Source organism: Rhineura floridana, chromosome 8 (genome assembly GCF_030035675.1).
Source record: "Rhineura floridana isolate rRhiFlo1 chromosome 8, rRhiFlo1.hap2, whole genome shotgun sequence".
NCBI lineage: Eukaryota > Metazoa > Chordata > Lepidosauria > Squamata > Rhineuridae > Rhineura > Rhineura floridana.
Genome location: NC_084487.1, coordinates 79481113 through 79553201, shown reverse-complemented (window position 1 = coordinate 79553201; position 72089 = coordinate 79481113). Strand labels below are relative to the sequence as shown.

The 72089-nt window shown below is 39.8% G+C and overlaps 2 protein-coding genes across 6 annotated transcripts; one reads left to right on the top strand and one right to left on the bottom strand.

Moving 5' to 3' along the window:
- Positions 1-26938: 26938 nt before the first annotated feature.
- Positions 26939-57723, bottom strand: RPAP3 (RNA polymerase II associated protein 3). 5 transcript variants are annotated; one of them, XM_061639873.1, is made up of 17 exons: positions 57261-57723; positions 55294-55498; positions 54663-54803; positions 52816-52938; positions 50621-50748; positions 47951-48072; positions 46547-46617; positions 46326-46451; positions 45400-45527; positions 44344-44465; positions 43485-43555; positions 43261-43377; positions 37825-38054; positions 35398-35593; positions 34888-34985; positions 28787-28887; positions 26939-27538 (listed from the first exon to the last, which is right to left on the bottom strand). In XM_061639873.1, exons 2-17 carry the CDS (start codon positions 55444-55446, stop codon positions 27453-27455), a joined length of 2013 nt encoding a protein of 670 aa, XP_061495857.1. In that variant the 5' UTR covers positions 55447-55498; positions 57261-57723; the 3' UTR covers positions 26939-27452. The 5 variants fall into 5 exon arrangements, with proteins under 5 accessions (XP_061495857.1, XP_061495862.1, XP_061495858.1 ...); XM_061639878.1 differs by having other exon boundaries at positions 55294-55478; XM_061639874.1 differs by having other exon boundaries at positions 55294-55462.
- ATP23 (ATP23 metallopeptidase and ATP synthase assembly factor homolog) lies at positions 57316-68010 on the top strand. The gene is made up of 6 exons (XM_061639879.1): positions 57316-58001; positions 58661-58706; positions 58811-58892; positions 60711-60848; positions 65528-65611; positions 67564-68010. The coding sequence occupies exons 1-6, from the start codon at positions 57815-57817 to the stop codon at positions 67765-67767; spliced, it is 741 nt and encodes a 246-aa protein (XP_061495863.1). The 5' UTR covers positions 57316-57814; the 3' UTR covers positions 67768-68010.
- The last annotated feature ends 4079 nt before the right edge of the window (positions 68011-72089 follow it).

The window sequence follows — 72089 nt, the reverse complement described above, 5'->3', positions numbered from 1 at the left end:
CTGGGTTGTGGGGTACAGTGGTTTGATGCTCAATCCCATTTTCAAGCAGAAACTGCTGCATGGCATGTGACATGTACTCTCCCCCATTATCAGAATGTAGAATTTGTGGTTTTCTCTGAAATTTAGTGGTCACCATTACCACATATTCTTTGAGTTTCTGAAGCATTTGCCCCTTCTCCTTCAACATATATATCACAGTGAATCTTGAATAATCATCAATAAAATTCAAAATATATTTGTTTCCACCAGTTGAAGTGACTGGCATTTCACAAATGCCGCTGTGAATCAACTCTAGGGGGCGCTTAGTCTTCCTTTCACTCTGCTCAGGAAATCTCGGTCTCGTCCCTTTAGCTTTAACACAGCAAGTACATCTCCCCTTTTCTTGGCAGGGTTCAATTTTCATGCCTCTTACTAAATTATTTTTTTGAAGGGTATTTATCTTTGCAATGTCTCTATGCCCTAATCTCCGATGCCATAAATGTAAACAAGACTTGCTACAGCATTCTTTCACAACATGAGCTTGTGGACTTTCCTGATCCACTTCATACATGCCATTTCTTTTGGTAGCTGTGCATAAAATTTCATCATCTCTAGAAATTATGCAAGAATCTTGTTCAAATAACACTTTACATCCATTGTTTGTAGCTTCACTAACTGATATCAAGTTGTTTGAGATTCCTGGGGTCCAGAGCACATTCCTGAGATAAATTTCCTCAGTGCCACTTGGAGTCTGGCAAAACAGCTTAGCATCTCCCCGCGCCTTTATGGGCAGGACTCTCGAGTCAGCCAATCTAACTGTGCCTTGATATGGGGTTAAATCTTCAAACAAAATTTTCTCTTTTATTAAATGAGTGCTTGCTCCACTGTCAACATAGAACTTTGCATCATCATAACACTTTTCAACATGAGTTACTTGAAAGCCTTTTGCATTTTTCTTGTCTGTCCCTTTAAATCCTCTATCTTGTTTTTCAGACTTTCCTTTAGGCTTCCCCTTCTTATCACACTGGTTCCTAAGGTGTTTTTCTGAGTTGCATAGAAAACATCTGCTTGGCTTTCACACCTTGGGATTCCCTTTGTTCCCGAAATCTGCATTTGACTGCCTGTCCGTCAGCAGCCCTTTCTTTACTTAGGAAAGAGGAGAAACTGTCCTTTTCCCTAGCTGCTTTCTGAGAGAACTGCTCTCTCACTTCAGAAATAATCTTGTTTAAAGTCTTTTTCTGTTGTTGCATTATAAGTACAAAAGTCTCCATATATTTTGGAAGAGAATCCAGGAATAAAGCAATCTGTACATTTTGGTCCAGCTGCATTCCCTTCTCTTCTATCCCTTGAATTAACACCATAAATCTAGTCACATGTTCCTCAAAATAATCATCCCTCATTTGCAAATTAATAAGGCTTCTTAACATTGCAATTAAATGTCCCTGGCTTTTGGGATTATGAGGGATTCCAGAGTTTTCCACATTTCTCTGGCATTTTTAGAGTTCATAATCACAGGAATCTGATTATTACTCACAGATTTAGTGATGAGATCTTGTACCATTTCATCCTTCTCAGTCCAAATTCTTTGTTCCTCCCGAGAAGCAACTTCTCCTGGTTCCAATCCTGTAATAACTTCCAACAGCTTCTGCATGCCATCAACCAAGATGGCGGCAAAGGCTTCAGTCCCTTACGGAAACCTCGGCCGCCATCTTTATTGATGGCAACCCGCGCAAACAGCAGGGAAAGGTAGGTGAAGCGCTGGGGATGGCGGGCGGTTCGGAAGCTCGTCTTGCGATCCGTGGGATCGCAGAAGGGAAGCAGAGGGGCCCGGGACAGGCTAATGCCCAAGGGCCCCTGCATTCCTGGAGCCGGCCCTGGTGGCGAATACACTCTGCAAAAACAAAGAAAAAACATCACTGATTTTGTAAAACAAGCATATCTTGCTTATTTTGGAGTGAAGCTTGGAGATCAAGATAAGTCTTGGGCTCCCCATAAGGTTTGCAAAACCTGTGTAGAGTGCCTACGACATTGGAAAAATGGAGAAAGGAAACATTTAAACTTTGGTGTGCCTATGGTGTGGAGAGAGCCGCAAAACCATCACGATGATTGTTATTTTTGTGTTGTGAATGTGAAAGGCTTCAATCGCTACAAGAAACATAAGTGGGAGTATCCTGATTTGGACTCAGCAAGGCGACCTGTGCCACACAGCGAAGACGTTCCCATACCAGTGTTTACCTCACTGCCTGACCTTCCATTGTCAGATGTTGAAGAAATGCTGGACGTGGAGTGTAGCACAGGTGGTAGCCCTGGAAGTGGATATGAAGAAAGCTTTTCAACACCTGAGCAGTTCTCCCAAAAAGAACTCAATGATCTGATACGAGACCTCAGTCTGTCAAAGCAAGCATCTGAACTTTTAGCATCCAGGCTAATGGAAAAGAACTGTCTACAGCCGGAAGCTAACATAACAGCTTATCGGACAAGAGAGGAGAGACTTCGTCCATACTTCAGCCAAGATGAAGAACTTGTATACTCCAATAACATTCCTGGACTTCTTCTCCAAATGGGACTACCGGAATATCGACCAGAAGATTGGTGGCTTTTTATAGACAGCTCCACCAGAAGCTTGAAATGTGTTTTATTGCACAATGGTAACAGCTATGCATCTCTTCCAATTGCTCACTCAACAAAACTTAAAGAAGAATATGAAAATATCAAAATGGTCTTGCAGAAGCTCTGCTATCATGAGCACCAGTGGTCTATTTGTGTTGATCTAAAGATGGTGAACTTCTTGCTTGGGCAGCAAAGTGGGTACACAAAGTACCCTTGTTTCATCTGCTTGTGGGATAGTAGGGCAAAGCGAGATCATTGGAAAAAAGTGACATGGCCTTCAAGGGAACACATGACTCTAGGTGCAGCGACATCATATAAACTGGATATAAACTATATCGGAAGGACAGGGAAGGACGTATTGGTGGCGGAGTCGCTCTATACGCGAAAGAAGGCATTGAATCCAGCAAGCTCGAAACCCCAAAAGAGGCAGACTCCTCCACAGAATCGTTGTGGGTGGTGATACCGTGCCCCAGGAGGGACTTAATACTGGGAACGCTCTATCGTCCCCCTGATCAAAATGCTCAGGGAGACCTGGAGATGAGATATGAAATTGAGGAAGCATCCAAACTAGGAAATGTGGTAGTAATGGGTGATTTCAACTACCCGGACATAGACTGGCTGCATATGTGTTCCAGTCATGACAAAGAAGCAAAGTTTCTAGATATTCTAAATGACTATTCCCTAGACCAGTTGGTCATGGAACCGACCAGAGGGACGGCAACCCTGGACTTAATCCTCAGTGGGGACCGGGACCTGGTGTGAGATGTAAGTGTTGTTGAACCGATTGGGAGCAGTGACCACAGTGCTATTAAATTAAACATACATGTAACTGGCCAATTGCCAAGAAAATCCAACACGGTCACATTTGACTTCAAAAGAGGAAACTTCACAAAAATGAGGGGATTGGTAAAAAGAAAGCTGAAAAACAAAGTCCAGAGGGTCACATCACTCGAAAATGCTTGGAAGTTGTTGAAAAACACTATATTAGAAGCTCAACTGGAGTGCATACCGCAGATCAGAAAAGGTACCGCCAGGGCCAAGAAGATACCAGCATGGTTAACGAGCAAAGTCAAGGAAGCTCTTAGAGGCAAAAAGTCTTCCTTCAGAAAATGGAAGTCTTGTCCAAATGAAGAAAATAAAAAAGAACACAAACTCTGGCAAAAGAAATGCAAGAAGACAATAAGGGATGCTAAAAAAGAATTTGAGGAGCACATTGCTAAGAACATAAAAACCAACAACAAAAAATTCTATAAATACATTCAAAGCAGGAGACCATCTAGGGAGACAATTGGACCCTTGGATGATAAGAGAGTCAAAGGTGTACTAAAGAACGATAAGGCGATTGCAGAGAAGCTAAATGAATTCTTTGCATCTGTCTTCACAGTGGAAGATATAGGGCAGATCCCTGAACCTGAACTAACATTTGCAGGAAGGGATTCTGAGGAACTAAGACAAATAGTGGTAACGAGAGAGGAAGTTCTAAGCTTAATGGACAATATAAAAACTGACAAATCACCGGGCCCGGATGGCATCCACCTGAGAGTTCTCAAAGAACTCAAAGGTGAAATTGCTGATCTGCTAACTAAACTATGTAACTTGTCCCTCAGGTCCTCCTCCGTGCCTGAGGACTGGAAAGTGGCAAATGTAACGCCAATCTTCAAAAAGGGATCCAGAGGGGATCCCGGAAATTACAGGCCAGTTAGCTTAACTTCTGTCCCTGGAAAACTGGTAGAAAGTATGATTAAAGCTAGATTAACTAAGCACATAGAAGAACAAGCCTTGCTGAAGCAGAGCCAGCATGGCTTCTGCAAGGGAAAGTCCTGTCTCAGTAACCTATTAGAATTCTTTAAGTGTCAACAAGCATATAGATAGAGGTGATCCAGTGGACATAGTGTACTTAGACTTTCAAAAAGCGTTTGACAAGGTACCTCACCAAAGGCTTCTGAGGAAGCTTAGCAGTCATGGAATAAGAGGAGAGGTCCTCTTGTGGATAAGGAATTGGTTAAGAAGCAGAGAGTAGGAATCAACGGACAGTTCTCCCAATGGAGGGCTGTAGAAAGTGGAGTCCCTCAAGGATCGGTATTGGGACCTGTACTTTTCAACTTGTTCATTAATGACCTAGAATTAGGAGTGAGCAGTGAAGTGGCCAAGTTTGCTGACGACACTAAATTGTTCAGGGTTGTTAAAACAAAAAGGGATTGCAAAGAGCTCCAAAAAGACCTCTCCAAACTGAGTGAATGGGCGGAAAAATGGCAAATGCAATTCAATATAAACAAGTGTAAAATTATGCATATTGGAGCAAAAAATCTTAATTTCACATATACGCTCATGGGGTCTGAACTGGTGGTGACCGACCAGGAGAGAGACCTCGGGGTTGTAGTGGACAGCACGATGAAAATGTCGACCCAGTGTGCGGCAGCTGTGAAAAAGGCAAATTCCATGCTAGCAATAATTAGGAAAGGTATTGAAAATAAAACAGCCGATATCATAATGCCATTGTATAAATCTATGGTGCGACCGCATTTGGAATACTGTGTACAGTTCTGGTCGCCTCATCTCAGAAAGGATATTATAGAGTTGGAAGAGGTTCAGAAGAGGGCAACCAGAATGATCAAGGGGATGGAGCGACTCCCTTACGAGGAAAGGTTGCCGCATTTGGGGCTTTTTAGTTTAGAGAAAAGGTGGGTCAGAGGAGACATGATAGAAGTGTATAAAATTATGCATGGCATTGAGAAAGTGGATAGAGAAAAGTTCTTCTCCCTCTCTCATAATACTACAACTCGTGGACATTCAAAGAAGCTGAATGTTGGAAGATTCAGGACAGACAAAAGGAAGTACTTCTTTACTCAGCGCATAGTTAAACTATGGAATTTGCTGCCACAAGATGCAGTAATGGCCACCAGCTTGGATGGCTTTAAAAGAAGATTAGACAAATTCATGGAGGACAGGGCTATCAATGGCTACTAGCCATGATGGCTGTGCTCTGCCACCCTAGTCAGAGGCAGCATGCTTCTGAAAACCAGTTGCCGGAAGCCTCAGGAGGGGAAAGTGTTCTTGCACTTGGGTCCTGCTTGCGGGCTTCCCCCAGGCACCTGGTTGGCCACTGTGAGAACAGGATGCTGGACTAGATGGGCCACTGGCCTGATCCAGCAGGCTCTTCTTATCATTAACAAGCCATTGCTTGACAGAGAAAAAATCATTCTCCCACCACTCCATATCAAGCTTGGACTGATGAAGCAATTTGTTAAGGCCTTGGACAAAGATGGTGATTGCTTCAAATACATTTGTAGATCGTTCCTTGGACTGACTATGGAAAAACTAAAAGCAGGAATAGAGAGCTATTGCTAGTCGGGCGGTATATAAATTTAATAAATAAATAAAATAAATAAATAAATCTTTGATGGTCCTAAAATTCATAAACTCATCAATGATTTGAATTTCACTAAATTTATGAATGTTGAAGCTTCTGCCTGGTGCAGTTATGTTTCAGTTGTCAAGAACTTCTTGGGTAACCACAAAGTAGACAATTATGAAGAATTGGTGCAAAACATGCTCGCTAACTTTAAACATTTGGGTACTAACATGAGCATAAGGATACACTATCTCCATAGCCACTTCGACAGATTTCCGGATAATCTTGGTGATTTTAGTGAGGAACAAGGGCAGAGGTTCCATCATGATATAAAGGTGATGGAGGAAAGGTATCAAGGCAGATGGGACAGACACATGATGGCAGACTACTGCTGGAGCCTCCAACGTGATTGTCCTGATGCCCCACATAAAAGAAAATCGTACACACAGCGTTTTTCTATGCATTACTTGTGATTATCTGAATCAGCTTACTTTGTTTTAATGTTATTGTACTGAATACGATGCCATTAGGTATTTCATGTGTTTACTTTTGTATGATTTGAGACAGTTTCCATGTCATTTGTGAGTAGGCTATGCCTGACCATTAAATTTTTTGAATTTGTTATGTTTTTCAATGGGGGCATCCATTATCTCAAAAATTAGAGCCAATCTAGCAAAACCGATGCCATATTTGGAATCAGCAACACAAAGTTACCCTAAAATCAATCAAACATCATTGGCAATAAAATTAGTGTTGACCAGTGTAATTATTACAGAGGATTATCTGTATTCAGAGCCACTTGCTCCTTCTTAGACGATAACCAGTCCAAAAAGGGGAGAGTTCATAAGGCATCCCTTTACTGCAGCACAGAGTAGCCCTTCAGTTCACCTGGTTACTGCAGAAATTAATTTACTAGCACCTAATAATAAACCCAGATCCCCTAAGAAGAAACAAACCCATTATATAATTACTGGAACCTGCGTTGCTTTGTGGTCCAATCATTGGCTGAACATGAGATAGATGAAGAGGAACTTGGATCTGGGGAGAGGACAACTGCTCCTGCAAACGTTACAATAAACTCTCCAAGACCAGTATCTTCAAATGTCAGCAGATTAAGCCCCACAATGGAAGCAATCGTAAGTCTAGAGAAAGACCCACTAGACCCAAAGAAGGCTACACGGAGAGGTCATGAGCTTATACGTCACATTGATACTATGTCAGCCAACCAAGATAATCGGAGCCTACCACACAAGGATCACCCAAACGCAGCCCTTTCACTGGCTTGTGAGAAGGAATTGATCAGCCCTGAAATCGCTGTCACAGGAGGGGCTCCTACCAACTTAAGTTGACAAAAAAACATTCGACCAAGCAGACAACTAACACTTCTATCCTGGAATATAGCAGGTTGGTCCAATAAAACCCTTCATCATCATTTTGGGGATTTTATTAGCAAATTCGACATCATTATGGTACAAGAGACATGGGCCAGAGAGGCTTTGGTTTTGAATAACTTCCTTGCATACTCCCTAGATGCAGTTCTAGGCTCTAAGGGAGGCCGTCCTAAAGGAGGTTTGAGTATATTGATTTCTACCAGCATTCATGCCACTGTGTTGAGACTAGAACCCTTACTCCAGATTGCCTCCTCATTGGTCATTAAGTTTAAAACAATCTATATGTTGATAATTAACATTTATTTGCCTCTGCAGCGACAAAAACAACAGATTAAAGAAACCTGGGCTAAATTAGAAAAATATTTAAATAATGTGATGGAGCTGTACCCAAGTGCACATGTGATCATAGGAGATTTCAATGGTAGGACAGAATGATGCTGCCTTATACTCACATTTCCACAGATGCATGCCTGAATTGGAGGTAGCCCAGTTATTACCAGCCAGACAATCTAAAGACAAAGGCTATAATTTTGCAGGCCTCTGTCTATCTCAAATGACACGCAGACTAGGCTTAGCCATCCTGAATGGAAGTACTCAAGGTGACATGGACGGTGAATTCACATATGTATCTGCTTTGGGGGCCTCTACAATAGACTATGGTGTGGTCTCATACAGTCTGTTACATCTGGTGACTAGATATACGGTGGGCAAACGTAATGAGAGTGACCATCTTCCACTAGCGCTCTCTTTAAATCTTAGTAATCAGATTAATTATGCAGAGTATGCACCAATGTTAAATACAGAGTGTGAAACTAGAACATCATGTGTGAGGTGGTCACTTAAGTTGGTGGAAACTCTCAACGAACTACTAAACTCAGAAGGGTGTCTTAGTTATCGCAATGCTATCTTATCAGCGGCCTCCCCAGATTCAGTCTTAGATAAGTACCAGGAATTGTCTTATTTCATACAAAATTTTCTGAAAAATAAAATTGCCACCAGGCACCCCCCTTCTTGGTCCAAATATTGATACGATCATGAGTGTGTCACTATGAAAAATTATCTAATAGCGAAATATGGATCATACAGGGAACTGAATTTGCCAATGCTCCCTACAGAATGGTTTGCTCTAAAGAGGAGTTACAAAGGCCTAATAAAAGAGAAGAAGAAGCAGGCTCAGAGAGAGTTATGGCAAAGCCTAATCAAGGCTTCAAGGGCAAATGATTCTGTAGCTTTCTGGAGATTGGTCACCAGGGGCTGGCCAAATTCAATTGTTAATATAGATTACCACATATCTGCATCTACCTAGGAATTACATTTTAGTAAGATATATGCATCGTCACAGCCCAGCCAACAATTAACAAGGGATTATATAAAAAAAATCCCAGAGTGGCCTCCCGTCTCTATCTCTGAAATTACCAATCATATTGCCAAACTTAAATCAGGTAAAGCCCCTGGGGCTGACAACATCTCTGCTGAGATGCTGAAGACAAATGTTGATTGGTGGGCCCCAGTGTTAGTGACGTTATTTACTTGTATTGACCACTCAACATGTATCCCCGAAGATTGGGGGCTGGCTATAATTATCCCAATATATAAAAAAGGAAATAGATCAAACCCGGATAACTATAGACCAATTAGTCTATTGAGTATTGTAAGTAAGCTCTATGCCAGACACCTACAGGAGAGGCTTTTAGACTGGATCCAACAGGAAAACATACTGGGAGGCGAACAGGCTGGGTTCAGGGCAGAGCACTCTACAATTGATCAGGCTCTCATACTCCAACACCTGGCTGAAAGATATATATTGTCACCAGGAGGTACCCTATATGCAGCTTTTATAGATTTTAAGTTGGCTTTTGACCTGATCCCACGGGATAGACTTTGGGAAAAATTTGAGGCCTCTACAATCGACAGGCGTTTACTAATACTTATCCGCAGACCCTATGAAAACGCTTGCAGGTAAAATGTGACCAACTGGGGCATATGTTTGGTCCTGTATCTACTTTTAATGGAGTTAAACAGGGCTGTATTTTGGCCCCAACCCTGTTTAACGTCTACATCAATTCCCTGGCTGAAAGTCTAATAGGCACTAATTTCCACCCTCCCAAGTTGGCCTTTAGGCCAGTGTCAATTCTGCTTTATGCAGATGACTCTGTTCTTTTATCTCTAACGTCAATAGGTTTGAGGCACCTCTTAAGGGCTTTGGATTCACACTGTAAAAGGGAACTGTTGCATATCAGTTACACTAAGACCAAGATACTGATCATCACTAAGAAAAAAATAAGGCATAAATGACAGATCAATGATCATATAATTGAACAGGTTACAACATATAGATATCTTGGAGTAACATTTCAATCTTCAGGTTTCTGGAATGCCCAAATTAACAACGCAATTACGAACGCCCGGAGGAATACAAAGGCACTCCTTTCTTTCTTTTTTACCAGAGGGGGCCAACACGTACCATCAGCTATTCAGGTATTTGTAGTCAAGATCATAGCAGAAATGTTATATGGCTCTCAGTTATGCGTTTATAGCAATTTTGCACCATTCGAAAAGATCCAAACCAAATTTCTGAGAGCTATGCTGGGAGTGCCGAGTTGTACACCTAACGTAATTCTTCGTTTAGAGACAGATCAAACTTCCATAGAAGCTGCCTAAGTTAAATTATTGGCTGAAGCTGCTATTTTTCCCAGTGGGATTGGCCCCTTTGACTCTTACAGATGCCTTCCAGTCCAAGTGGAAAAAAAGGTTAATAGCAAAATTACAGAGGCTGGGCTTTGCCCCTGATGCATTATTTGCCCTAGGATACCCTAAGGCCACAGCAGCTATTAAGCAACGTATCTGGGACATTGAACTTCAAGAACATGTAGGCTTGGCCACAGCTTATCCAGATTTCAGGGACAAGTTGGTGACATTTGCACCAGCAAATTATTTAATTATTTTATCAGTCCCAAAATATAGGAAGGCCTTTACGTTAGCCAAGCTTAATGTCCTACCTTCTGCCCTCCTTGAAGGCAGATTTAAGAGCGTGCCCTTCCAGGAGTGTCTGTGCCCTTGTGGGTCGGGGGAGGTGGAAACAATTCATCACGTGTTGTTTTATTGTTCTTTTTACCGTGATTTTAGAGTTATTTTTATTACTCCAGTTTTAATAAAAATCCCAGGTAGATCTGATTTATTTTATTTGGATATTTGTTATCTGACCGGAACCCCCAGGTCACAATAAAAGTAGCCAGCTTTCTTGCAGCAGCTATTGACTGTCCAAAAGTAATGAGTAAACAATGCTCTTTTTAATTTTAATATTTTAATTTTACTGTTTTAATATGCAGTAAGAGTGATTATGTTTAATGCTTCTTTTAAATACTGTTGTGCATTTGTGTATTTGTATATGTTCAGTTTGGTCTATGACCATAAATAAAAAATAAAATAAAATGAAATCATATCAATGAGATTTAATGGGAAACCAATTAACATAACCATCATCCAAGCCTATGCTCCAATGGCAAACACAGAAGAAGAGGAATTGGAGAGATTTAATGCAGAAGTACAGGAAGAAATTGATCACACACCAAAACAAAATGTTCATGGGGAACTGGAATGCAAAAGTAGGGAACAGAGAAGAACTCAGGAACTGTTGGAAAATGGGGCTTAGGAGATAGAAATGAAGCAGGAGAGAGACTTATTGAATTCTGTGAAGCCAATAATTTGTTTCTTGCAAACACATTTTTTGAACAACCGAAAAGACGACTGTACACGTGGACATCACCAAATGGTCAATATAGGAATGAAATTGATTATATAATTGGTAGCAGAAGATGGAGAAGTTCCATACTTTCTTCAAAAACAAGATCAGGAGCAGACTGAGGTACACATCATGAACTTGTAATATCGAAAATCAGAGTAAAGCTAAAGAAGAAGAACAAAGCAATCATAATGCCAAAATACAGTTTAAATAACATTCCAGAAGAATATAAAGATCAAATAAGGAACAGATTTGAGGTTTTAAACTTAGTTGATAGAGAACCAGAAGAACTATGAAGTCAGAGACATTATCAGGGAAGAATGCAAAAAGACAATATTTAAAAATTAAAAAGCGAGAAAGCCCTCAATGGATGACTGACAAAACTCTTAAAATGGTTAAAGAGTGAAGGAAAGCAAAAGGAGATAGAAACACGGTAAGAACCCTAAATGAAATAATACAGCGACTGGTATGTAAGGATAAAGAGAACTATTACAATAGTTATTGTATAGAAATAGAAGAGGATAATAAAAAAGATAAAACAAGAGCCCTATTCCAAAAGATTAGAGAAATGAAAGGGAAATTTACACCAAGAGTAGGGATGTTGAATAATCAACAGGGGAATACACTGACTGACTGAGATGAAATTAAAGGAGGATGGAAGCAATACACTTAAGAACTCTATAAAAGAGATGCCAGGATGACAGATTCATTCACAGAGGAACCGTATGATGAACTGGAATCTGTCAAACTTTTGAAAAAAATTTGTCAACCAATATGGAAAACTAAACAATGGCCCACAGACTATAAGTGTTCAATATACATCCCAATTCCAAAGAAGGGGGATCCCAGGGATTGCAGATCCCAGGTAAAGTAATGCTCAAGATTCTACAACAAAGGCTCTTACCATATATGGAGCAAGAAATGCCAGATGTCCAAGCTGGATTTAGAAAGGGAAAAGGCACCAGAGATCATATTGCAAACATACGTTGAATAATGGAACGGACCAAGGAATTTCAGAAAAAAATCACCCTGTGTTTCATCGATTACAGCAAAGCCTTTGATTGTGCAGATCATGAAAAACTATGGAATGCTTTAAAAGAAATGGGGGTGCCACAGCATCTCATTGTTCTGATGCGCAATCTATACTCTGGACAAGAGGCTACTGTAAGAACAGAATATGGAGAAACCGATTGGTTCCCTATCAGAAAGGGTGTGAGACGGGTGTATTTTATCACCCTATTTGTTTAATCTATACGCAGAGCATATCATACAGAAAGTGGGACTGGACCAAGATGAAGGAGGTGTGAAAATTGGAGGGAGAAATATAAATAATTTAAGATATGCAGATGATACCATACTACTAGCAGAAACCAGTAATGATTTGAAACAAATGCTGATGAAAGTTAAAGAGGAAAGCACAAAAGCAGGACTACAGCTGAACGTCAAGAAGACTAATGACAACAGAAGATTTATGTAACTTTAAAGTCGACAACAAGGACATGGAACTTGTCAAGGATTATCAATACCTTGGCACAGTCCTTGACCAAAATGGAGACAATAGTCAAGAAATCAGAAGAAGGCTAGGACTGGGGAGGGTAGCTATGAGAGAAAAGGTCCTCAAATGTCAAGATACGTCACTGAACACCAAAGTCAGGATCATTCAGATCATGGTATTTCTGATTTCTATATATGGATGTGAAAGTTGGACAGTGAAAAACTTATTTGAAATGTGGTGTTGGAGGAGAGCTTTGTAGATACTATGGACTGCAAAAAAGACAAATAATTGGGTGTTAGAACAAATCAAACCAGAACTATCACTAAAAACTAAAATGATGAAACTGAGGTTATCCTACTTTGGACACATAATGAGAAGACATGATTCATTAGAAAAGACAATAATGCTAGGAAAAACAGAAGGGAGTAGAAAAAGAGGAAGACCAAGCAAGAGATGGATTGATTCCATAAAGGAAGCCACAAACCTGGACTTACAAGATCTGAACAGGGTGGTGTACAACAGATGCTAATGGAGGCCACTGATTCATAGGGTCGCTATAAATCATAATTGACTTGAAGGCACATAACACACATACACATGAGAGTGAGAAAGACAAATTAAACATTATGGGTTTTAAGTAAAGAGATTTAAAATAAGGCAGCAGATATATTTCAATAATCTGTGATGCAGCTACATTTTTTACGTATGATGAATAGATCTTGATACCACATCTCACAAAGCATACTGTAGAAATATGTGGGTAGAAAGAAGTTCATAAAAATTTTAATTATGTGAATTTGAGTTCTCTTTCACACATATCACCAACGTGAAGATCACAACTATGCTCAGCCTTTTTTGGTGGAAAGGCAGGGTACACAGGAACAAATAAATTGGGCAGGGGGGGAAGAGTGCCAGTGGTGCAGTTAGGTTAATTTAGAGCTGGAGTTTGGACCCTTACTGAAGCCCCCACCCCCCACCCTTTACATTATTCTGCTTGTTCTGCTGAGTGGGACCTTGGATTTCCCTCTAAAAACCTTCCTAATGTCTCCACAGGCAATTGCATAGGTCTTTCCTGCCTGATTGACCCCAGCCATGTAGTTTGCCTTCTTTGAACATGTACCTCAGCCATATGGATGTTGCTCATATCACATGGACTTAGGAACATGAAGTGAGCCTGAGTCATCCAGTAAAATTGTTGGCAGTAGGTACTATAGAAAAGTATGCCACATTAACAAGACATCTGATAAAGTTATAGAACAGAGTTTAAGGGAAATGATTAGAACAGCTGTAGTCATAAATTACAGCCTCGCAGGGGCAGTCTGATTAACAGATGCATGGGACAAACATCAGGGGATTGTTATTTCTGTCATACCTTGCTGGTGAGCTTCCCATGATAACTGGCTGGCCATTTTGAAGAAAATGAGAGTTGGACTAGAGATGAACCTTTGGTCTTATCAAGGACAAATTTTTTTTATATATATATTTGCCTGAGATAAATTCAATGATAGGATGAGGATTACTAGAAAGTTTAAGGCCCCTCCAGATGTCCTTTTTATTGTTCATTCATGATGGTATCCAGGTGGTGATACACAATCCTGCTTTCAATCCTCTTTGTGCCTACAGAAGTTTTTGAGCATCACATTGCTTCATTTCCAGTGTACTTCCTGAATGAGTGCATATCCTGAAGCTTGATGCTGAAATCCTGTAACTTTTCCAAACACAAATGTTTTGGGTCTGTTTGTTTGTTGTTTTGTCCCACTTTTGTTGCGCTAGAGTGCAAGAGTGCCCCAGATGACAATAAGGTGGTAACGTTACTTAAAAGATTTTTGAAATATTAGGTGGATTTTAAAATGCATTTAAATAAAATGAAAATAAAACATTGGTGAAGTATTGCAGAATGACAAAGTGGAATGATGTGTGGACAATCCAGTATAAATTCACCACTCATGCATTATTAATTGTGACAAAAAGTTATTATCGAATATATCTGTAAAAATACCAGTCTGAAGGAGTCCTTAGACATAATAATGTAATAATACATTATAATAATAATGACATAAGAAGAATCCTGCTGGATCAGACCAAATGTCAATCTAGCCCAGCACTCTGTTTCTCACAGTGGCCAACCAGATGTCTCTGGCAAGTCTATAAGCAGGACATAATAGGATAAGAAGAAAGAAGCAGTGGGAATACTGAATAATTACCAAATGTGAAGCAATAACAAGTGGAAATATATAATTTGAATTCAAGCCCTGTGTTTACAGATCTCCGTAGCTTCACCAGCATAATGGCAGTCATGGGAACTACTGGCTTTGTATTACTAGTTTAGGCACTTAGCCTGTCTTCCAATGAGGCAATTTGCATGTGAAAAATAATGTGCATTGTCATAAACCACGTTTCAGATTTTAAATAACTAAATTCTTACATGCTCTAAACTAAGGCTCAGTGAAAGGTTGTCAGCCGAGCTAGAATGGAGATCTGCTTGGGTTCAACCACTACTTGTACATAGGTTTATAATTAATGGCCAACACTCCAGCAGACAGCAAACATTCACTAGCTGTCAGGCCCATGGATCTATGCTAGCGAAATGTAATTTTAATTTATTGCTACTGGTTTATATTGTCAGTAGTTACCAAACAGCTACGTAGCGTTCTACACAGAGGTGGTGCATATTATTCAGTAAGAAGACTGACTAATTCAAAGTCTAATTCGTATATCCTGGAGTGCAGGAACTAGAAAAAAAAAGGCTTCCCCACACGGTCCTCAAGATCCCACAAGTTCCCCAAGGCAATGGTAATATAAGCAAAAATTGATAAGGAGGTCTCCCTAGGCATGGGTTTCTTTCCATGCTGGGACCCTCTATAATGTCATCCCTATCCACACTGGAAAGCAGGAAAAACCTTTTAGTGATACCCATCCTGCAGGAGGTAATTCAAGCCTATTTTTTCTTTAAAAACATTTGGGTAAATTCTTGAAGACTATAACAGTGTATCAGAGCAACTGCGATTAACAACACACACTCTTTGCTGATTTTAATGGACCTGGATTAGTCCCAATGTTTGGAAGAGAGTCGAACCAAATATTTACTCATGCTTGTTTGTCAGGAAAGACAAAAATATGTGGAATCTGGGCCTCTCATAGACCAGTTCAAATAGAGCTTTGAAACTAGTGTCTACATGAGATAAAGGATGAGCAATGTACTCTTATTTGCACCAGGCATAGTTTAAGCATTTACTGACTTATAGAGTTGGTATTTTCAAATATATATTCATATTTACAGCTTGCCAACATTTTTAAATGAAATGAACAGCTGTGATTTTAAATGTCAAGACTGAAGAGATATAGTTTTATTGAAAAATTCTCAATTAATTTGGTCTTAAGAGCTCTTTTTTCTGCAGTATTGTAACTGATGCTCATTTTAGCATTTAATGTCAACCATTCAATGTCAACAAAATGGCAATGAAAATGAATTTACTCCACCTATAAATCCTGAATTAGTAGATGCCTGTCTTTTTCTTGCCTGATGCCCTGCCCTGACAGCCCTGGATCGCTCTGGATCACCCAACATACACCAATCCAGTCAGCCTAACTTGACCAATACCCAGATCCCCCAGAATCAGCCCGATCAGCCAAATCTAGTGCATAACCCTAATTTCTAGGCTTGCTTTAAATTTGGAATGGAACTGATATGATGAAGCCTAACAAAATCTTGGCTTTTTAGTCTGCAAAGGAAAGTGCCTTTTACCAACTCCACCAGCTGAGATTAAGACCCATTCTTCTCAAAGAGAGACTACTGCATCCGAGTTAGGATTTCAAAACTTTACAAGGGTGGGCTGAAGGTAGATTATGGTATACAAGCAAATGTCTTGGGGATTTATAGATTGGTAAGGACTTCTGATTAACAAATGGTTTTTATTTTTCTAAATTAGGCTGTTAGAATCTTGGATCCACAGTAACTCAAATGTAGATCTGTACTTATATATGTACATCATACTAGTGTATGACTATTAGGGTGCAACTAGTAATTGGTTGTGCCTACAAATCATCATTTTGAATTGGGCTCCATTCCGCCACTATGCTGCATCTGACTCCAGCTGGATGATCTTAGTTTTCTAGTTTAGATATATATATAAAAAAGTAAATGTCAGTCCGAGCCTGCCTTAATAGGTTGCCTTCTCCATGATGAAAGTGGGCAAGAGCAACTCCTGTTTGGGTTCTTTTGTTTGTATTCCAGAAGGAAGATAGAGTTCGGGTCCTCCAGCTAGCCAGGCTTGCCTACCTTTACCTGTGCTGTTATTTACCTAACCTTTACCTGTGCTGTTATTTACCATTGTAAACTGATATGCTCGGGGAAGCTTATCTTCCCTTCCTTCATCTTCTTTTTCAACTGTCTGAGGACAGAGGAGACATCTTTGTCTTTGCTCTCTCTCCTGAGCCATGAGGGCAATACCCATGTCTGGGCATTGCGCCTCCAGCTGACTTAGAACTAGGTATGCCTTTCCTATCTCCTATGTATTTCTATAAAGTAAGTAGCTTTTCTTATTTTACTAAGTCTTAAGTTTCGGTGATCTAAATGCAGGGTAAAAGTCTGCTACTTAGGTAAATACACACACTGGCACACATGCAGCTCAGATGCTGAGGATCTCTGCATATATACAAATTTCCGTAACAGAGGGTTATGCCGCCCCAGTAGGCTAAGTTGAATTGTGAGTTTTGGCTGAAAGCTAAAAAGGCTAGTAATGTGTGTGATTTACAAAGAGATTAAATGGAGACTTTAGGTTAGAGAAAGAAAAGCAGAACAAAAGATAGGAAACCATCAACACTTAAAACAAACATCCCAAGTCTGGAGAAGGATAACTATGCAATCTGGAGTCTTCGAATGATGGTACTTTTGGAAGGGGAGAATCTGCATGGAGTCCTACCTGATCCTGAACCCTCAACAGTGGATGAAGCAGCGACTTCCGGGAAGGGTTGCTTTGCCTGTGCTGCCTCTGAGACGAGCTCTTGTCTCAGAAGAAGCTTTTTCAGCTTTAAAATCAGTCACAACGCTCTTTTTGACTGATAAAGATTTTCTCCCGGTCAGGGAGAAACGTAGAGATTAACCACAAAGCCTGTTTTTGTGGGGAGTTCTGGATTTCATTTATTTATGAGAGAAGGTTCAAACTGCAATGCCGGACGGACTTTCATCATGCTCTTGCTGATTACAGCGACACGTTTATCTTTTCTTTAAAGAAAAATGGACTTCAACAGGCAGATAAGCATCCTTCTTTCTATTTTCTTTTTTTACTTGGTTTAAATTGGTGTAGTAAAAAAGAGATTTGTCAATGAATCAGCTGTGAAGAACTTCTAGGTGAGTTTATGGCTTTTCTCTTTCACTAACGAAATTAAGGAGGAAAGAAATCGAAAAAGCTTATCTTTGTTTTTATCGCAAAAAGCTGTCCTGGAGGTGCATTCTAAAGATACCAACGGAAGAGGGATTTCTATTTCGAGGAGGGGGAACAAAAACTTTTTTTTTGGTCTATTTCATTTTGACAAATCTGCTTATTCACGACGCCACTAATTGTTTTCATGTTGGGAACTAAGTTTGTTTTTGTATTCCTGAATACATAGAGATAAGGCAGGCTGTATTGTCTACACTGATATAAGCAAGCCTGGAACATTAACCCAATTGTGGCTGAAATAATTTTTGTTTCTGTGGTTTTAAGAAAGACAACCAGGAAAGTGATTGAGACCATGGAAGAAATTATGTTTCAGAAAATAATGGGTGAGATTGAGATAACGAAACAAACCCTGAGACAGGGTAGACAGGAGATGAAAATTGAATTTAACAAAATGATGCAGGAGCTTAAAGAAACAATGGATTTTGTGAGAGAGGAGTTTGATGGGATAGGGAAGCTACAAGCCCTGGAGATTGGAACAAATGTGAAATTGGAAAAAGATTTGGAGTTTATGGATGTTAGAAATAAAGTTTACTGTTTGGAATTCAACGTTGTCTCTGAAGAAATTAATGAAGATTTTGGTGGTAAAGTTATCAATGTCTTGGATAATTTTCTGGACTGGAATGATGTGATGGAGCTTGACATAGAAAAAATCTATGGAGTTGGCTACAGATATGTGACAGTGGAGAAACTCTTAAGAAATGAGCCAGTGCATTTTGTAAAAAAGAAGAACAGAGATATGACTTTGCAGCAATATTTCAGCAACATATTCAGAATTCTTGACTGGAATGATGTGATGGGGCTTGACATAGAAAAAAGTTATGGAATTAACTACAAATATGTGACAGAGCAGAGATGCACCCAGAGCAGAGATGTGACTTTACAACAATATTTCAACAACATATTCAGAATTGATGGCAAGGACATATTTGTGATTGGGGAAATTCCCATCAGACTCTTGTTATATGACTATGGCTATGACAGCAAGATCATCATGGGATACTGATAATGGATGAATAGATACTGAAACCACTGGATTTAACAGGACTATTGAAGATGGAAGATGGAATTAATATTGATAATGGAAGAATGGTTATGGAAATTATTGGACTTAACAGATTTGACGAGATGGATTAATTGATCTGTTTACTTGGACTATGGCTATGACAACAAGATTATTATGGGATACTGATAACGGAAGAATGGCTACTGAAATTACTGGACTTAACAGGATTATTGAAGATGGAAGATGGAATTAATATAGATAATGGAAGAATGGCTATTGAAATTATTGGGCCTAACAGATTTGAATTAGATGGATTAAGCGATATGTTTATTTGGAGAAAAATTGAAAGATATATCTCTCAAGGAATTGAAACCTCTCTTGGACTTTTTGTGGAAAGAATAAAATAATGTTTATGAGATTTGATGATTAATTAAGATAACTACTGGAGGAAAGTGATTTTATAATATAATTTTAGAGATAGGATTGTTATATATTGTAGACCTATAACTGATCTGCGACAAATCGGAAGTCAACATTTTATTTTATTGTTTGGTTTTGTTTTGTTTTGTTTCTTGTCTTTGAAAATTTGAATAAAAATTAATGATAAAAAAAAAACAGTGGATGAAGCAGCCACTGCAACCTGGAAGCATAAGCATGCTAAAGTGAATTCTCTTCTTATTTCTGCTTTATCAGATGAGGCACTAAATGTTTGCATTGGATGTAGAAATGTGAAGGAAATATGGAAAAAGCTTGAAGAAGTGTATCAGAGAAGATCTAAAAATCATGTGATGTTTCTCTATAAGTTGCTGTACATGCTGAAACAGTCTAGCACTCTAGATCTGAATACACATCTGGACAGATTTACAAGTCTGCTCCGAGAGTTAGAAAGCTATGGGAGGACATTGGACCAAGATTTACAAAAAGTAATACTCCTGGCCTCTCTAAATCAACACCATTATATAACTGCTTGCATACTATAACAGACAGATGAGAACCTGGATCAGATTATGTCATATCTGAAAAATCAGGACTGTGAAGACAGACAGGAACAAGCTCTGTCTGAAAACACAAATTTTACTGTGGGCACAAACAGCAATCAAAGGCAGGATAGAGAGAAGAGTCATACAGCCTCTAAGCCACAGCAGGGCACTGAAAAACAAAGGATAAATTAATTCAAATGCAAATCTCCTAATCACCTTCAAAGAGAATTGTCCTGGAAGGGACAGAGGAGAAAGAGTTGATTTTAAACAAAGGCAGGCTGAAAGAAAAACACATGGCCAGACTAAAGTGAAGCATTACAGTTACCATGTATCTGATGGAAAGAATGGTGATTAATAAAACCAGATTTTTAATCGATAGTGCCCATATAATAAATGCCCATATAGTAAATGATAAAAATTTGATTAAGAATTTTAGACAGCATACACAGAATGTAATGACTGGATCAGGAGATGTGTTCTATTCTCAAGGAATAGGCACAGTGCAGCTACACCACAAAACGCCAGAGGGTGTTTTGCAAATGCCAGAGGGCACCAGAGAGCTTAAACCGAAAAAATGCCTATTTGTTCCAGCATTTAGAGATAATTTAATAAGTGCCACTAAAATAATGGAGCTTTAAGGTGAATTCTTTTTAAGTGGCAACGTTTGCCAAGTTTTAGATCAAAGAGAAGTGTGTTGTACTGCAAAACTGAAAAATGGACTTTTGCATTTGGAATATTTTGAAACTATACATGCAAATACAGCCAAAGAAACCTGTGATTCTGGATGTGTCCATGTTTGGCATAGAAGAATGGGATATGCCAGCTTAGCCAGAATCAGTGCTCTCAAGAAGGAAAATTTGGCTAGAGGCATTAAAATTGGGCAGTGTAAATCCACAGAAAAATGTCAATGTTGTATAAAGACAAAAAGTGTGAAACGAAAATTTCCTAAGAAAAGTGAAAACAACAAAACCTCTAGAATTAATTCACACAGACCTTTGTGGACCCATGAGAACACCATCACAGGGCGCAAATTTATACATGTTCGCTTTCATAGATAATTATTCAATGTATACTAAATGTACCTGCTGAGAGAGAAAAGTCAAGCACTTCAAAAATGGAAGAACCATGTCAGAATTGTGTACAACCATTTTGGCAGAAAGCTACAGATTATAAGATCTGAAAATGGAGGAGAATTTGTGTCCAGGACTATGCCAAATTTTCTACATAAGGAAGGCACAGAGCACCAGACTACTGTTGTTTGTACCCCAGAAAAAATAAGGTTGTGGAACACATGAACTGGACTCTTCAACAGACGATTCATTCCTTGTTGGAAGATGCCACAGAAGTACTGGGAGGAAGCAGCAGTTACTGCCACCTATCTGCAGAACCGACCTCAGGCAGCTGCAACCAACAAAACACCTTTTGAGCTATGGCATGATCAGACACCAAGCGTGTCTCACCTTCGTATATTCGTCTGCAAGGCCTTTGTACACATCCCAAAACAAAAGAGGTCAAAATCTGACAACACTTCCAAGGAAGAAATATCCATTGGATATTCTTAACACAGAAGGGATACTGAGTCATAGATCCGAAAACTGGCAAAGTTGGAGTATACAGAGCTGTCCACTTTGATGAAGGAAAATGTGCACACCAACCAGGTGTGCCACACCAGACAGATGACAGCAAAATGGAAGAAGGAACGGAGACCATGTCCAAGTGCCTGGAATCCGTGAGTGGATGGATGGGAAGGAACAGGCTGAAGCTAAATCCTGACAAGACCGAGGTACTGCTTGTGGGAGACAGGGGTAGGCTGGGTTCTGTTGACCTGAGGTTTAATGGGGTACAATTGCCCCTGAAGGACCAGGTCCACAGCCTGGGGGTTGTTCTTGATTCCAGGCTGTCCATGGAGGCTCAGATTTCGGCAGTGAGCCGGGCAGCCTGGTACCAACTACACCTCATACGCAGGCTGCAACCCTACCTTCCTGTTCATCAGCTCCCACTGGTAGTACATGCCCTGGTCACCTCTCGATTAGACTACTGCAATGCGCTCTACGTAGGGTTACCCTTGAAAACGGTCCAGAAACTTCAACTGGTACAGAATGCGGCGGCTCGTTTACTTACAAACAGCCGTCGCCGTGATCATATTACACCAGTATTATTTAATCTACACTGGCTTCCAGTAGTTTTCCGGGCCCAATTCAAGGTGTTGGTGTTAACCTTTAAATCCCTATATGGTTTCGGCCCGGTTTATCTGAAGGAGCACCTCCAGCGTCACCAACTATGCCGCCCGACAAGATCTGCCACGCAGGGCCTTCTCTCAATCCCACCAACAAAAGTAGTTAGGTTGGTGGGGACTAGAGAGAGGGCTTTTTCGGTGGCGGCCCCCACTCTCTGGAATTCCCTCCCGTTCGATCTTCGACATGCCCCTTCCCTGGATACCTTCCGCCGAGCATTAAAAACTTGGCTGTTTGGTCAGGCCTTTGAGACTATCGGGATGGGCTAATTATATACTCAATCCCCGCTGCTATGTATTACAATTGCTGCTATTCTGTCACTGATGATTATTTGTATTTTATTGTATTTATTGTATTTACTGTATTTTGTATTTTATTGAATTTAATATGTACGCCGCCTAGAGTGGCTTCGGCCAGATAGGCGGCCTAAAAATTAAATTATTATTATTATTCCACCACAGAAGGGATCACAGTAGTACATCAGCAGAGGAAGACGAAGAGTCTGAGCCAGAAGGGGCAGCCGAAGTGCCAGCACCCAGACACTCTGGACACACCAACAAAGATGTACCACCAGAAAGATTTGCTTACCTCATGAGAGATGAACTTCCAGAGCCAGAGACCTGGAAAGAGATTGAAGCGTTACCCAAAGCTGAAGCTGAGAGGTGGAGGCAGCTAGCCAAGAAAGAGCTGGAATCTCTACACAAAAATAAAACATGGACACTGACCAAGCTTCCTCAAGGAAGAAAAGCTGTAGGCTGCAAGAGGAAATTCAAGAAAAAAATAGATGCTGAAGGAAAAGTTGAGATACAAGACAAGCCATCAGAAAACGTCTGTATATCAGCAGTTACCAGGCCAGATGTGGCGATAGCAGTGGGATACACGTGCACAAAAACCAGCTCACCAACCAAAAAGGACTGGGAAGCAATCAAAAGAGTGGTGAGATATTTGAAGGGTACTGCAGCCATGAAACTGAAGTTAGCAGCTACCCAAGATCCCAAACTAGTGGGATATGTAGATGCTGATTGGGCTGAAGACACTACAGATCAAAAATCCATCAGTGGATCTTGTACATCTTCTACTATGGAGATTCTGTGATCAGCTGTGCAAGTAAGAAACAAGAGACTGTAGCACTCTCTTCCATAGAAGCAGAGTATGTGTCAGCTTCTGAAGCAAGCAGACGGTTGACATGGCTGAACTGTTAAAAGATTTAGGCATCTCTATACCTGGACCTGTTGTGATGCATGAAGACAACCAAGGATGCATCAGACTCATGGAGTCAGAAGGGGTGAGTTCATGAACCAAGCACATAAACATGAAGCACCATTTCATTAGAGTTACATACTGCAGAGGACTACTCAAGATGGAGTATTGTCTAACGGAATACATGGCTGCAGACGCTCTGATGAAGGCGTTGGGCAAAGTCAGATACTGAAAGCTGAGAGACAAGATGAACCTTGTGGGCTAAACCAAACACTCATTGAGAAGGGGTGTTGGAAGTGGGACAAGAGCAACTCCTGTTTGGGTTTGTTTGTATTCCAGCAGGAGAATAAGAGTTAGGGTCCTCCAGCTGGCTAGGCTTGCCTAGCTTTACCTGTGCTGTTCTCTAACTTCCTTCCATTGTAAACTGATATGCTCAGGGAAGCTTATCTGCCCCTCCTTCCTTCGTTGTCTTCTTCAACTGTCCGAGGAGAGAGGAGACATCTTTATCTTTGCTCTCTCTCCTGAGCCATGAAGGCAGTACCCAAGTCTGGGCATTACACCTCCAACTGACTTAGAACTAGGTATGCCTTTCCTATCTCCTATATATTTCTATAAAGTAAGTAGCTTTTCTTATTTTAAGTGTCATGATCTAAATACAGGGTAAAAGCCTGCTACTTAGGTAAATACACACAATGGCACACACGCAGCTCAGTCGCTCAGGATCTCTGCATACATACAAATTTCCATAACACTCCACCGGTCCCGCTATGCTCTTTTAGACTTTCCAATGCCTTCTAGCTTATTCTAGCCGATACACGTTTAGGAAGCAACAGTACAGATCAGGGGGTATGTACCAGTGATGGTCCTCTTGTCCACTAGAAACACTTCCTATAATAAACTGAAAAGGGTGCAGAAAAAGCATTTTCTTTATGAGGCAAGGATAAAATACATGAAGCTTTTTAGTTTAGAAAAAAATTCACTACAGGTATTGGGGACGGGAAGGAAAGAATGATACATGATGCATAGAGAATCCACACACACACACTCCCATATAAGAACGTAGAGTTACCCAGTGAAAGTAGTAGGCAGTAGATGCAGGAGAAAAAGAAGCATTTCTTCAAATGGCGTCCAATTAACTTGCAGTGAGGCCTAATAGTGTAAAATGTGATTTATACACATTCATGGCAAGGTTTATAAACAGCTATTAGCTACGATAGCTAATTGATTCCAAAGTATGTTCTCACTGCACATCAGTTGCTTGGTTTCAACAGCAGAGGGTTACTATCTTTACCCCCCCCCCAAAAAATGTCACCTCCCTGGATGCACCTTATTGCCACAAGGGGATGCAGGGGGCAGGACGTACAGAGGATGCTGGAATAAATGGACTCTTTGTCAGAGTAGTACAACTTTTCTATAGCTTATTTTGGCGGACGTTAGGTGACCTGAGCTATGCTTTTAAAGGGGTTTGTAATTTTAGTTAAGTATTGTAGTCTGATTATATATTGAGTACGATTCTGTAGCAAACTCTGCATCCACTTGATAGTGGTTCCATCCAGCCCACATTTAGCTAGATTACTAATCAGAATATCATGAGGCACTTTGTCAAAAGCTTTGCTGAAGTTGAGATATATTATGTCCACAGCATTTCCACAGTACCAGAGAGGTTACCTGATCAAAAACTGAGATTAGTCTAGCAGGATTTGTTCTTGATAAATCCATGTTGGCTTCCAGTAATCACTGCTTTGTTTTCAAGTGCTTACGAATTGACCACTTTATAATCTGCTCTAGAATTTTCCCAGGTTTTGATGTCAGGCTGACTGGTCTGTAGTTCCCAGGTTCTTCCTTTTTGCCATTTTTGAAGATAGGGACATCAGCCCTCCTGCAGTCATCTGGCACTTCACCCATTCTCCATGATTTCGCAAAGATAATAAGACAGTGGTTCTGAGAGTTCTTCAGCTGTTCTTTCAATATTTAGTGTGGCAGCACCTACCTTGTGGAATTCCATATGTTATCTTTTCAGAGCCTTCCTCTTTCAACAAGCCTTTTAAATTGAGACCTTATCCCAGTCTGCATCTGTGTTGGAATTGCTTTTTAATGTTTTTAACCCTTTTTTTAAAGGGTTTTTAAGCTTTTTAAAAAATGTCTTCAAAGTTTTTAAAAAATGTTTTTAAAGATGTTTTGTTTTAATGTATTTTAAAGTCTGCTTTTATGGTGTTTTAACTTGTTTTTAGTGCTTTTGTTTGCCACCCTGGGCTCCTGCTGGGAGGAAGGGCGGGATATAAATCAAATAATAAATATTCTAGGATGCAGTTCATTGGGCCCTGCTGATTTGAACTCGTTCAAAGTTATTAGATATTCCTTGACCGTTTTGTCTATCAATCTCAATCTGCAATCCTGTCCCTTCAACTTCATGTTTCTCAGAAGGGTCTCTCTTTTGGGAGAAGACTGAGCCAAAGTAGGAATTGAGCACTTCTGCCTTTTCTTTGTCATCTATTATCATTTTTGCCATCCTCAGAGTAGCTGCATCATTTATTTTCTTGTGTCTTTTACTATGGATTTACCCGAAGAGAGCTTTTTTGTTGCTTTTAGCATCCCTTGCTAACCTAACCCCAGCTCATTCTCAGCTTTAGCCTTCCTCACACCATCTCTGCAATTCCATGCTACCTGTCTGTATTCTTCTGTTGTGGCTTGGCTTGGCCTTCCTTCCACTTCCCCTATGTGTTATTTTTTTATTTTGGGGTCATCTCTAAGCTTTTTGTGAAGTCACACTGGCTTCTTCTGCCGTCTTCCCCATTTTTTCCTTCTTGGAATTGTTTGCCGTTGTGCTCTTAGAATTTCCTTTTTTAGAAACTCCCACCCACCTTGGATTCTTTTTCTCATTAGGGCCACTTGCCATGTAAGCTTACTTATCTTTGTTCTGAGTTTATTAAAATTTGCTTTCCTGACATCTGGGGTACGTGAATGGCTACTCTCAAGCTTTTGCTTCCTTTAAAATCAAGAACTCAAATATAACATGGTTACTTTCCTCCAGAATTCCCATAATTTACACTTCATCCACTAAGTTTTTAAGATTCTATTGGTTAGAATCAAGTCAAGGATAGTATAAAGGATTATTAACCCATGAGGTAGTAAAATGAGAAATACATATAGTGTGCAATTTTGTAATAGTAAGATTGGACACTTCGATGTGTGACACAGAAAAACTGCATCATTCCAAGACTTCCCACTATCCGTCCTATGGAAGAGGATATCTGATGAAGTGTTGGTGAGCTGTTTATTTTAATAACGCATTGCTCCACACACTAACCTCTGAAGCTTTCCTAATCTACAAGCCTAGAATCATGAATCCCAGACCCATTTTGTATAACAGAACAATGGAAGAGGCCCATCTTTATCCTTTTATCTTTAAGTGTGCATGGACTAAGCCTAACACACATCGACCAACTGCAGATGATAACCCATCTAGTCTGAGAAAGAAGAGACTGACAAAACAATGGTTGATTCATCCTTAGCAGAACAGTGGAATTAAACCTTTGTATATTTATAAGAACAAAAATACAGAATTATTTTAAAGCAGCAAATTAATACACATAAACACATAATGTATAAAACTCTTCATTGTCAGCCTTGATTCTATAATATGATCAAAGAAAAACCTGTTTAAACGATTTAGTCATGCTAAATCTTATGAGATGTCCTACTAGATTGGAGAATCACACTTTGTCATTACTTTTCAACATAAATACTTTATCTGTTTTCATAGGCTTGAGTTCAATAAACCATGCATGGAACAGTGAATGGACAATGAGCTTTTCCTCTCTCCAACCAAAAGAACTGCTTTTGAACATGTAGGGGCTTGTCAGAAAGGTATGCAATATGGTATAGGGAGCCAGACAACCCTCATGTGCAAGTGGAAGGCACTTTGGATCCTCCTAGCCATAGTCTTTCACCATCTGAAACAAGTGTCTTCCAGAAAAGGTGTTGAATCAGCTGTGTATTTATGCAGATACACCAAACTATTTGTCTCAAATACTGTATCTTATCTTGAGCTGTTCAATGGTAGAATCTTTCAATCCCAATTGTTCCAAATGACCAAATAACGAATGAACGGCTATAAGAAAAGAGATATTAGTACATTTCTTAAGTCTTTTTAGCAGCTTTTATATATTCTGACTCAGACTGCCTAGCAAGGGGCTGGTGAAGAGAATTGCAGGGCTGTACCAGCTCGAAAGGCTTCAATAAGTCACTGATCAACTGCAGGCTAACAGAGAGAAGAGTAGAGAGAGACAGAAAGTAGAAGATGTGCACTTGTATCTTTAAGCATCTTCCTTTGTTGCTTTTTATTACATTTCTGTCCTTCTCTTTCCTCCTCTGTCTACAACAGGACTCTCTTTCCTCCTCAGACAGAAACAAGAAAGAGAGATGATGAAGGAAGAAATACACCGATATGAAAGAGACAGTGAGAAGCATCTCAGTCTGTATAACTTTTTTTGGTTTTCCCTAAGAGGCTATTTTTTAGATGTCCCTGGGGTAGGTATAATATGCCCAAAGAAATCAATGGAGAAATCAAGTATTTTTAATGTTGCTGGGACTGGGCACAAGAGCGTTTATCCCACTCCACAAAAGATAGCAGCAAGTAGAAGAGTTCTTTTTTCAAATCCTTCTTAGTGTTGTCCAGAGGTATTATTGCAGGTTGGGCAAAAACTTAGTAGCATACAAACGCTACAGTATTAACCACTCCCATGTTGCCAGCTGGGCTGAGAGAGTAATATACAACTCTTAGGTTCACTGGGTTTTTTTGGTGGGGGGGAGGGAGAGCCACAGCAGTTTACAGCAGCCCTGCAATTCAGTGTTAATATTGTAGGTCAAAGGTATCTGGTTTGGATTTCCAGTCAAAATCCCCAATATCTCTAGGTTTCAGCAAAGATAAATCTACTGCAATTGCCTCTCCAAAATCTCCTGTGAAGCAAAATTCAGCACTTGTGGTCCACTGAAGTCTGGTTACACTTTTAAAAGGTTCGAAATTAAAGAGAAAATTTTGCACATGAAGACAGACCCAAGAGTCTGCAGACAGAAAAATCTACACATTTTCCATTTTATACTAAGTGGATAGAAGCCACAAGAAGCCTGAGTTACCTAACTTTGGTTTTTTAATTTGGGGGCAGGAAGGGTGATGAAAAATATTCTTATTTTATCCCACAATAATGCTGGATAGAAATCTCATTTTAAAAAAAAGGAGAATGAAACAACACTTTAAGGGTTCTGCTCAGCACTCAAACTCTGTGCTCTCTTTCATGCTAATCTCTAAACCTACTAACTATGAGATTCCAATAGTGACCCACAATTGTATTTTACTTACTTTTTCTCTCTGAATCAGACATAAACATTACTGCCATATCAAATCTTTTTGATTCTGACAGTTTCTGCAGAATTTCTAAGATGAGTGAAGGCTTTTCTTTCCTATGAGAGGGATATATTAGCACATATCTATAAATAACTCATAGAATGCAATGGTAAAAATATACTTGCAAGAGAATATGTAAAATCAGTAAAGTAGTTAAATAATCTATACAAACTATAGAAAGCTACAAATAAAATATAAGATTGCTAATAATCTAAAAATCAGGTAAAATCCAGAAAAGCAACTTCATGAACTTATTAACTTCCAAAATGAGAATTATTTTATATAAAAGATCCTGGAACTGCTACCATTTAAGGTGCAACTATGATTTCATTTTGTTCAAAGTAGCATAGTAGCTGTCATTTTTGTGTAAGAAAAATTTCCCATGTTACAGACCATTTCATATCAGGTTTACATGATAATGGATGCATTATGTTTACTTGCCTCCCACCAACTTTATATTAAAATAATATTCATCTAGTCTTCGTTTCCTCATTCTTGAGGAACTTGATCTTATCTTGTTGACAGTCCTTCAACTCCCCCCTTCTCTGCGTGCAGCATAAGTACTCTACTAACAATAAAATCCCTCTTCCTCTTAAGCACAACATCAAAAATTCCAAGAGACACTGTTTATCATATAAGTTCAGTGGGAGTGGACTTGTTTTGATTATATATGACTCCAGGTCAATTCAGTTCTTGAAATCTCCATTAAAAAGTTCTTTTGAGGCAGATCAGGAGATTCTAGAATATTGTTTTCAACTACTGGTGTTATAGATAGCCAGCTGCCTAAGAACACATGAGCAAGCATGATGACAAAATTCCACCAACTTTGACTAGCCTTGGGAGACAGCCATTATTTATAGTGTCTACTGACCTTGCCTCTGCTAAGTTCTCTGGCACACACAGAGGACTTAATGGAGAGGAAGAATCTTGTATTGAACTTCACACTGTGCTTCAGAGACATTCTGAGTGTCTTCAAAACACAGAGATTGACACTAGTTCTCATTAATCTGAACTTGGACAAAAGGTGCCAACTTACTTTGTGCTGTGCTTCCCAAACATAGCACAGTCAATAATTATATGCTTCCTCTCCACCCATGTTACAAGATTTGAAAAAGGGATGGCTACATGTTGGATTGGAGCTGTTCCTTAGAGGTTCTGGATGCCTCTGAAGTGCAGTGTGGAGTCAGAAATGAGTGCAGAAACAATTGTCAAGGTGACCTTATATTTATGGCCCATTACATGGTGAGTCATCTCTGGGTTTTCATCCAAGTATCCTGAGAGACAAACAGCAAAGTGTTTCAGCACTTTTGCTGTTTTTTCCTTTCCCAAAATTGCTTAATAAACTATTGTATCTTTTACAGATTGTTCAAGCAGTATTAATTTCAGATACTGGCACATTGCTAGTATCAGGCACAACAAGCAGTCATTCTGCTTCCTGACTCCTAACAGAGCAGAGCAGAGCAAACCAGCTTTCAGAGAGCGAGTGAACAAGCAGAGTAAACAGGCAGAGCAAACAGGAGTTTGACAAAGGAGCTGTAGCGAGGAAAGGAAAAAGGCAAGAGGGCTCTGAAGCCGTGTGCTCTAAGCCATGTGCTCTGAAGGGCTCCATAGCAGCTTGATTGGAAGGGGTGTGGCCTGATACCTACTGGATTAAGGGCATGGCCTGAGAACTGCTGAGAGCAACAAGCAGCAGCTGTGTCTGCTGGGACTCTCATTCTGCTTCCTGACTCCTAGCAGAGCAGAGCAGAGCAGAGCAGAGGGAGCTGTCTCAGTTGATCTACAGGTGAGGACATATAAGCAAGCCAGCTTTCAGAGAGCGAGTGAACAGAAGTTTGACAAGGGAGGTCAAGGTGGAGGTCCATAAAAAAACCCAAAAAATTACTAATTCTCCTTGTACAGCGCACTGCTTACCAGTGGGACTCTCAAGTTTACCCTGAAGTAGGACAGGACAAAGCACAGGCCACTCCAAAACAAGTAATTACAAAGAAAGAAATGGTAGAAGAGAGAATGAATGGGAAGGATTCTCCAGTGGTTGTGACCTGCAAAGTGTGTGCCATGTTTGTTTTCTTGCCTGAGAACATCATGGCGTACACCTGCAACAAGTGCAAGCTCGTGGCACTGTTGGAAGAAAAGGTGAGAGGCCTGGAATGGCGGGTGGTCACACTGAAGACTGTAAGAGAAGATGAAGAGTTCTTAGACAGAACACTGGAACAACAGCAGCAAAGAGATGTGGAGGTGGAGGAGCAACAGCATGTGGTAGCAGAAGAGGACACTGTTTTGGAGAGGAATAACGAAGTGGAGGAAACTCTGTGGGAAAGGGTGACAGTTAGAAGCAGAAGAGCTAGAACCACTTTCAACCACTCGAGGAGGAGATTGGAGGACAGCCTGTGGAGGAAGAATTACAGGAGACCCCGTGCGACAATGAGCAAGAGACTGAAGCTCAATCAAGCAGGGACAATGAAACCACACCCCACAACAAGAAGAGAAGAGTTCTAGTAGTGGGAGACTCCCTACTGTGTGGGATCGAAACCCAAGTATGCCGAGAAGATCTGTGGACTCGCCAGGTATGCTGTCTACCAGGAGGACAGATTAGAGATGTGACGGAAGGTTGCCATCATTCATCAAGCCCAATGACAGGTATCCCTTTCTCCTCATCCATGTGGGAACAAATGACACTGCCAAATGGAGCTATGAAGAAATCACATCAGACTTTGAAGCTCTCGGAAGGAAACTTAAGGACTTTGGGGCCCAGATAGTTTTTTCATCCATCCTTCCAGTACTTAGAAGAGGAGTAGAAAGGGAAAGAAAAAAACTCTGTGTGAATGAATGGCTAAAAAGGTGGTGCAGAAGTGAGAGATTTGGATTCTGGGACCATGGGCTATGGTTCCTGGAAGATGGACTGCTGGCAAGTGATGGGTTGCATCTCACAAGGACTGGGAAGAATGTGTTTGGCCACAGCATGGAAAAGTTCATCAGAAGGGCTTTAAACTAAATCCTAAAGGGGAGGGAGATGTAAACTTGGTGGTAACGACTGATGAAGGCTTATGCACAGTAGCGGGACCAGACAGATCGGCTCTAATAGGGCCCAGTAACAGCCCTCAGAAAAATGTAGTAAGGAAGCCAAGCCATAAATCACATGGTCTTCGATGTCTCTATACTAATGCGCAGAGCATGGGAAACAAGCAGGATGAACTTGAACTCTTAATACAGGAGGGTAATTACAACTTGATAGGTATAACTGAAACTTGGTGGGATGACTCCCATGACTAGAATACAGCAACTGAAGGATACAACTTGTTCAAGAAGAACAGAAGGAATAAAAAGGGATGTGAAGTGCACTATATGTTAAAAATATATATCTCTGCATAGAAATACAGGAAGATGAACATGGTAGCTCCACCAAGAGTATCCGGATTAAAATTAATGGGGCAAGTAACAAAAGGAATGTGGTGCTTGGAGTCTACTACCGCCCACCCAATCAAGGAGAAGATGAGAATGTAACTTTTGAAAAGCAAATTGCCAATGTTTCGAGGAGGCATGATGTAGTAGTAATGGGGGATTTCAATTATCCCGATATCTGTTGGGAGACAAATTCTGCCAAACACGTCCCCTCCAAGAAATTTCTGACTTCTGTTGCAGATAACTTCCTCCTACAGAAAGGGGAGGAAGCAACCAGAGGATCAGCTATCCTGGACTTGATACTAATCAACAGAGATGATTTGGTAGATGAAGTGGTAGTTACGGGAACTCTGGGGGAAAGTGACCACACCATACTTGAATTCTTGATTTTAACAGAAGCAAAAGCTGAGAGTATCCATACACGCCCCCTGGACTTCAGGAAAGCCGATTTTAATAAACTCAGAATAATTGTAAGTACAGTTCCATGGCAAGCCACCCTAGTGAGAAAAGGAGTGGAAGATGGGTGGGAGTTTCTAAAAAAGGAAATACTAAAAGCGCAATGGCAAGCAATTCCAACAAAGAAAAAAGGGGGGAAACAGCAGAAGAAGCCAATGTGGCTTCACAAAAAGCTTAGAGATGACCTGAAAACAAAAAGGACACATACAGGAAGCGGAAAGAAGGTCAGGCCACAAAGGAAGAGTACAGGCAGGTATCACGGAATTGCCAGGATGGTGTCAAGAAGGCTAAAGCTGAGAATGAGCTGAGGCTAGCAAGGGATGCGAAGAGCAACAAAAAAGCTTTCTTTAGGTATGTCCATAGTAAAAGACAGAGAAAAGAAATGGTGGCACAGCTACTCAATGAGGATGGCAAAATGATAACAGATGACAAAGAAAAGGCAGAAGTGCTCAATTCCTACTTTGGCTCAGTCTTCTCCCAAAAAAGGGTCTATGACCCTCCCAGAAACATGAAGTAGATGGGGCAGGATAGGAACTTGAGATTGATAAACAGTCAAGCACTTTGAACAAGTTCAAATTGGCAGGGCCCAATAAACTGCATCCTAGAGTATTGAAGGAACTGGCTGAAGAACTCTCAGAACCACTGTCTATTATCTTTGCGAAATCGTGGAGGACTGATGAAGTGTCGGATAACTGGAGGAGAGCTAATGTTGTCCCTATCTTAAAAAAGGGCAAAAAGGAGGAACTGGCGAACTACAGACCAGTCAGCCTAACATCAATCCCTGGAAAAATTCTGGAACAGATTATAAAGCAGTCAATCTGTAAGCACCTTGAAAACAATGCAGTGATTACTAGGAGCCAAAATGGATTTATGAAGAACAAATCCTGCCAAACTAATCTCATCTCATTTTTGATCTGGTAACCTCCATTGTAGACTGTGGGAATGCTGTCGACTTATCTCCACTTCAGCAAAGCTTTTGATAAAGTGCCCCATGATATTCTGATTAGCAAGCTAGCTAAATGTGGGCTGGATGAAACAACTACTAGATGGATCCACAGTTGGCTCCAGAATCGTACTCAAAGAGTGCTTATCAATGGTTCCTTCTCAAACTGGGGGGAAGTAATGAGTGGGGTACCACAGGGCTTGGTCCTGGGCCCAGTGCTCTTCAACATTTTTATTAATTACTTGGATGAGGAGGTACAGAGCATGTTTATCAAATTTGCAGATGATACAAAATTGGGGGGCATCACTAATACTGTGGAAGACAGAAACAAAATTCAAAGGGACCTTGATAGGCTGGAGCATTGGGCTGAAAACAACAGAATGAAATTCAACAGAGATAAATGCAAAGTGCTACACTTAGGAAAAAGAAACCAAATGCACGGTTATAAGATGGGGGATATTTGGCTCAGCAGTACGACATGTGAGAAGGATCTTGGAATTGTCATTGATCACAAGCTGAATATGAGCCAACAGTGCGATGTGGCTGCAAAAAAGGCAAATGCTATATTAGGCTGCATTAACAGAAGTATAGGTTCCAAATCGCGTGTTCTAGTTCCCCTCTATTCAGCTCTGGTTAGGCCTCATCTTGAATACTGTGTCCAGTTCTGGTCTCCGCACTTCAAGAAGGATGCAGACAAACTGGAACAGGTTCAGAGGAGGGCAACAAGGATGATCAGGGGACTGGAAACAAAGCCCTATGAGGAGAGACTGAAAGAACTGGGCATGTTTAGCCTGGAGAAGAGAAGACTGAGGGGAGATATGATAGCACTCTTCAAGTACATGAAAGGTTGTCACATAGAGGAGGGCTGGGATCTCTTCTCAATCGTCCCAGACTGCAGGACACGGAATAATGGGTTCAAGTTGCAGGAAGCCAGATTTCGACTGGCCATCAGGAAAATCTTCCTACCTGTTAGAGCCATACGACAATGGAACCAATTATCTAGAGAGGTAGCGGGCTCTCCGACACTGGAGGCCTTCAAGAGGAAGCTGGACAGCCATCTGTCGGGAATGCTTTGATTTGGATTCCTGCATTGAGCAGGGGGTTGGACTCGATGGCCTTGTAGGCCCCTTCCAACTCTACTATTCTATGATTCTATGAAACATGCTCTTTAAAACAGGAAAGTTGCTTTTCAACCAGGGATTGCGACCAGCTGCTTGATAAACGGTCAATCTAAAAATCTATGAATTGAAAAACTTACCCAGTATAAAAATCATGTAGAATTTTCAGAATTTGGCTAAATACATCTGGATCCAAGGATTTTTGGAACAGATTAGGATAAAGTGAAGGATCAATTTGCTTTAGAAAACAAAACAAGAATATTTATTCACATGAAAAATAAAAGCAGATCTTAAACACCATCAGAATTAAACCCTTCAAATGTTTAAGTAGTTGTGAGGCTGCACAACCGCCACTACAGCTCTCCTCTCTTCCTACTAGAACAAAAAGATTCTGTGAGACTCCTCAGACTGGACTCCATGGAATTTCTAGACAGCTGCAACCTCTTCAGCTTCTGCTTGAGCTGGACACTTCCTGACTGGAACAGTAAGGCTGCTGAATATGTCCCTGAAGCGTTAATATGAACAATTACATTCTTTTAAAGTTATTATTAATGCATAATGCAAAAAAATAACCTAAAAGGAATTTAACCTATGAGTAAAATTGTACAGCTGGTAGAATTAAATTTAGCAGTAATCAAGAAGAATCTTACCTTCAAGTATGTGTATAACTGATCTGGGTAACATTTTAATTTTCTGAAATCTGATTCTAGCTGGAAAGAATTCACAGGAACTGGAGGTACAGGAAATGTAAATACAGGAAGAAGTGTTTGATTTTCTGTCTCAGCTTGTTTTTTCATAGTACAAGACTGAGGTGTAGGTGATGGTTTCTCTTGCACAGTATCTTTGCTGACAGGTCCAAAAACATTAAGACAGACAAGATGTTGAAGATTATCTAGCCTCTATTTTGAGACATGTTTTACAAAACACATTTATTTTTATTTATTCAAATCAAACCTTATTGATTATTATTTATTTATAAAAATATATGTATACCACTATTTTATTAAAAGCATCAAAGCAGTTTACAGCATGTTTAAAACCACCATCACAATTTTTTAAAAAAAACACATTGAAAATACAATAAAAACAAATTGTTGCGAATAAAACATGTTCTTAATTGCCTGCATAAGCCTAGCAAAACAGAAAGGTTTTCAGCAGGCACTTAAAAGTTAAAACAGAAGGCGCTTGCTGAATCTCTGTTGGCAGAGCATTCCAGAGACCTGGGCTAATGACACTGAAGGCTCAATTTCATGTCAATGTTAAATGAGCCTCGCCAACTCGGGGGAAGGCCAAAACTGCTCCTGCCAAGATCCTTCACCAAAATTGGTTCTAGAGTGACTTACACAATTAAGGATTGCAACAATAAAAACACATAATAAAAGCAACTGGCAGAAAAAACAAGAGCCATTAGCAAAAAAACCCTTTAAATTCCTAACGCTCAAATGCATAAATGAACAGAAAATGTTTTTTTGGCACCCGAAAAAAAAACATTAGGGCCAGTTGAGTCTCCCTAAGGAAGTTATTCCATAAAAAGGATGATCACAACTGAAAAGGCTTCTCTCTGGTTGTCATTTGTTTCAACTTTGACAAGGAGGGAATGGAGAATTTGGCCTTAGCTGTCAATCTGAGAGTCTAGACATGATACTACTGCTTCACATATTTGGTCCCAACCCATTTAGGATCTAAAACTCATTTAGGATCCTAGCACTCTGAATTAGGCTTGAAAGTGGACAGGCAACCAGTGTACTTCTTTTAATACTGGGGATATGTGTAACAAACATGCTATACCCGTTAAAATCCTACAATTTGTACCAACAGAAGCTTCCAGGGAATAGCAATCACATATTTAACACATTTACAGTAATTCAATTGGGGGGTTACCAGGGCAAAAATATCTGATTGTCCCTGTCCAGGAGAGGTTACAGCTGGCGAACCAAATGGGTGGGAAAATGGCCAGGATAAGGCACAAGAATCTTACAAAATGCTTGTACATCATCAATAATATGCATGGTTTTATACCATCAGTGATGCTTCACTGGATATTTTGTAAACATATCCTTTCCCAAAATTATCCCGGTAACAGGTTTCATAGAAAACTATGTAAGCTTGCATGTATCTTTTTCAAAGCCTAATCTCACAGACAATAATAATTAGTTTTAAAATACACGATTAAGACAATACACTGCAACAAGACTGCTTACGCATGACATATTTTAAATCAGCTTTCAATTTCTAAACGACTATGATGCTTTGAAAATTATGTAATTTTTTTTTATTATGAATATAAAAGTTCAGAACTATGGATTTACTAAAAAGTCAGTACAAAATGTTAGCGCACCAAATATGCATCTAAACTTTCAAGATCTACTGAATTTGTTGAAGAAACAAGTAGGAAGAAAACTTAAGAAATAACAAATCCTTATAGTCCTTAACACCAAAAAGGAATGTTCACAACTATAAAAGTAAAAGCTTTTCCTACAATTTCATAATGCAAAAAAAAAAGCATGTCAAATCCGTAAGCACTCTCAACACTGATTACCATGGAGCCATTTGCTCTCCTGTAATTTAGCTGTCATTTCATTTGGCTTATTTTCAAGGGCTGGAACTTTGCTACAGGAATAAATGTTTGCCAAAAGTATAGCACACAATGTTTTCTAGAAGTTCTAAAAGATATGGGAAAAAATTCTCAATCCTTTTATTTACTTGCATAACATATCAGATCTGGAAAAGTAACCTTGGTGTTTTTCTTTTAAAGTTCTTTTAAAAGGAAATATGTTATGTTAAGGGATCATGATTTTTATATTTAACTGTCCATTGAGCTAATCATCCCAACTTATATGTAACTAAAAAGGCTAACTGAAATCATTACCAAAATTACCAAATGCTTAATGTTACAATAAGGCCATTTTTCCCATTAGATGATGGCCCACTTCACACATCACAGTAAACTGTAGTTAACGGTTTATTGTGAAAATGACCACTATTGACTATAACTGTAATTTATTGTAATGTGAAAATGAGTATTTGCTTGAGTACAATGTCCAGTTCATATTTGATATAAAAATCAATATACTTACTCTGTGGTAACTGAATCACCTATTTCTTCTATTTTCAAGAGCTTTGCTTTGGGAGTATCAGTTGGAGAAGACAAATCATCCTTGCTTGGATTCTGTGCAGATGCTAAAGCACGTGTTGCTTCTACACTTGCAGAAACAGGCTGATTAGGCTCTACAGTGGGGGTAGTCAACAGATTTGCAGCCAGAATCTCATCACCCACCTCTTCAATGATTACTCTTCTCAAGGGTTTCTAAAAAGAACAAAACCATACAGTGAGTTAATTACAGCAGTTTCAACAGGCTGGTGAACAATGGCACACATTCCTGAAAAGTGCCTGTGTCCAGTCATAGCAAAATGCTCTATGGCATACTAAAGGCTAAGAGGTTTATTATGGCATAAAACTTTTGTAGGCAATCACGAAGGAAAACATTTATTTATTTTTATTTATTATTTGATTTATATCCCGCTCTTCCTCCCAGCAGGAGCCCAGGGCGGCAAACAGAAGTGCTAAAAACACTTTAAAACATCATAAAAACAGACCTTAAAATACATTAAAACAAAACAACGTTAAAAACATTTTTAAAAAAGCTTTAAAAACATCTTTAAAAAAGGGTTAAAAACATTATTAAAAAAACATTAACAAGCAATTCTAACACAGACACAAACTGGGATAGGTCTCAACTTAAAAGACTTGTTGAAAGAGGGAAGTCTTCAAAAGGTGCTGAAAAGATAGCAGAGATGGCGCCTGCCTAATATTCAAAGGGAGGGAATTCCACAGGGTAAGTGCCGCCACACTAAAGGTGTGTTTCCTATATTGTGCAGAACGAACCTCCTGATAAGATGGTGTCTGCAAGAGGCCCTCACCTGCACAGCGCAGTGATAGACTGCGCATATAAGGGGTAAGACGGTCTTTCAGGTATCCTGGTCCCAAGCTGTATAGGGCTTTGTACATCAAAGCTAGAACCCTGAACTTGGCCCGGTAGCAAATGGGCAGCCAGTGCAATTCTTTCAGCAGCGGGATGACATGTTGGCAATACCCTGCCCCAAAGAGCAGTTTCGCTGCTGCATTTTGCACCAGCTGCAGCTTCCAGACCAACCTCAAGGGCAGCCCCACATAGATAGCAATACAGTAATCCAGCCTGCAGGTTACAGCGTGGACAACAGTGGCCAGGCTATCCCAGTCCAGAAACGGCTGCAGCTGTCTTACCAGTCAAAGCTGGTAAAAGGCACTCCTAACCACAGAGGTCACCTGGGCCTCTAGCGACAAAGATGGATCCAGGAGCACCCCCAGACTATGGACCTGCTCTTTCAGAGGGAGTACTACCCCATCCAAGGCAAGCAACTGACCAATTATCCAAACTCAGGAACCACCAACTCACAGTGCCTCCATCTTGCTAGGATTCAGACTCAGTTTATTGGCCCTCATCCAGCCCACCACAGAGTACAGGCAGCGGTCAAGGGCTTGCACGGCCTCTCCTGATTCAGAAGTTACAGAGAAGTAGAGCTGGGTATCATCAGCATACTGCTGACACCTTGCCCCAAAGCTCCTGATGACTGCTCCCAACGGTTTCATATAGATGTTAAACAGCATGGAGGACAAGATGGTACCCTGCGGCACCCCACAGCACAACTGCCAGGGGGCCAAAATACAACCACCCAATGCTATTCTCTGAGAGCGACCCTGGAGATAGGATCGGAACCACTATAAAACAGTGCCTCCAATACCCATCTCACCAAGTCGGCCCAAAAGGATACCATGGTCAAGCTGAGAGATCAAATAAGAATAACAGGGTCACACTCCCCCTGTCCTTCTCCCGATAAAGGTCATCCATCAGGGCGACCAAGGCCAATTCAGCCACATAAGCAGGTCTGAATCCAGACTAAAACACATCAAGATGTTTCATCCAAGAGTACTTGCAATTGCTGCAGCACAACCCTTTCAATCACCTTCCCTAAAAAGAGGGTATTTGCAACCGGTCGGTAGATGTTACAAACCAATGGGTCCAGGGTGGGCTTTTTCAGGAGTGGTCGAATCACTGCCTCTTTCAAGGCGGCTGGAACCACTCCCTCCCGCAATGATGCGTTGACCACACCCTGGATCCACTCGGTCAGACCCCCCTCGGCAAGCTTTAATAAGCCAAGAAGGAAACTTCACAAAAATGAGGGGATTGGTAAAAAGAAAGCTGAAAAACAAAGTCCAGAGGGTCACATCACTCGAAAATGCTTGGAAGTTGTTGAAAAACACTATATTAGAAGCTCAACTGGAGTGCATACCGCAGATCAGAAAAGGTACCGCCAGGGCCAAGAAGATGCCAGCATGGTTAACGAGCAAAGTCAAGGAAGCTCTTAGAGGCAAAAAGTCTTCCTTCAGAAAATGGAAGTCTTGTCCAAATGAAGAAAATAAAAAAGAACACAAACTCTGGCAAAAGAAATGCAAGAAGACAATAAGGGATGCTAAAAAAGAATTTGAGGAGCACATTGCTAAGAACATAAAAACCAACAACAAAAAATTCTATAAATACATTCAAAGCAGGAGACCATCTAGGGAGACAATTGGACCCTTGGATGATAAGGGAGTCAAAGGTGTACTAAAGAACGATAAGGAGATTGCAGAGAAGCTAAATAAATTCTTTGCATCTGTCTTCACAGTGGAAGATATAGGGCAGATCCCTGAACCTGAACTAACATTTGCAGGAAGGGATTCTGAGGAACTAAGACAAATAGTGGTAACGAGAGAGGAAGTTCTAAGCTTAATGGACAATATAAAAACTGACAAATCACCGGGCCCAGATGGCATCCACCTGAGAGTTCTCAAAGAACTCAAATGTGAAATTGCTGATCTGCTAACTAAAATATGTAACTTGTCCCTTGGGTCCTCCTCCGTGCCTGAGGACTGGAAAGTGGCAAATGTAACGCCAATCTTCAAAAAGGGATCCAGAGGGGATCCCGGAAATTACAGGCCAGTTAGCTTAACTTCTGTCCCTGGAAAACTGGTAGTAAGTATGATTAAAGCTAGATTAACTAAGCACATAGAAGAACAAGCCTTGCTGAAGCAGAGCCAGCATGGCTTCTGCAAGGGAAAGTCCTGTCTCAGTAACCTATTAGAATTCTTTGAGAGTGTCAACAAGCATATAGATAGAGGTGATCCAGTGGACATAGTGTACTTAGACTTTCAAAAAGCGTTTGACAAGGTACCTCACCAAAGGCTTCTGAGGAAGCTTAGCAGTCATGGAATAAGAGGAGAGGTCCTCTTGTGGATAAGGAATTGGTTAAGAAGCAGAAAGCAGAGAGTAGGAATCAACGGACAGTTCTCCCAAAGGAGGGCTGTAGAAAGTGGAGTCCCTCAAGGATCGGTATTGGGACCTGTACTTTTCAACTTGTTCATTAATGACCTAGAATTAGGAGTGAGCAGTGAAGTGGCCAAGTTTGCTGACGACACTAAATTGTTCAGGGTTGTTAAAACAAAAAGGGATTGCGAAGAGCTCCAAAAAGACCTCTCCAAACTGAGTGAATGGGCAGAAAAATGGCAAATGCAATTCAATATAAACAAGTGTAAAATTATGCATATTGGAGCAAACAATCTTAATTTCACATATACGCTCATGGGGTCTGAACTGGCGGTGACCGACCAGGAGAGAGACCTCGGGGTTGTAGTGGACAGCACGATGAAAATGTCGACCCAGTGTGCGGCAGCTGTGAAAAAGGCAAATTCCATGCTAGCAATAATTAGGAAAGGTATTGAAAATAAAACAGCCGATATCATAATGCCGTTGTATAAATCTATGGTGCGGCCGCATTTGGAATACTGTGTACAGTTCTGGTCGCCTCATCTCAAAAAGGATATTATAGGTTCAGAAGAGGGCAACCAGAATGATCAAGGGGATGGAGCGACTCCCTTACGAGGAAAGGTTGCAGCATTTGGGGCTTTTTAGTTTAGAGAAAAGGCGGGTCAGAGGAGACATGATAGAAGTGTATAAAATGATGCATGGCATTGAGAAAGTGGATAGAGAAAAGTTCTTCTCCCTCTCTCATAATACTAGAACTCGTGGACATTCAAAGAAGCTGAATGTTGGAAGATTCAGGACAGACAAAAGGAAGTACTTCTTTACTCAGCGCATAGTTAAACTATGGAATTTGCTCCCACAAGATGCAGTAATGGCCACCAGCTTGGATGGCTTTAAAAGAAGATTAGACAAATTCATGGAGGACAGGGCTATCAATGGCTACTAGCCATGATGGCTGTGCTCTGCCACCCTAGTCAGAGGCAGCATGCTTCTGAAAACCAGTTGCCGGAAGCCTCAGGAGGGGAGAGTGTTCTTACACTCGGGTCCTGCTTGCGGGCTTCCCCCAGGCACCTGGTTGGCCACTGTGAGAACAGGATGCTGGACTAGATGGGCCACTGGCCTGATCCAGCAGGCTCTTCTTATGTTCTTAAGGGCAAGGATCGAGAGGACACATTGCTGGCCGCATCATCACAAGCACCTTGTCCACGTCATCAGGCCGCATCAACTGAAACCGTTCCCAAGAAGTTGCAGCAGACGTTGCACTGGACACCTCATTGGGGACTGCAGCAGATGTGGATGGGGCATCAAGACTGCTACGTAGGCAAGCAACTTTACCCTCAAAGTGCCTTGCAAACAATTCAGTGGGCCTCTGAAGGGTCTAAAACTCCATTTCCTGGAGTTAATGTCAACATACCCCTGACAATACGGAAAAGCTCCACTGGACGGCTACTTGAAGATGTGATGGAGGCAGAGAAGTGGGCCTTCTTCGCCGCCACACAGTAGGCACGGTTATGATGTCTTACTGGTGCCCAATCAGCCTCACAGTACGTCTTTCCCAACTGGCACTCTAGCCATCGTGCAGTCTCTGTACTTCAAACACTACAATGAGAATTTTGCTTCGTATCTATTGAGCTCACTCCAAAAGTGGACAGCAGTATTTACATGACTACAACTTCTAAATGCAATTCAAAATCTTTTTCTCTTTGCATTTGCCTTCTTCATATTTTGCCTCTCTCATGCCCCCATTCAGAGACCCAGCTCTTTGTTTAGATACATGTAAACTACTCAGCATACTCTCTTCTCTCCTCCTACACCCATATCCTTTGTGGACGTTTCTCTTGCTTTTATACTGGGAAACATTCTGCCTGTAACTTGCTCTCCTTTCTCTTTCCAGACCATTCCATTCTCTTCTCTACAACAGTTCAAGCTTACACAAGTCTGCCCTGCTCACATGCACTTTGCATGCAGTGTGCAGAAGGTGCTTGGCTGTTGGAATAGGGTAAATAGGAAGAAAGTAATTAGCTGTAGAGGGGCAGACAGCACAGTCGACAGAAGCACACACACACACACCAATTGTTAACCAAGTCATGGGCAAAATTCTTGCATGTCAATTTTTTTTATAGAAATGGAAAGAATAATTTCAATAACTATACCCTCATCTTTTGTACTTACTGTTGATCTAAGATGCAATGGTTTATCAATGGGTTTCACCTGATTTTGTGTTTCTGTTTCATTTTGTGATAGTCCATGGCACTCTTTATCTGTCCACAGCCCTTGTGCAATTAATTCCTTTAAAAGATTAGTCAGATAGTCACAAAACATACAAATTAAAAGGAAAAACACAATTTAAAGAAGTTGCAAAATAACTAGAAATGTATAAGCAGAAGCACACTTACATTCTTAAGTTTCATTACTTCATTTATTGCTTGTTTATTTCCAGGTTCCCGCTTCAAGACTCTTTCAAAATCTGACCAACACAATTAAGAAACACAAATTTAATAAAACAAAACCCTTTTTTAAACACTCTTCTTTTACATCTATGTATCTACAATTGTTAAGGCACAATCCATAACTCAAAAGTTACCTATTTGGGAATCCCACTAAATTCAGTTGGTGTCACAAAGCAGATTTCACACTAGAATGATTGCGATTTCCATAGCAGTGGCATTATCATGCCTCTAATTATTAATACATTATTGAGAATCAGTAACAGTAACTAATGGTCATGATTTCTTAAAATATAACCTACTGTGAATGAAATTTTATAATCAACACAATAAGTGCTTACTTACCTATGCTTTTTTACCCACTGTCTTTCAGACAAAAACAGCTTTATTTCTTTTGAATCAGCAGTATCAGCCTTTATTCCAATATAGCAGGATGCAAGGCCAGTTCAGAATACCAAATTGATTAGATTCTCAATTAGCAATTCAGACAGGGTCCAGATTTGGCCACATCTCCTTTCACATGTGAGTGTGAAAGTCTCCTTATATAAATAAAGTTTCAGTGCTGTTCCCTGGGCAAGAGATTAAGTGGGCAGGATCATACTCATGTGTCCTTACAGTGGTCCAACTATCTTAAGCACGATGGTAAACCAGAAAAGCCAGAAAGTGTTAAAAAGCCAGCTGTTGCGTGTCTGGGCTTTTCTGCTATCACTTTGGTTTGCTGATGGTGGATTGGGGCTGTTGCACTGAGAGATTCAGATAAAGACTTCATCACAAGATAATATAAAAAACATTTTCTTTCAAATCCCACCTTGCATAGCTTCTTTTAGCTTTCCCAGTGCAGCTCTAGCAGTCCCTCTTCTGGCATAGGCTTTAGAGTAAGAAGAATCTAGTAAAAGAGCTTGAGTACAATCTTTCTCTGCCTCTTCATATCTCATAATCAAGAGAAAGTTTGAAAAAGGATTACTTGTTATGCATATCAAATCAGATATTTTGTTTCTCACAGTACACAATTTCTCCAATATATTCAGACCAAAGTTTGCATACCCAGATATTTCATATGAACAAATGTGAGAATTATATCCTGCTAGAATATGTGTAACTTCATCTCAAGAGCTGAAAATATTTTGTGCTTCTTTTCTCAGTGTCATTACATTAAAGAAGTGTTTGGGTTAATCAGAACAAAGCTAGTATGTCACCCAAGTTTTAAGCTTTAAGTGATTGTTATTTGGAAACTTCAAAAACCTCTAGCTGAATATGTTACAGAGTAAGTGCATCAACTTTTAACAGACTGTCTCTCTATGGCTGACAACATAACAATTACAGTCCTAATTCAGAACTAACTAACTTCAGCAAAATAATGCTTTATTCTACTAAACTGGTGGAATATAAAAACTTGATAAATTAAATGCAAGTAGAATGAGTGAAAAAATAGTGCTAAACTCCTCAATTAAGTCATTCTTATTCTCATATATGAAAGTAGTGCTTACATCAGATAGCTGCTTATGTACACAAGTTTTAATTTCATACACAAAACTTTTTCAAGTCAGCTCAGCTTCCTCAGGTTCTTAAGAAAAAGAAAGGCTAAGTACATGGACCTTTAACACAATAGTATTAGACTAATCCAGAATACAATTTAATCACGATTGTACAATCTTGTGGGAACAAATTATATATATTTTGCAATCTTATGTGAATACATATTCATAAGCAATATTGCTAATTCCACTATATATATATATAGTGGAATTAGCAATATTGCTTATGAATATGTATTCACATAAGATTGCAAAATTAGAGTTTATTTAATACTAAATTCTAAGAAAATTTGTAGATAATGAGTAGTTTTAAATTCAACACCACACACTTTTGAATTTTCAGGTAGGCCATAGCTCTGTTTGCTGGAAGAAGTGCATTGGTGCCATCTGCTGCTATTCCCAGTGTGTAGCATTCTATTGCTAGTTCATATCTCCCTTCTTTGAAATATCCATTACCCTGTGATATTTAGGGAAGAGAAACAGTGTATATATAAATAATTACATCTTCATACAAGTGAACAATACAGTAAGACTTTATTCAGCTACACAAATACCAACTTGTGGCAGAAGGTAATGGAAGTGGTGATCGCATGGAATGTTTTTCAGACAACTATACAGATTTCTGCAAGGTTGGCATATGGCAACATAATTTACAGCAGAAGGGTCAGGGCTAGTGCTATATTATGTCAAGCTAGTGTTTTAACAAGAACCTCCGTGGCGCAGAGTGGTAAGCGGCCGTAACGCTGCTGAAGCTCTGCTCACGGCCGGAGTTCGATTCCAATGGAAGGAGAAAATCGAATCTCCAGTAAAAGTGGTCGAGGTCCACTCAGCCTTCCATCCATCCGTGGTCGGTAAAATGAGTACCCGGCATATGCTGGGGGGTAAAGAAAGGCCAGGGAAGGAACTGGCAATCCCACCCCATATAAATGGTCTGCCTAGTAAACGTCACAAGATGTCACCCTAAGAGTCGGAAACGACTCACACTACAAGTGCAGGGACACCTTTACTTTTTTAGTGTTTTAACATTTGGTTGATTTTTTTTTTTAAATCTTCAACTCAAAAACAAGAAAGTGCACAAACCAAAATTACTAGATGCTCATTTCATTTGTCATAGACGTATGTTCCAGTTGCACATGGTGCAGAACTGTAGGCTTAACTGTCTTTTAAAAAGCCTATATAACGCAATGATTTCTGAATATATATAAAATTCCACCCCATCCACCAACATTGTCTTAAACACTTTTGTTCTATTTACCAAATCTTTTTCTGCCACAGCCTTTTGCTTTAGCTGCTCCTCCTCAGTTTGTTTCTGTTCTGTAATTTCAACATTCTTAAAGACATCTGGTTCTTCAGGTTGGGAAGTTTCTTTGGATGTGAAAGCCTGTTGGAAGACAGAAGACATTCAAAACATTTCTACTACATAGTGAAAATGAAAAAAAAGTTCACTGGGAAATTGGGTAAATTTAAATTATTTACCTTTTCAATTTTCCTAAGTTCACTTTTTGCTTCAAAATTGTTTGGATCCAACTCCAAAGCTTTTTCATAATCTGGCAGTAAAAACATAAAAATATATTTTTTAAAAAAACTATAAAATACATGGTACAGAGTATTAAAAATGATGAACCATGAGAAAAATGTAAAAATAGGGCTTAATAAGCATATCAGCAGTCCTTCTTATATAGGAAATACACAGATATGCCTCACTAAAAAACAAAAAGGTTTTCAAAGTAACCAAAAAAAGTTTTATTGCCCAACATGTTTCAGAAAAGTTTTCAGTCTTTAGAGGCAATTCTTTTGTAGGAACACTGGAGGGAAAAAAAACTTTCCTCCTAGGCTCAGTGCAACTTTTTTCCATAACACACTGGGCAATAACAAGTACAAGAAACTTTTCTAGGGCACTTTGACAAACTTTTTCCCTTTTGTGTTTTTATATTCAGTACTTGTCCCTTGCCCCCCCGGTTTATACCTCAATTCAAAAACTTAGACAACAAAAACTAGAAAATTATACCCAAACACATTTGTTCTTCAATAGGTAGTATCGACTCTAGACTTCTTTCTTTAATTCTGAGGGAAGAGGGCAAACAATTCCCATCACATTTTAGAACTTTGTTATCCTTCAACATATTTTAATTAAATTTCACCCTGGATGATTTCCAACATCAGCAAATATGAATCTAGAAGAATATTTTTATTTTTCCAAAATCAGGGGCACAGCTCCCAAATACAGAAAATATTTAGCCAAAATTGCAGAAGGTGAAGTAAGGTTCAATGCAAATCTGCAAAATAATTCTTCCTTTTTTTTTAAAAAAAAAAAGCAATTTCTCCACTGTAATTTTTAAAAATGTCTTCCTAAAGGAATAAAACATACTAAAACAAGCAAATGGCAAATCTAAGATTCTACAAAGCAATAATTTCCAAGAGAAATTGAAATACAGCATATATTTTTCTTAAAGGCATAATACATAGGCGTGTTCCAGAATCTTGTTCAATAAAGAAGTTTCTCGGGCAATCCACATATTAGTTGACTGAACTCCTCTATGCATGCTTCAGATATAGGGCACACTGAAGTAGTCATAGGCAGTAATACTGAAATTGATATATGGACATAAATAAAATAGTTCTTTATCTAGGGCTGGAGTGGGAAATCTTTCCTCCCCCCCCCCCCTGGCCAATGTTGCTGAACTACAACCCTCATCAGCCCTAGTGAGCGTGACCAATGGCCAGGGATGATGGGAACTGTAGTTCAGCAACATCTGGAGGGCCAAAATGTTCCCAGCATCTGATCTAGAGACAGCAATCAATCTCATCTATAGACAGCAATGAAGACATGTATAACAAAAAGGGCTATACATTAAACACACACACACAAAAGCCTCATACCTTCTTTGGCACCCTCAAAATTTTGCAATGCAAAGCGAGCTGCTCCTCTTCTGGTATAAGCCTTTGTATAATTTTTGTTTAGAGCAAGTGCTAAGCTACAGTCAGATTCAGCCACAGAATACCTGTAACAATATTACATGCTTGTATTCACAACTACATGTTAATTAAGTGCATACAAACAGAAATCCACACAATTCACAGAAATGCGAGTATGAACACTTCCAAAGTTGTAACCATACTGGTGATGAATCGGAGAGGATCATCAGTAATATTCAACTCTTCACTATATTGTCCCCCACTATCTGACAAGGCTGACAAAGGATATGACCATGCTGCTCCCTGCCACCTCCAAGCAGTCAATGCTCAGAAAACAGGGCTGCTTTAGAAGTATCTGTACCTGCACTTTCCGGATGGTCATCAACCAGCTTTTGAGGGGGCACTGTATTCCCTTTTCTTTACTTAATCCCTCTAATAGTTAACTGAGATGGTTGAGTGCCGACAGGATTAAAGCGAGAACAAGTCTACTGAGAAATATGAGGGAGGGATTTGCATCCTTGAGGAAATCCTGAGGTTTGCAGAAATATTATTATTTAGAAAGTGGTTCTGTGTAGAAAGCATGGTCTTTCTACATCACCCTGCCTATTTATCTGTCCAACAGCTCCCACAGCTCCTTATTCTAAATATAGGATTAACCTCTTCCAGCAAATTATCTCAAAAATTATCTTTACATATAAAACCTATAAACCTATAAAATGTGATGTAGTGATTAGAGTCTTGGACTAAAACCTGAGAAACCAGAGTTCAAATCCCTGCTCATCCATAAAGCTCACTGGGTGGTCTTGGGTCAGTCACTGTCACTAACCTATCTCACATGGTTGTTGGGAGTACAAAATGGGGAGGAACAGAACCATGTTTGTAGGCCACCTTGAGCTCCTTGGAGGAAAGGTGGGATATAAATGTAATAATAAATAAAGTATTTCCTTATTTCTAGTTTTAGGAGATTCTACCTTATTCTAATTTTTGTCCCAAGCTAAACTGCCTTCATTTTCCATATTTAAGCATGTATCAATGGAAGATACCACCCAAACACACAGAGGAGTGTGACTAGTTTAAATTTGAAGCTTCGGGCTTGGAATTTTAGACTTGGAATTACAAGTAGAATATAAATTAATTACTTATCCTATCTTTTCTTAGTTGTCATTCCACTATGTGGTTACACCAAAACATTCCAATTTTAATAGTTGGAATGGTGGGGAGGGAGTTGGGTGGCTTTAATACAGAGGTGGGGAAGTTTTTAGGCTCAGCAGGCCAGATCTTTTTCTGTCCACACTCCCACAGGCCAATTCTGACAGGTGGGCAAGAAAATTCACCTGTCGATCAGCTGCTGACATCAGATGGCTGACAGCTGGGCTGTCGCATCCACTTATCAAAGTTTGTACTGAAAATGCTGCTAAAATGGAGCTTTCCCCCTCTGTTTTAGCAGTGATTTCAATGCAAACCACTTGGTGTTATTGGAACGGCACCAATATTGATGCTATCAGCTGATGAGCAATGGAGGCAAGCCCTGTTCCAGCAAGGTAACAATTGGAATTCACGTTAAGCTCCCGATTGTTCCTTTGCAGCTACATCAGTACCTGCCCCACAGCTGACATCATATATGTCAGGTGTGGGGCACATGGACATGGCTTGCAATGAATGGCTTCATGGGCTAAATTGGGACCCCGTCAAACCAAATTTGGCCTGCAGGCCAGAGGTTCCCCACCCTTGCTTTAATAAACATGAATGCCAGCTCATTTATGCTGTTTTTTCTGAAAATCTGGGAAATTTGAGCTTTTGAGCAACAGAAAGCTTCAGACTGCGAAGTGCCTCAAACTGTCTGTATAGCCTTAGCTATACATAAAGATTACTAAATTTATCACAGCAATAAAAATATTTTTTCCACAATAAAAAGTTGCTATAGTAAAAATTGCATGTCTCCTGAGGTAAAAGGACTGGTGTAGTTTTGCCTTTCTAGCATTCTTTGATTGTAGGACATGCACTGTCCTGAGAAACTAACTTGTAAATTTGGAGGCAAATTAGGCTGAATCCTATACCTAATTACCTAGAAGTACTGCTTACTTGCAAGTAGACTTGTATAGGATTGCACAGTTAGTCTTCTTAGTCTAACAATGAAATCTTGATTTGCAGGCTGATAAAGTAGAACAAAGGTGACATCTCTGCTACCTTTTCGGCGCCTTTTGAAGACTTTCCACTTTCAACAAGACTTTTAATTTGAGACCTATCCCAGTCTGCGTCTGTGTTAGAATTGCTTTTTAATATATTTTTAATAATGTTTTGACCCTTTTTTAAAAGATGTTTTTAAAGCTTTTTTAAAAATGTTTTTAACGTTGTTTTGTTTTAATGTATTTTAAGCTGTGTTTTTATGATGTTTTACAGTAATTTTAGCATTTTTTTTGCTGCCCTGGGCTCCTGCTGGGAGGAAGGGCGGGATATAAATCAAATAATAAATAAATAAAATAAGGTATTTCAAGAAATATGGCAGTGATGCATCAGATCTAATACTATATACAGTTCTAAGTCAGATACACAGTGGACTTAATTTTCACTAAAATAAATTCCAAATGTGTAATATATGAAGGACAGCACAACAGCATCCAACACAAGCCTTACTTTTTCAGTCGAAAAAAAGCAGACGATCTGTTTGTAGGCAAAACAGGATTGTAAGGATCGGCATTCATTCCTTTTGTGTAACATTCTATTGCAGCATCATAATTTCCTTTTTTAAAATAATTATTACCCTGTGAAACAACATATAGCGCTCGGTGATATAAATTTTCTTCACACATTTTAAAAAAAATGTATTGTTTCTTGCATCTTTGGAACAGTTTGCCTGCTTTTAGGACTTATCTGACCCCTGTGCAACTGCTATTTACATAGAACCCTTGAAACAAATTTTTCTCCCCAGGAAGAGAGTTCAGCAAAACTCACTAGGTAACCTTTAGTCAGTCACGATATCATGTCTCCTAACCTACATTATTAGTTATCGCAGAAATAAAATGGGGAAAAGGAACATGTACTTTTAAACACCTTTCAGGAAAGGTGGGATATAAATGTAAATAAATAATAAAGTTTTGGAACGATAGAAAGCATTCATAATTTCTCTATCCAAATTCATATTTCTGCTTCTAAATCTACTTGCACATCTATGCATTCTATCAGTTTTCAGACAGTGTTTTGGATGACACAACCTACACTTGGAGGTGGACTAGGGTAGAAGAGATGAGCATGACTGCCATTGATTCTCCTGAACCTCTGTGGCTATTGCTACTGGCATCGGTATTTTTTAATGGAAAGGTGGGACATGATTTCAAGTAAATAAAAATTATAACTTGGAATTGCCTATCTGAGTGGAAGGAATTACTTTACAATGGTTCTGCTGCTTCATAGAGGCCAGTTTCCAGAATGTGAAGCTGCAACACTTAAGAACATAAGAAGAGCCTGCTGGATCAGGCCAGTGGCCCATCTAGTCCAGCATCCTGTTCTCACAGTGGCCAACCAGGTGCCTGGGGGAAGCCCGCAAGCAGGACCCGAGTGCAAGAACACTCTCCCCTCCTGAGGCTTCTGGCAACTGGTTTTCAGAAGCATGCTGCCTCTGACTAGGGTGGCAGAGCACAGCCATCATGGCTAGTAGCCATTGATAGCCCTGTCCTCCATGAATTTGTCTAATCTTCTTTTAAAGCCGTCCAAGCTGGTGGCCATTACTGCATCTTGTGGGAGCAAATTCCATAGTTTAACTATGCGCTGAGTAAAGAAGTACTTCCTTTTGTCTGTCCTGAATCTTCCAACATTCAGCTTCTTTGAATGTCCACAAGTTCTAGTATTATGAGAGAGGGAGAAAAACTTTTCTCTATCCACTTTCTCAATGCCATGCATAATTTTATACACTTCTATCATGTCTCCTCTGACCCGCCTTTTCTCTAAACTAAAAAAACACTTATTAGTTCTCCTACTCTGTAGGGCTCCTCAGGTTCCTTTTTCCCCCTCCCATCTTTTTTTTTTAATCTACGTGAAGCTACTCAGTGAGATGGTGGAGAATTACAGGGCACATCATCATCAATGACAACAGCTATCTCTATCTCTTCTTCATCAGATCCAGATGTTAAATTGCATTCCTGTCCATTGGCAGTAGTGGACTGGATGAGCTTAGAAAAGCTTTAGTTCAATCACAAGAGTCAATCATGGTGGGGGACTCGGTGAACCAACTGAACAAGAACGTACTTGTCCTAGATGGAATCATGCTCTATCTTAAGGAGCATGTTTGTAGCTTGGGATACTTTTATATCCAGTATTGCTCTTTGATTACAGGCAGTGGCTGTGTTACAGGGTGCCTTTTACCAGCTTTGGCTGGTTTGACAGCAGTAAATATGCTGGAATACAAACCTGCCTACCATCATTAACACCTCGATGTACTTCTAAATTAGACTATTGTAATTCACTCTCTGTGGGGCTACCCTTGAAGATCTTTCAGAAGCTTCAGCTGGTTTAGAACTAACCCACATACAAGCCTGTTTTCAAGAAGATCCTCAATATTACACAAACAGAGATAAAATCACAATCATTCATAACATGGCTACAAAAAATTAGGAAAGGAACGACCATGGTAAAACATGCAAAAACGTCTGCAGTAAACCTCTTAGTTTCAAGTTTTAATTTTAAAGTGACAGAACAACCAAAACTGTGGGTGCTTTCTTAATCACAGGCTTTGGGAACGTAAACTTTTGAAAGGTTCATTCATCATGCATCCTAAAGGGTATATGGAGGAAAAAAACACCCAGTGTCCCTCAGTCTAAAAAAACCAAAATAACCTTTTCTTTCTCAGCAAGAGCTTTTTCTGTGTCTATGTGTATTCCATCTTCTTCAGAATCTGACTCTGGTGACACTGAGTCATGGGTGCTATCTTCCTTATCAAGTTCCTCAAGTATCTTATCCTGAAATGACACACGGTTAAAGACAATTTTGAATTCAAAGGAAACCACATTTAAAGGTAGCATAAAGCAGTAAACATTAGAGAATTCTTAAAATATTTAAATACCACCCAGCTCCTATCCAGACAGCTTAGGCAAATACTCTTTATTCACGCTTAATGTAAAATATAATATAATACCACCATGAATTTGTCCATATGCCTACCAGTTTCCATTTTTAAATGTAGATTTGTTATTAGAGCTAAAGTAATAACACAAGACTCAGAAACTGTTTCACGATGTTTCTAACAGACATGAGAATAAATAATTTCCCCCAAAAAATTAGTTACAATTTTTCTGCCTTGGACTATCCCAGAAAGAATGTTAGAAATGAATTTCAGGAAAGTATTTTTAAGAATATGTAAGCCAATTAAGCCTGAATTCTTGAGCTAATTTATTGGTACAATTAAGAGCTTGTTTATATATACACTGAATGAGGTGGCAGAATTTTGGGGTGTACTACTTCAGATTACAGAAAAAGGAGCAGTATTATATTTTGGAATGCTTCCCCAAATTAAAAACTCACTGGATTCTCCATTCAATGTTCCCACTTAGTACATGCAGTAAATTGTTTATATTGATTTTAAAAAATGACACACACCCCACCCCTGCTGGAGGATGACAGGGCCACATGTTACAACCCAGAAATCAACCACAGCTTTCTACAGTGCGTAGAACACTCAAAGGCAACTCAGAAACAAGCTTTTCTGATCTTTAGTGAAATTTACTTCAGCTGAAATCTTAGGATAGGGTGCAAGAATATAATCTAGGCAACAGAGCTCTTGTGCAACCTCTATTCATTTTAATTAGAACAGCACAGAACAGAAATGCCAATTAATCCAAGTACTTTATCTCAACTATCACATGAATTAAACCAAACATGGGGAACCTTTGGCCCTTCAGATTTGCTGGACTCCAACTCGCATCAGCCCCAGCAAGCATGGTCAATGGTCAGGGATGATGAGAGTTGTAGTTCAGCAATATCTGGAGGCCTTAAGGTTCCCCACACCTGAATTAGACTGTTATCTGGTTTGTGAAACCATGAATTAATTACAAGGTGCAGGCTCCTGGAGACACGCTCATAGGTGCTTTCAATCTCTTTAGTCCTTTTTGCTGCCACACCACACTGAGCTATAAGCCATGGTTTGGCTTAGTGTGACATGTTAACCAGGCCTGTCATTAAGGGCAGGTGGTGTGCGGCATGTCCATATTAAATCTTCATACTGATTTTTAATTGTGTTTGTATTGCATTCTTTATTTCTATTATTGGATTTTACTGTATTACAATTTGAATTCTATGGTCCACCATGTATCTGTGGATTTGTGGTTGAAAATGGGAGATAGCACATCTATCACATTAAATATGCTTTTGGATATTTTGGCTTAAACTTTATTGTTGAGCTTCATGCTCATTTACATTTTGATATACATTATATGATTTTTGTTAGTCTTGCAATGATATTTTTACTATATATTGTTATGCTACAGTATTTGGACTGTTTATATAAACTGCTTTAAGCACAGGCAATTTGTGGAAAATGAGGTATATAAATTAAGTATATTAACTATAAATAAAAATAAGTGAGGATTAATCATTGCATATTTAAAATTTCATGCAAAGCTTTAATTCTACACACCTAAAACAACTGTATTTTTTCCTAGCATTTTAATGACTACATTTATCTTACCACATCAAGCTTCCCCCATGCCTCATAATCATAAGATTTTATCTTGTTCTTTTTGTTTTCTTCAGTAGTTTTCTTAGAGGTAGCTTTAACTGTGCTTTTTTTCTTTTTCTTATAAGCTTCATTTCGAATTGGTGGTAAATCCTAAACAGCATAAAAGGTTGCAATTCACTATCAGGAAACTTAATCATTGTACACAACTAGACTTGCACACCAACCATTAGCTAATCATGAAGATAGGTTTCCCATTTGCACTAAGACACATCCTGGCATTTCAATGTGATCCCTTTGTATGTAGTTCTGTAATTCTGCCCCCCCTCGTGTCTTTTCTCAGATAAAACAGTTGTGAATAGTAATGGGAGGTGCTTCAGCTGGGAAAATAGTTGCAGACCTACCCATAGTTTTATCCTGAAGAAAACTTGTCACTGTGCATCATTGTCTGTTGAAAGCTATGACCTGAACTTTTCAGAGTTTACAGTTTCCCTGTTTTGACATGGTAAGACAAGATGGCAAAAACTAATCAGCACTGCAAGTGATTTATTTGTAGTCCCACTTGAAATCAAGAACTATTGAATGGAACATATTTCTGCTTTAAGCATCCCTGTGAATCCTAATATCAGGTAATGGAATTTACCTTTTCCGGGATTCCACTTTGCTCCCTTAAACCATAATCCTTTTCTTTAATATCCTTTTCCCAGTTTTCTAAGTCTTTCACAAAATCTTGCAGCTCTTCTGCATTTTGTCTTATTTGCAGCTGCAACTCTATTGCTTTATTTGGTGAAGTCATCTGGTAATCCGAAGTTCTAGGGAAATGTCAGACTAACAGGCATTTGCAAATACTATATTAAAGAAAGAATAATTATTAGCTCATATTGATGTGCTCTATTACTGTAATAAGCAAAATCATCTGGTGGTCTGATAAATATCTGGGGGGAACCAGGCTACTACCATGTGAAAAATACCTTATTAACAAAAATACAACTAGGCTGAATTAAATAGACCCAAAGCAAATGGGACTATTAATCATGTGTCAACCTACTAACATATAAGGTTGGGAGTGTTATTTTAACAACAAAAGAAACATGTGTCAGAGAGATACTAAACTCACCCCCTTCTACATCATACCTTGCCACAGTGGAGGGTTTATTTTGTTTTTTATATATTACATTTATATCCCACCTTTTCTCCAAGAAGCTCAAGGTGGCATACAAACATGGTTCTCCTGCTCCAAATTTTATTCTCACAAGAACTCTGTGAGGAAGGTTAAGCTGCAAAACAGTGACAGGCCCAAGGTCACCCAGTGAATTTCATTGCTGAATGGAGATATGAACCTTGGTCTCCCACATCCTAATCCAACACTAATGACTACACCACACTAGTTGTAACCAGTACTCATCACATTGGTTCCAACCACTTTTCTTTTTTCCTAAGTCTGAAATAGCAAAAACTTCTAGAAGCCCCTTAAGGCTGGAACCAACATTTATGAGTTTTCAGTGCCAATAAAAACCCACCTCTTGGTTGACCGCCTGGCCAGAGTGGGTATCATTATTGCTGCTCTTGCTGTGACTTTACCTTCACTTTTTATTTTTCTATTATAATTGTTTGGTATGGGTTTTATATTATTGTACCAGGAATTACATTACAATGAAGGGCTGGGTAGAAATATTTTAAACAAATAAGTAGTAAAATAAATAATTGCATTGGGGGGGGAGAACTATGTACATAGCACACATTTAAAGCACCTTATTTCCCACAAGGTGAGAGCCAGTGTGGTGTAGCGGTTAGTGTTGGACTATGACCTGGGAGACCAGGGTTCAAACCCTCCCACAGCCGTGAAGCTCACTGGGTGACCTTGGGCCAGTCACTGCCTCTCAGCCTCAGAGGAACGCAATGGTAAACCACCTCTGAATACCGCTTACCATGAAAACCCTATTTGTAGGGTCACTATAAGTCGGGCTCGACTTGAAGGCAGTCCATTTCTATTTTTCATTTCCCACAAAGAATCCTAGGAATTGTAGTCTATCATTCACAGAGCTACAATTCCCAACACCCATAACAAACTACATTTTCTAGGATCCTTTGGGAGAAATAATGTGCTTTCAATTTATGGCGTGTCCATAGCCTCAGTGCCCCTGGATCACACCTTCATAAGACCACCATCCTACCTCTTGCTATATACCTGAATGGGATAAAGGCATGAACAGACACACATGTTCAGCACCATTCCCAGTTTGGCTTAGGAATAAGATTGACATTCTCTCCCTCACACACCCTCCTCTTCTTCTTCCAAATGATTCCCTCTCTTTCATATGCATAACCTGATGGTGATGGCAAATTCTGCCGTTATTTTGTGCGGGAACACAGATTATATGTAGATCTCCCTCAGACATTATTTCCAAGTCAAATTACACAATAAAGGGACGATCGGAGTAAACTTCTGTTTGAGAGGAAACGCGAGCGAGCGGAGCTCCTCAGTTTTAAGGGGGCTCCTGGCAATAGGCCCCGTCTCTGTTGGCCGGATTTGAGGCCCTTCCTTCCCAGCCTCCTCAACCCACGCGCGAAAGAGGCACCCGGTACAGGCGCAGACTCCCACAGCCTCACCTGCTGTGCGTTCTCGGTCTCGCCCTCTCGCGCTTTTTAGCCTCCACTCCACAGCAGCGCTCCGCTTTCCTCTCTCAGAATACCACGAGACAGGAATGGTGACGTCAAGCCCTTAAAAAATTGTAACCGTAGTGATGATAGAAAAGACTCTCAATCTTTACGGTTTAGGGATGACTGCACGACAAAAAAAAAGGCTCAAGGGGAAAAATCCGCATGCGCGTTGTGCTTCGCCACTGCCTCTAGTGTCATGGAGACGGCCGCTATCTGTTTAACTTCCGCCTTCCCTCCTCCTCCTCGCTATGTGAAAACCACGTTAGTGATTGGCACAAAATATGTGAGGGGAGTAGTAGTAGAGTTTTTCCTTCACTTTTCTTTCTTTCTTTTTTTTGGTCAAAAGAGGTTTACCAGCACTATAGAGAGGATCTCTGTCTATGGTTTGTGCTCTGAGTGACCTTTGCCGTGCTCTGAGGTGTCGCTACGGTGGCCTGCGAGGTGAGGAAGTAGCCGAAGGCATGCTTGTCCTGCCGTTCTTGAATGAGTGAAAGAGACGCCCCATGTCTCCAGAGCAGCCACAGGACCCAGGGAGTCGCGGATCCGACGGAGACGAGGATGATTTCGGGTACGGCCTGTTTCCAGACCGACATCGAGGAAAAGGGAACAAGTCGAAGTCCTTTTTGTATAACAGCCTTTTCACTTGCAACCATAAGTGCAAGGTGATGCTGAAGATCGCCCTAGACACCAGTAAGTACCTGGCCGCTGTAGTCCCAGTTTGGGAAGGTTTCTGGTCACGGAGTGATGGATGAACCGCTGTCCTCTATCCCAGAAAAGCTGAGCCCCCTTCCTTCCATCTGTCTCATAAGCACGATCCCATCAAATACTTGGCACCTATGCTGCTCCGGGTCAAAATTATTACTGGAAGCTTGGACGACCTTCATCTCTCAACAAGCCATTTAAGTAGAGGCCTTATCCCAGTATGCGCCTGTGCTGGAATTCCTTTTTAAGATAGTTTTTTAAAGATGTTTCATTTTAATATGAATTTAAAGATGTTTTAATACGTTTTAAAGTTGTTTGATTTAAAGATGTTTTAAAGTCTTTTTAATGTTGTTGTTTGCCACCATGGGCTCTTTCTGAGAGGAAAGGTGGGATATAAATTTAATAACAACTTTTATCATTGTACAGTGCAGCCCTAACCATGTCTACTCAGAAGCAAGTTGTGACAAGAAAACTGGTCTCTATTAAACTACAATTGGCAACGTTAAGCTTTTTCTTTCCAAGAAGCCTGGACACTGATTTCTGTAATAAATAAACTTTGCTTAATTGCCAACCACATGTGATCTGTACCTTTTGTTCTCTACACAAGTCACTTGCTTAGGAATAAATAATTGCTTTATTTGTTCTAGGTCCATATGCTAAACTGCTACTTGATGCTATGAAGAATTCTGGTTGGTAAGAGAATTTTTGGGCCATGTTTGGTACATGTTTACTGTATTTGTATTCCTACTTGAATTTGATTTTAATACCTGCATTCTACTTGCATGTGGACCTTTTAGCACCGTTTTCAAAGATCGACACTTCTCATGTGAAGAATGTGATGGGTGTGTCAGTGGAGGATTTGATTCTTCAACATCACAGGTAGATACGAAACGGTTTGCTGCTGCATTGGGAGCATCAGATAATTTTATGCTCTTTCATGTTAGCAAAATAAAATTGTTTCAAAAACTAAAGACTTTACTGTTAAGCAGTTTGGGTCATGTTCATGGTTTTTCTAAATTGATGCTTACTTTTTTTTCAGAGTATTATAGCAATTTAATAAAATAATTACATAAGACATAAGGATTCACTTCAAGTGGGGCATTCGGTTAAACAGTATTTGAACAGATAGTCCTGGTCTGGTCTCTCATGGAAATACATACCCACAGAGCCACTCTCTGCTGTCGGACAAATTACTCCTGTTGGAGTAGCAAGGAAAGGAAAGTTGCTTTTGTTCCAAGCAGCACAGTGACTTGGCAAACCATAGGCTTCTTTCTTCAAAAAGGGGAGACTATAGACCAGGAGTGGGGAACTGGATCTGGCCAGCTAATTGGCAACTACAGCAGAAATCCCTTTGCAGTCTATTTGCATGTCCAATTTGGATTCAAAACATACCTACAAATGGACAAAGTGGAGTGAGTAGTGAGCCCCTGTGAAGATGCAGTGTCAATAAAAGCACACCTTCATGTCTTATTTATATACCCAGTCAATCACTGCGCTCTCCAGGTGAGGGCCTTCTGCAGATGCCATCTTATCAGGAGGTCTGTTTTGCACAACATAGGAAGTGGACCTTTAGTGTGGCAGCCTCTGCCCTGTGGAATTCCCTCCCCTTACATATTAGACAGGTGCCATCTCTGTTATCTTTTTGACGTCTATTGAAGACTTTCCTCTTTCAACAAGCCTTTTAAGTTGAGACCTATTCCGCTCTGCGTCTGTGTTGGAATTGCTTTTTAATATATTCTTAAACTTTCTTTTTTAAAATGTTTTTAATCTTAGAAGATGTTTTGATTGCTTTTTTTAAAGTAACGTTTTGAAGATGTTTTGTTTTAATGTGTTTTAAAGTTTGTTTTTATGATGTTTTAATGTTTTTAGTGCTTTTGGTTGCCACCCTGGGCTCCTGCTGGGAGGAAGGGAGGGATAAAAACCTAATAATAATAATAATAATAATAATAATAATAATAATAATAATAATAATAATAATAATAATAATGAAAGGGACTCGCTGACTGCCAGCCAGCGCTGACAGTGGGCCCTCTTGGCTGCAGCAGGAAATTCCCAATGGGAAACTACCTAGTGCAGCTGATTCCAGTGGGTCTGGTCAGCTGATTGTCACTGAGCTCTGCTTGCAAAGGAACAGCTGAGAGATCACTTTAAGCTCCCAATTCCTTGTAGCACTGTTATTACATACCCCATACCTGATGTCATGGGCCAAACTGGGACACATGCTTGGCCTCATTAGGCCCACAGTCTGGAGGTTCCCCACCACTACTATAGGCAAAGGTGGAAATGGAGAAGCTACATTGCAATCTTCCCTATCTTAATATGCCTTCATTGATATGGCAATGTCATGGGTATGGTAGGACCTGCACCAGCATTTTACTGCTTTCATCATACAATAGCAAGTGTATTTGGGGAGGGGAGAGAGAGAGGAGACTTGACTCTCTTCCCATCTTTGACAACCTCAGTTGTGGCTGGGAGAGGAGGGACCTGGAGAGAAATAAGCCAGGTGATGGCTGTCCACAAAGTTCCTCACTTGAAAATTTCAGTGGGTAGTTCAGCATTGCTATATAAAGAACAGGAAAAAAACCTTTAAAAAATTTACGTTCTTTGGGGCTAATAAAACAAAAATGCATGTCACTTGTAGGTAAAAATATCTTCTGAATTATCTGGTGAATTCTTTCCCCATTACTTCCTTTGTAGATTGTTCTATGCCAAAACAATATTCATAATCAGTCTCATATGGACAGAGTGGTTACACATGAACTTATCCATGCTTTTGATCACTGCCGTGCACATGTGGACTGGTTCAATAATGTCAAGCATTTAGCTTGTTCAGAGGTAAGTTGTGAGTTAATAATGCTGCTAAGATCATGTTTAATATCTAGCCTAAAAATGCTCTTCTTAGTACAAGTCTACTTAATATTTTCTTGACTTTTCTTTGCTTCACCCCTAGCTCCCTTTTTGTCACATGTAGCAAAACAAGGCTTGTTAATACAGCTGGCATCTGGAAATTCCATATATGTAGTAGGTCACAGGACCATTATAATTATTCTGTGATTTCACTAGTTCAGAAATTGATCAACCTGATGAATTTTTAAAGTGTACTTGCTAGAATTTACCTCAACTGGTGCTCTTAAAAGAGGGCATTCAGTTGATTTTATTCATGTATGTATTATATGGATTTATATGCCATTTAGCAGAAGAATAACTAGGTAGTGTGCAGTATTAAAATGTAATAAATATATTCAGGCCAGTTGCACTCCCTCTAATAAGATTGTTTATTGTTCTGGTTAGTTTTCTTCTTCAACAAACAACAACATTAACAAAACATGCACATACAATTTTTGAATGGTTAACTATTTTAGATAAATGTAAAGATCTTTAAAAAAAATTGAGGCAATTTCATCCAAGTCACCATGAAAAACTGAAAATATTGGATGGTACAATTAACTCAGTCTTCTTCACCTATGTCTTCCTTGTTCATTCTCTGGAAAAGAAATATAAGCTTTCCTGTTTTTTCAGTTCCCAACTTATTTCTCAGTTAGAATGAATTAGTCCAAAGGAAGAAGAAAAACTCTCTACACCTGCAGAAGAGGCTATTCCTGTTAAGAGTTGGATTACCACTTCAGGGGCCTCCTTGTTGAGATCTACTCCATCTCCCCAAATTCTCTATTCATTGACCTTCTCTATCTTTGCACTTAGAGAGAGGCAAAACCAAGAGAGAGAACGTGCCCTTCATGTACATCACCTGCAAAATAGGACCGATCAGGGCCACATTCACACTGTACATTTATTCCACTATCATTCCACTTCAAGCATCCACAGCTTCCCCTAAAGAATCCTGGGAAGTGTAGTTTGTGAAGGGTGCTGAGAGTTCCAATTCTCAGAGTGGTTTAGCAGTCAGTCCCTCTTCCCAAATAACTCTGGAAATTGTAGCTCTCTGAGGAGAATAGGAGTCTCCTAACAGCACCCTTCACAAACTACACTTCCCAGGATTCTTTGGGGAAAGCCATGACTGTTTAAAGTGGAATAATAGTAGAATGTGAATTGGCCCAGATTATCTCCCATCTCTATAAACTGCTGTTAACATACTGATATAATATAATCAGAAGTTGTATATTCATGATGATATATTTGACCTAGGCTCTGTTTGTTACTAATTGCTTTAAGAAAAATTTGAAATCTGATTTAAATTTTAAAAATCCATTTAAAAATGATTTTTATCAACCCTTCCTCTAAAGGAGGAGGTATGTAGTTTGGTCCACAAGCTGAACCCTTAAATTTGGTTCACAAGCTGAAGCTACTGCAGAATGCTGTAGGAAGGCTGTTCAAGGTGGTGTCCTATCAACAGCACATAACCCGCATATTGAAAGAGGTGCACTGACTGCTGATCTGCTACGAGGCCAAGTTTAAGATATTTCTGTTGGCATATAAAACCCTTAAACAACTTGGGAATGTGTTGCCTTGTATAGTGCTGTCTGGTCACTTCAGTCCTCAGGAGAGAGACTGCTAGTTGTAAGCTATGCTCCTGAGGTTCATCTTATGTGCACTAAAACTAGGTCCTTTAGTGGTGGCATCTGCCCTTCAGAATGCTCGTCCGATTAATATCAGGCAGGCACCTACAGTATTGGCATTTAGGCACCTGCTTAAATCTCACCAGTTCATCCAAGTTTTCCCTGAGCGAACCTAGTTATGTTTATGCATTAATTGATCTGTTGATTTTGTGATGCATTTTGTATTTGTTGTATAGATGTAATTTTATGATTCACGGCAGTGATGTTTTTCTTAATATTGGTAGTATAAATAAATATAAATCTTAAGTATTCATCATTACAACAACTGGGAATTTCTTTTTCAAAAATTATGAGACAAATTTTGAAGAGAGTACAAAGCCATTAAGAGGAAGTTTTGAGGACATGACCTGTTGTATTGACTGACCTATAGCTAATGCCATCTCAGCCAGAGAACTCTTGGGAGCTATGCGATTATAGTGCCTTGCAAAAGCAATCAGACACCTGACCAATGGTCTCATATTACTGAACTACAAATGGTACTTTGTAATTTTGTTCTGTATGATACTTTATTTTGAAACAGTGAAACTCAAAATCAATTATTGTATGGTAACATTGACATGGAATCTTGGGTTCTTGGACCGGGGGTCCATGAAGAATTTAGAGAACACAGGCTCCAGGCAAAAGAAGGCCTTTATTTTATACAAGCGTACACAAGGACAGCCTCCCTAGAGCATCTAGCGAAGACTGCAACATTGTACTGTCTTTATAGATCTTTTATACATTACTAAGCACAGCATGTGACATCATTTCACCAATCATACAATTTCCTTAAAGCATTACATAAAGGTTGCACCCTCCTACAGTATTTCTAAACCAATCGGATAATAATAGGTAACTCTAATATCTAGTTACATGAACATGTGTACAGGTAATCTTTCATCATACGCAAGCATTTTCCTATTCCAATATTCTGTCTGCTGGACTAATGTTACCATTGTTTCTGCTGTCCCCCTGACTGATGTTCTTTTAAGCCAGTTGAAACCAGTTACTACCAAGCACGACGTTATACTATTATGATTGGTCTGCCATGCATACCCAGCACATAGCATATTCTATTGTTTCTGATCGGCCAAGCCTATTGGTAACCCTGTAGTTATTGAAACATGCTCTACACATCTATGGCCTTAAGCAACGTAACGATTTATCAAATGTTAATCACATACGGGCCTGATTTTGCTTATGTTTGGGTCCCTGAAAGTTCAAGAACCACAGACCTATTATTTGGTTATAAGTTTCCTACTCATTATATTCCTTAAAATGTGTTTTCCAACTTATATATGTGGCTATATAGAAATCATATATGGATATATGAAATTTCCCCATTAACATTGGTTTTCTGTTGGGAAATGCTTGTAAGAAACATAAAAAACTGAAACATGTTGCTTGCGTAAATATTCAACCCCCATACATTAATATTTGGTAGAGCCACCTTTCGCTGTAGTTACATATTTAAGTCTTTTGGGGTAGGTATGTACCAGCTTTGCACACAGTGTCAGAGAGATTTTGGCCCATTCTTCTTGGCAGATTCGCTCCAGGTCATTCAGGGTGGTTGGACGTCGCTTGTGGACTGCAGTTTTCAAAGAGCACCACATTTTCAGTGGGATTGAGATCAGGACTTTGACTGTGCCACTGTAGGACATTCACCTTTTTGTTCTTGAGCTGCTCCAATGTTGCTTTGGCCTTGTGCTTGGGATCATTATCCTGCTGAAAAGTGAATTTCCTCCCAAGCTTCAGTTTTTTAGTGGACTGAAGCAGGTTCTCTTGCAGTATTTCCCTGTATTTTGCTCCATTCGTTCTTCCTTAAATTTTAACAAGATGCCCAGTCCCTGCTGATGAGAAGCATCCCCACAGTATGATGCTGCCACCACCACACTTCACTGTAGGGATGGTGTGTCTTGAAGTATGGGCAATGTTAGGTTTGCGCCACATATAGTGCTTTGAGTTTTGACCCAAAAGCTCTATCTTGGTCTCATCTGACCACAAAACCATTTCCTACATCGCAGCTAGGGCACTCTCATGCTTTCTGGCAAACTCCAGATGTGCTTTCAGATGGTGCTTTTTGAGCAATGGCTTCTTTCTTGCCACCATCCCATACAGGCCATTGTTATGCAGAGCTCTTGATATGGTTGACTGGTGTACCATTACTCCCCTCCCAGCCAATGAACTCTGTAGCTCCTTCAAAGTGATTGTTGGCCTCTCTGTGGCTTCTCTCACAAGTCTCCCTGTTGGAGTGCTGAGGTTTGAGGGACAGCCTTTCCTTGGCAGTGTCTGTGTGGTGTGATGCAGCTTCCACTTCCATCCGTGCTTACTGGGATATGGAAACACTTGGATATTATTTTGTACCCTTTTCCTAATCTATGCATTTGTATTACATTATCTCTCACTTCTGTAGAATGCTCTTTGGTCTTCATTTTCCTTCAGATCCACAGCCTGACCAATGATCCTTCAACAGTGGGGTTTTTGTCCTGACAATGTGACAGCAACTTTAATGGTTCACAGGTGGAAGCCAATGGTAAGGTAATTGTGTTCTCAATAGGGCAATTTTTTTCATCTGTATAAACTGGGAGCTTCCACAGCACAGGGGTTGAATATTCATGCAAGCAACATGTGTCAGTTTTTTTCTTATAAACATTTCTCAACATAAAACCAATGTCACCTTACAATAATTGATTTTGAGTTTCATTGTTTAAAAATAAAATATACAGAAAGAAATTACAATGTTTGTTCACCGCCCTGAGAGCTATTCTGCTAAGGGCGGTATATAAATTGAAATAAAATAAATAAATAAATAAATAAAAATGTACCATTTGTAATTCAGTAATATGAGAGCATTGGTCAGGAGTCTGATTACTTTGGCAAAGTACTCTAAGGAGTTGTTGCTTTTGTCAGAGTATTTCATTCAGTTTCAGTGGTTTTGTGTTTTCCTTGTGTGTACCTATATAGATTCGAGCTGCTAATCTTAGTGGAGATTGCTCTCTCTTAACTGAAATGACCCGACTTAAATTTGGATTGAAGCAGCATCATCAGGTAAGTTGATGCTGAGTCATAAATGAAAACCGCCCAGAGAGCTTCAGCTATGGGGCGGTATATAAATACAATAAATAAAATAAATAAATAAGAAGGATCAGATTTATACACTGCCTTCATGTGGAGGTAGGGTTCCTCTGTAATTTGAAGTTTAGTGAATCTATAAAGGAAAAAAAATGCCAGAGAAGGAAAGAGATGCCTATAGGAATGGGAGAAAATGCAAACCTGCGTTGATGCTATCGGTCAGCAGTCTTTTTTGTTCCCATCATTAACATACTAGTCTGCACGCAGACACACCTACTTGTGCTGCATCTAAGATGTGCTTCCATACCTGCTATAGGATGCATCTACATTTGTCCAAGTAATCCGGAAATTGTTCATTACTCCAGCTTTTCAAACCTACCCACTTGCCTTCCCTCTGTCTATTTCTACCCACCATCTATGCTCTTTATATACCATCTTTCCATGTCAGGAAAGGAATTCTGCATGCAGCACTCATTTCTTGGATGGAAAGAGCACATGAAGGGTGCTGACTCCTCCATTTCTTTAAGGATAATAGCCTTAAAAGGTTCAGATGAGGAAGCTGACACTTTCCTTCTGTTCTAATGGCTGTGTATGGCAATGCTCTTGAAACAGCCTTCCCCCACTCTTAATGTGCTTGTTTCTGTTTGGGAGAAGCGCTATTGTGGTGGACAGACAAAGCTTACCACTTGCTTGCTTGTCCAGGCTGGATGTTTGTTCAATTAGTCAAGTGGAAGAATTGCTCACTGTAGTTTGTAGGTAATCACATGTTCAGATAAGCAAGAGTATTTTACATAGGCTTGCCTTAGTAACTGGTCAGCACTCCTTGAATTCATCTTGGGTTGGATTCAGGCTTAGTTATGCTTAAAGTAGACTCATTGGCATCAATGTAGCTTGATTTAGTTGTGACTAACAAGTCTCACCGATTTCAAAGGGTCTTCTCTAAGTATGTTGTAAGGCTGCAATCTTAACCCTTCTTAATCTGGAAGTAAGCCCCATTGAATTCAATAGGGCTTACTTCTGAGTAGACATTGTTACAGGAATATGTAAGAAAAAACCCTTCTGGATCAAACAAAAGGCCCATCTATTCCAGCATCCTGTTCTCACAATGTCCAGTCATGTCCATGGGAAGCCCAGAAACAGGACCTCAGCACAACACTCTCCTCACTTGTGATTCCCAGCAGTTGGTATTCAGAGGCGTACAGCCTCCCTCAATTGAGATGGGACATAGCCATCATAGCTAGTAGCAATTGATAGTCTTATCCTCCATGAATTTGTGTAATCCTCTTTTAAAATCATCCAAGTTGGTGGCCATCACTACATCTTGTGGGAGTGAATACCACAATTTAATGATGAGTTGTGTGAAGCAGTACTTTCTTTTGCCTGTGCTGAATCTTCAGACATTCATTTACAAATACAATGAAACAGTGGTGATTATTGGCCCTCTAGATGCTGGACTCCAGTTCCCATCACAACATGATGGGATGTAGATTTCAAAATGGCATCTAGAAGTGATTACACTTCAAATAGTGACAACTAGAAATAGTTACAGATTAGGATTGTGCTTTAAGTCTGAACCCAAGTCATCATCAGGAAACCCAGATATTCAAGGTTCAAGTTAAGGGAGTTCTAGGTATAACAAAATTGTATTTTTTATAGAACTAATATCAGGTTTGCTGCAACCACTGCAGCTATTCTTCAAGGAGAGTGGCTCAGCTAATAAGCAATTTGATATTGGCTGATGAGGATCTTGGTGTCTTCCAAAGATTGTGCCAAATATGGGAAATTGGCAGAAACCCCTTTATTTTAGTTAGCAATATGTTTTGAAACCCTTTTCTGTGGCTTTTTAATAATAACCAATTTTACGAAGTGCATCAGTTGACAAGACTTCATGTTTTCTGTTCTGACCTTGTGTTTCTCTCCTTTCTCAGTCCTGTGTAAGAGACAGAGCTGTTCGCTCCATCTTGGCTGTTAGGAAACTCAGCAAAGAGGTGGCTGAGAAAGCTGTGGATGAAGTCTTTGAATCATGTTTCAATGATCATGAACCATTTGACAGAGTACCTCACAGCAAATCAGATGCAAAATATGCATATAGAGATTTTCAAAACCGTGACCGATACTACACAAATTTATAGACAACAATGTTCATTTCTAGCTCTCTGCTACAACATTTGAGGACAATCTTCAGAAGATTAATTGTGAGGATAATGAGTCCATGAGCAGCAAAGAATGTTCATGCTGTTTGTTTTTTGTTCTGTGTTTTATTCAGCATACAAATTAATCTAGCAATTTTTTCAGCGCACACATAAAAGTATATATGACTTATCTACTGGGAATTAACTTCGCAAATGTTTTGGTTTTCATCCTTGGTTGAATAAATGCCATTCTGTTAATTGTTTATCTGGCCCTCTCTTTTCAGTGTTCATAGGTGGCTGTCATTGCTTATGTAGCCAAAACAGCACCAACCATGACAAAAGGGAGATTTCAACAAGCTTGGGGAAACCCCAAGCTTTGCAGAAGTGCAACAGCTCTATAGGAAAAAAACCCTAAAAGTGTGTGTGGGAATCTCTAAAACCAGGTGAATTAAGATTGTGTTTAGTGGCCATGAAATTATGTGTGTGTGTGCACGCACACACACAGTATATGTTTTGTTCTTCAGGAGACAATGCCTACCATTATATAGCCAAAATATAGGGAGGTACCAGCAGACTTGGGGGAGCTCCAAGGTTTGCAGAAATAAAAATACCCATAAAGCAGTATGGGAGGGGGGGTAAAACAACCCCTGAAGAATTCACTGGCAGGGAGTGTTGAGAGACAGACAGGAAAAACTCTTGACAACCAGATGAGAAGGGAATTGGAGTAGCTGAAGAAGGTGAAGAAATGCATAAAGCATCATCTCATTAGCTGGAGAGGTCATTTCCTGTTTCACACACTGAGGAGGTCTTTTAAAATGTGTCCAGGAACAGAACTGAGAGCTGCCCATAGAAATTAATGGAGAAATTCACATTTTTAATGTAGCTGGGATTGGGCACTAGTGTGTCCTCCTTACCCCAAAACCCAAAAGGGAGCAGCAAAAAAGAAAAGTTTGTGCCTTTTCTCACTTGGTTCTTATCTAGTATGGGACATTTACTTAAAAAACAACTACCTAATGCAGAAGCAAAAGAAAATGATTTACTATAGGAAACTTCACTAAAATTGCAAAGTAAATCAAACATTGAAAGTGACTATCTGAACTATATCAACTTTCTTAATGTTGCTTCCTCCCTGCTGAAACAAGATTAGGACAGCACATGTCTTGATTCTGTTATTTGGGCTGATTGCATGTGTTGTCACCACTCACCATATGCTCAGAGGCACATATTAACAAATTCTTCTAAGCTATGCAGGAAGTGGATTGGACTGTGAAAGACCAACCCAAATGGTGTTTGCATTTTGACAAATTTGTTGGGCAGTACAATATTTGAGAGAGGAGGTCAGGTCTCCTGCTCCCCTGGTGCATTCACTATAGCTGCCCAATTTCCCTGCTTTTTAAAGTTTGATAGAAATATCTGTTGGCTATAGGTACATTCTTAAACTGCGAGGTTTTTTTGCTTGTTAGTGAATTTATTTGTGGGAGGTCCATAACTTTCATAAGATTCTGAAAGATGTCCAAAAAAGGTTAAGAACTACTGGCTTAGAGGATGCATACATTTAAACAGAATCATATATCGAGCAGTATATGTTTGTCTGAAATATTTGACTACAATCAACACTGAGGCAGTATGTGATACCAGTTACAAATGCATGTAAGGATGTATCAGGTTAAAGATCCTTCAGATGGGCAGCCTGCAAAGGATAATTAGACCATAAGGATTTCATTTTCCCAGATTAGGTGTTAGAACTCACAAAGTTGTTCTAAACATCAAAGAAAATGTCATAATTATGAAATGTGTAATACATCTGTAAAAGTAACAGACAAACTTAAGGTTTGGGACCATCTGACATTCTCATTGTTAGGGCTTGTGCACAGGCCTCTCATTCCAGTGTGGCTCCAATAGAACCCAAGACAATGCAGGGCTGATCTGACCCAGATCTAGGCCTTGTGAACCAATTCAGGGGCTTCGCACAGTTTTTTGGGGGGAAGAAGGAGATGTGCCTCTCCTCCCCCTCCCCTCCTGACTGTTGAATCAGGGTTTAAAATCCTGATTAAACATGCAGTCAGGAGGGGTGGGGAGGAGATGCACTCAGGCTATATATGTCTCTTCTCAGCTCTCCTCACCACCAGAACCCCTTTTGACAGTTCTGGATCACTCTGAGTGGACTTAATCTAACCTGTGGCAATCTGGGGCGGCCTCAGCCTGATCCGGCCAGATTCTAGATTGACCTGAATTGGCTAAATTTTGCTTGGGATCCTGGATTTGAGCAGAACTAGTGTACAGACCTACTTATTATCCACTGGGGAAAAAGTTACCTTGTTCTCAAAAAAACATGAATGGATATTTGGTATAGTAATAATTGTGCAGATATTGCATTGAGTATTTAGCAAAGAAACTCGCACTCCCCCTTCAGTTGCAAGAGCTTGTAGCCCTCCATGTTTATGCCATAATATATGCATGGTAAACAAATAGGAGGATTATGGTCATCAGTTTGTATAGAGTAATACTGAGACAAAAGATAAATGTCAACACAGAGGAAATTACAATCAAGATTATAGATTGTTGAGCCCCCCTAAGAGGCCTGCACTGAACATACAGTGTGGATTGATTATAGAACTTATGGAAACCTTCTCGGGAAATCATATGGTGCCATTGCCTATGGCTATTTATGTTTGCAGGAGAAGACAGCAGGGTTATTAGAGGATTTCAGTGTCTAGAGATTCCCAGGCTATAAGAAATAGAATTGCTATAGGGGATGCAATATTAAAATGCTACAGAGGCCTGTTGTAAAAGATTTGGCTGGCTATTTCAAATTAGGCTGTTGATGTCTTCCTCTCCTAGGGTTGCCAGGTGTCTGGTTTTTGGCCAGATACTCCAGCTTTTGGGAGTCCTCTCCGTGTCCCCGGGTGAGTCACCTTAATCTCCGGACTCTCGGCTTTAATTTTTTTAAAAAAATTAAGTTTCTAGGTGGTCTGTTCACAAGATATACACCAAAATGTCAGCCACCTCCCCCCCCACAACTTCTGTTAAATCAGCTCTAGCAGGCTGCGCTATCCCCACCCTTTCAGGATTGTAGCCAATAAGTGAAGTCAGGGATGTGATTTGTTGACCTCCAGGCTGTGCCTAGACCCCATTGCAATGCCAGAAAATTGTTGGTTTTTCCTGTTTATCTGAAAAATCTCATGGATTGAGTAAGTATATAGCTTTCAGGGTTTTTTTCTCTTGTGTGCAGGAGTCAAACCTTAGGCTGTTGAAGAGGGCAGGGTTTAGAAAACCTTCCCAATATGAAGCTTTAATCCAATACTCACTTTTCTGGGAGTAAAGCTGCAATGTTAATCCCACATACCCGGAATAAACACCATTGAATTCAATAGGACTTACTTTTGAGTAGACATTGTTAGGATAGTGGGCAGTTGATTTGTCTTATTCATAACCTGTTTTGAAAACCTTCCCAATATGAAGCGTTTCTGCTTGCAAATTGATGTGGAAATGGGGAGAATTAAACTTAATACTGGAAAACTGAGAGAAACCAACATTAACAGATGTGCTCATCCCTACACCCTGCTAGATGTGTTTAGGATCATAGCCTTACAGAACAATCTTATGCATGTCTATTCAGAAATAAGCCCTACTGAGTTCAGTGGGGCTCAGTCCCATGTGAATGTACATAGAATTTCAGCCTTAGAGTACAGTCCTATGCATGTTTACTCAGAAGAAATTTCCAAAGTATGAAGTGGACGTTTCTCCCTGGTAAGTGAATACAGGATTCTAATCTTTATCTTTCATATGTTTGTGTTGAACACACCCATCTGGTTTACATGCTATAGTGCTGGCAGAATGCATCTGTGCTTCTACACAGGTTTACAAAACTTTATACTTCTTTTCAGACTTGAGACACACATTACAGCAGTGTTCAGTATGGTTAAAGAAGAAAGCCTTTCACTTTGTGTCTCTGATTTTATGTTGGTGTGTCTATTATTCTGGAAGCAGAACACTATGGATTGCAGTTGCATTTCTTCCTAGATTGTGTCATTGAGTAAGTATATAGCTTTCAGTCTTTTTCTCTGTTGTGTGCAGGAGTCAAGCATGTATAAATTTTCCTGGGCTGTTGAAGACGGCACTGTTTTGAAAACCTTCCTAATCTGAAGTTTTAATCCAGTACTTGCTTTTCTAGGAGTAAAGCTGCAATGCTAATCCCACATACCCAGAATAAACCCCATTGAATTCAATAGGACTAACTTTTGAGTAGACATGGTAAGGATTGTGCTGTAAATTAATGGGATTTTTGAGTGAACATTAGGGTTGCGAGGCCAAAAGCATCC

Bases quoted from the DNA above. Each gene is read 5' to 3' on its own strand.
- RPAP3 (XM_061639873.1), bottom strand. From the start codon at position 55,446: ATGACTTCACCAAATAAAGCAATAGAGTTGCAGCTGCAAATAAGACAA. The intron at 50,749-52,815 runs GTTATTTTGGTT...GTTGTTTCACAG, and splicing joins CTCTTGCTGAGAAAGAAAAG to GGTAATAATTATTTTAAAAA. The intron at 46,618-47,950 runs GTATGAGGCTTT...TTTTACTGCCAG, and splicing joins TTTTGAGGGTGCCAAAGAAG to ATTATGAAAAAGCTTTGGAG.
- ATP23 (XM_061639879.1), top strand. From the start codon at position 57,815: ATGTCTCCAGAGCAGCCACAGGACCCAGGGAGTCGCGGATCCGACGGA. The intron at 58,893-60,710 runs GTAGATACGAAA...CTTCCTTTGTAG, and splicing joins TTGATTCTTCAACATCACAG to ATTGTTCTATGCCAAAACAA. The intron at 65,612-67,563 runs GTAAGTTGATGC...CTCCTTTCTCAG, and splicing joins GATTGAAGCAGCATCATCAG to TCCTGTGTAAGAGACAGAGC.